The sequence below is a fragment of the Nicotiana sylvestris genome, chromosome 3, assembly GCF_000393655.2.
Source record: "Nicotiana sylvestris chromosome 3, ASM39365v2, whole genome shotgun sequence".
Lineage (NCBI taxonomy): Eukaryota > Viridiplantae > Streptophyta > Magnoliopsida > Solanales > Solanaceae > Nicotiana > Nicotiana sylvestris.
This window is the reverse complement of record NC_091059.1, coordinates 145,124,354-145,196,442: the sequence shown is the minus strand read 5'-3', so window position 1 is coordinate 145,196,442 and position 72,089 is coordinate 145,124,354. Positions and strand designations below refer to the sequence as shown.

General features: G+C 38.4%; 2 protein-coding genes across 2 annotated transcripts; both read left to right on the top strand.

Moving 5' to 3' along the window:
- The first annotated feature begins 39,539 nt into the window (after window positions 1–39,539).
- Window positions 39,540–40,514, top strand: LOC138888134 (uncharacterized mitochondrial protein AtMg00810-like). Its single transcript, XM_070169948.1, has one exon. It carries the CDS (start codon window positions 39,540–39,542, stop codon window positions 40,512–40,514), a length of 975 nt encoding a protein of 324 aa, XP_070026049.1.
- Window positions 40,515–42,078: 1,564 nt separating this feature from the next.
- On the top strand, window positions 42,079–51,543 carry LOC104218074 (wax ester synthase/diacylglycerol acyltransferase 11-like). Its single transcript, XM_009768472.2, has 7 exons — window positions 42,079–42,449; window positions 42,899–43,474; window positions 44,535–44,601; window positions 49,910–50,013; window positions 50,321–50,530; window positions 50,632–50,769; window positions 51,187–51,543. The coding sequence occupies exons 1-7, from the start codon at window positions 42,162–42,164 to the stop codon at window positions 51,346–51,348; spliced, it is 1,545 nt and encodes a 514-aa protein (XP_009766774.1). The 5' UTR covers window positions 42,079–42,161; the 3' UTR covers window positions 51,349–51,543.
- Window positions 51,544–72,089: the final 20,546 nt, after the last annotated feature.

The following is a 72,089-nucleotide window of genomic DNA, read 5'->3' as shown; positions in this document are numbered from 1 at the left end:
ACTGAATTTTCCTTTTAGTTAGCATTAGGGTTTTAAACCCTAAACTGAATTTTTCCTTTCAGCCAGCATTAGGGTTTTAAACCCTAAACTGAGCTTCTCCATGCAATCAGCATTAGGGTTTTGAACCCTAAACTGAATTTTCCTTTTAGTCAGCATTAGGGTTTTAAACCCTAAACTGAACTTTTCCTTTCAGCCAACATTAGGGTTTTAAACCCTAAACTAAGCTTCTCCATGCAATCAGCATTAGGGTTTTGAACCCTAAACTGAATTTTCCTTTTAGTCAGCATTAGGGTTTTAAACCCTAAACTGAATTTTCCTTTTAGTCAGCATTAGGGTTTTAAACCCTAAACTGAACTTTTTCCTTTCAGCCAGCATTAGAGTTTTAAACTCTAAACTGAGTTTTTTTCATGCAATCAGCATTAGGGTTTTAAACCCTAAACTGAATTTTCCTTTTAGTCAGCATTAGGGTTTTAAACCCTAAACTGAACTTTTCCCTTTCAGCCAGCATTAGAGTTTTAAACCCTAAACTGAACTTTTTCCTTTCAGTCAGCATCAGGGTTTTAAACCCTAAACTGAACTTTTTCCTTCCAGCCAGCATTAGGGTTTTAAACCCTAAACTGAGCTTTTCCATGCAATCAGCATTAGGGTTTTAAACCCTAAACTGAACTTTTCCTTTAATCAGCATTAGGGTTTTAAACCCTAAACTGAATTCTTCCTTTGTTCGGCATTAGGGTTTTAAACCCTGAACTGAACCTTTCCCCAGCTAGTCGGTATTAGGGCTCCAACCCTGAACTGAGCATGAATATCCTCTTTCATCAATTTTATGAACTTCCTGGTAAATAATTAACGAAATTTTCCTAGTGAAACTGGGGCAGAAAATTTCGTTCGCTTGTTTTCTCCCGCAGGTCTGACCTCGAGCCACGTGGATCGAAATGACCCACGAGATGAGTCCCAGTTCGGAATCAAAGAAGAAAAAAAAGAAAAAAAAAGAGAGTTGTCCCGAGATATCGGAGTAAATGGAAGGCGGATTGACTCCAACATTTGATTAAGGTCTTGAACCCTGCCAACCGCGCTCACTCAGTATCCCGGAGGTTAAACAAGTCGCCGCAACTCGCAAGCATCAAGATTCAGATCGGAGTCTACAAGCAGAATCAGCTAAGACCCAGGATCAAGTCGTAAAAGAATCATAGATAGGAATCTTGTAACTAGCAGTTGACATGCATATGAGTATTTAGTTCAGTTTCTAATTTTCGTTTGGTTGTAATAAGGCAGTCAGTGACACAGCAGTGACAACGGCAACAACAGTAGCAGCAAGCATTGCAATCCCATGGTAGTCCCAGCTACCAAAACTTCTCGAACTACATTGACCTGATTCCTGTTTAGCCCAGGATATGTAGGAAATCTTTGAAGCAAGATTCGGTCAGATCTTTCAAAAACATGCTTCATACGGAGTGGCCCATAGGCAAAAATCGCTCATACACGCTCACTTTATCTTTGCACGGAAACTCTTCGTGTTTCCGAACAAAGAGGGGCAGCTGTGAGCACGTGATTTTTGTTTTGCGCGACAGTCGCTCCAAAAGAATAAAAATTGGTCCTGCTGTACAATTTTTGGATTTTTGTGCGGCACTTTGTTGATTTATTTGTGACTTTGGCCCATTTTTATTTATTTACTTTATTAAAACAATCAAAAAATGTGTACGTGTCATGCATAATCTGAACCGTAACATGGTTTAAATAGAAAGGCATAAACAGGCATCTTTGTCCGTGATTTTGTTTTGTTTGATTTTACTTGTTTTGAAATATTTTAGTGTGTGTGCGAATAATTGTATTGAGTGTGTATTTAATTTTTGATTTTTTGTTTAGTTTTGTTTTTAAAATAAATAAGGAAAAGAAATAATAAAATAATAATAATAAAAAAAAAGGTCCCTTCTTCCTTTCCGGATTTGGGCCAATTTGTTAAAATTGGCCCAAACAAACAGCCCAGAACCAAGCCTGCCCGGTCCAACACCAGCTGATACCCAGGGTATCCAAACGACACCGTTTTGGTCCAAACTGATCTGGGCCGTTGATCTCAAATTGATCAACGGCCAAGATCACATTTCTCATACCCACGAACAGAACCCGACCCGTTTCCACCCGGACCAACCCAAACCCCCATTAGTTGAAACGACACCGTTTCCCCTAAACCCTTAGATCCAAGCCATCGATTTCGGTTGATCCAACGGTCGAGATCCGCCCACCCACTAACTATATAAGTCTCTAATCGTACCCTACCCCCCTATCCAATACCCCAGCCTCGTCGTCTTCACCCAAACCCACAAACCCTAGAGCCGCCCCTGTACTCTTCACCATGAAAAACCGGCGGCATGAACGCCGGTGACCTCGCCCTGAACACCATAGAACCCCCTCACCACCCTGAACATAGACCTGTTAACCGTTTAGTTCGAATCATCCTCTAGGTCCTCGAATCTTCATTTGAAGATTCGAGTCAAAACTCGATCTACACCGTTTAACCCCAGCTTCACACCAGACACTCCCCAGACCCCCTCGTGACCAAACCATACTTGGTTTGGTCCGAATCTGACCAGGGAAGCATGAATCCCGGATCTGAGTTTTGGAAATGTTGTAGTTCTTCGTCACTGGTTCATACCCGTTCGAGCCAAAGAAATTAAGGTCTAAGGGACCTTAATCGAAGTGTTTCTCATCTGAGAAACACTTCGATTAAAGTCCGTTCAGCCTTAAGAAAGTCTGTCCAAGTCCGAGTCAAGGTTTTTGATTTTTCAAGATTTGAGGTGAGTCTTGCTTGCTTTCTTCATTTCTGTTTGGTCCATGTGAGTGATTAAATGTCTGTTCATGTTTTGTTTCAATTTGTGTCTTTGAATTTTTACCAACTTCTGTTTGTCCACTTTGCCTGAACCACTTTGTTTTGTTTGAACCCCTCCTATTCTGATAAGACATGTGTATTGGTTGTATTCCAAATTTGTACTGACTAGTTGACTCCTCGAGTGCATTTCTGCTTAGTCAGTATAATTCGAACCATGTATCGATACTGTTTAAATGACTGATTTTTGGCTACGATTGTGTATGTTAATGCTAATATAGTCGAGTCGACATGTGTCGTCAATTAGTTTCAACTGTCCAAACAATAACAAATCGACTTACTTCTGCTAAGCATTTGTTGAATCAATTAAGAACCAGTTTTGTTTACTTATAGCTGTTGAGGATGTTTGGTTTAAATGCGGAATTGGAGGGCATGTGCACTCGTGCACAGCATGTGCATTGGTGCACCTCATGTGCCTTGTGCACAGCCTGTTTTCCTGCACAAAAGGGCTTTTAATTTTAAAATGGTTTGACAGCATATGCTGTCAGATACATTCTACTGCCCATACTTTGCTTTAGTTTAAAGAAGCATTAAACCTTTTAAAAGTTAAATCTGCCAGGGAATGTTGATGAGGTTTAATACTTAATTAGCTAAAGTGGGACTGAAAATGGAAGGCACATGGGAGGGGTATTGGTGATAATCTATCAGGCTGTAAAAGGGGTAATATGAAGGCTTATAAAAGGGAGGACATACAGACGGAACGGAGGGATCTAAAAAAAAAAGAGGGGGAGAGAAAAAAAAAAGAACACACTGTGAGGAGTTTTGAAAGAGAGAGTTTGAAATACATACAAAGAGATACAGACATAGAGGGATACTTAGACTGAGAGGATTGAAAAGGATAGAACTGATTTTAGGAAAACACAGATAGGGAGAGGTTAAGAGATAGAAAGTATACAATCTACAATCAGAAATTGTTTCTTCCTATTGTTATTTGGGTTTTCAGTTGTTCAACTTGTTAAATCAATTCTGATTCTTTGAAGTTCCAGTTGCGTCTACTAGTCGAGTGTTTTCATTGGTTTACTACTGGTTTGGTCTGCCTGGAGTTCTGATTCTACTCCACTGGGTGTTACTGTCATTTGGCTACTGCTTTCTATCGGCCATAGTTGCATTTTCTGCACTCGAGCCTGTTCTTGCTGTATTGCTTTGTCTGCTGCTATCCTGCCCTGCTGCTGCTGCTATTCTGTTTCCTGTTGTTGCTGATTTCCCTATCTTCTTCCTCTTCTCTTTGGCATTTTCAGTTTGTTTCCAGGTACACATCTCAAGTCTCACATTGGTGTAGCTGAATGTAACATTAAAAAAGCATGAATAGAAAGATTTGAAGGAGTTATAATCACCCGTTTACTGACTGCCTTTTCATAAATGTTGTTAAGTTTATGTAAATTGTAGTTTACAGCTGATAGAGAATACATTATTAAGCTTGTACTATATTGATTTGAACTGTGGTGTTCGATTCGTTTAGTGGCATACAGAACGTAAATAGAACTCTTGGAATGTGAAATTATTTAATGTGATTGTTAAAATTAAATTCACTCTTTCAGCATGTATTGAATAAGTAAGGGCAAATGGCTATTAAACCTAGTCAAATATAATGTGGTTTTGAACTGCCCGGTTTTCGATTTCTTTAGGCCTTTATAGGATTAGTTTTGAATGTTATCGGTAGTATTCTTCAATAAGGAATTCTATTAACCCTGTTTAAGCAAGTTAATCTAATTTTGACCTAAAGATGTTGGTTCGGATTAAGTGTCGCATTTCATTAGAATAAGCGGATTTCTTCTGTCAAACTAAAGCAATTTTCCATTGAAGTGTAGTATTTTCTCTACTCTGTAAATAATTAATCAGAAGTTGATAAGAATCCGGATTAGGCAATAGCATATAGTTAGATTAGCATGTTCCTTTTCTTTTAGTTTTAGGGACAAACGTAACAGAAATGTAGTCCCTTTAGGATACCTTTCTAAAATAACGAGACGAGCCTCGCCGAATAAAAAGGCAAATTGCGGGGCCCTCAATAATTGGTCATAATAAATACTTAGAATTTGGGATGGACTGTTTAGTGAATTCCACTGCCTTCCCCAAAGATAATAACGCGTTAGACTTTTTAGGCGCGACTTAATTAAATTACATTCTTAAATTCGGGTGCGCATTTATGTGACCCAAATTCAAATCTCAACGGAGTCGAAATGTGTTAACAACTACGGGTGCATTGATTGTGACGTGGTTCGAGATGCATTTTCACGACGTTGCAATTCTATAAAAATAAATGATAATAATAAAAGCGGTTTAAACTTAATAAAAGCACATAAGTCACAACATGTATTTAAATCAGATATTTAGCCATTATAACAATTTAAGCGACCGTGCTAGAACCACGGGATTCGAGGGTGCCTAACACCTTCCCTCGGGTCAACAGAATTCCTTACTTAGAATTTCTGGTTCGCAGACTTCATTTGGAAAAGTCGAAAATTTCCTCGATTTGGGATTCAAGATAAACCGGTGACTTGGGACACCAAAAACCAAACCTTTCCCAAGTGGCGACTCTGAATTAAATAAATAATCCCATTTCGAATATTGTCACTTAAATTGAAAAAACTCCACCCGCGCATTTAACCCTTCGGGGCCGGGCGCGCAAAAAGGAGGTGTGACAGACCCCTACGGCCAAGAGCCATCACCAAAAAAGAAGAGGTCGACCTCATTCGAACCACGACGGGTTAACATTTCGACAAGCTCAAAATAATACCCCTACGGCCAAGAGCCATCGCCAAAAAAGAAGAGTTTGACCCTGTACGGCCAAGAGCCATCACCAAAAAAGAAGAGGTCGACCTTGTTCGAACCACGACGGGTTAACATTTCGATAAGTTCAAAGTAACACCCTTTAAGGCCAAGAGCCTTCACCAAAGAATAAGAGTTCGACCTTGATCGAACGACGATGGGTTAACATTTCGATAAGTTTGAAATAAGACTCTTTAAGGCCAAGAGCCTTCACCAAAGAAGAAGAGTTCGACCTTGATCGAACGACGATGGGTTAACATTTCGATAAGTTTGAAATAACACTCTTTAAGGCCAAGGGCTATCGCCAAAAAAGAGGAGGTCGACTCCGTACGACCAAGATCCATCGCCAAAAAAGGAGAGGTCGATCCCTACGGCCAAGGGCCGTCGCCAAAAAAGAGGAGGTCGACCCCATACGGCCAAGAGCCATCGCTAAAAAAGAAGAGGTCGACCCCTATGGCCAAGAGCCATCGCCAAAAAAGAAGAGTTCGACCCCGTACGACCAAGAGCCATCATAAAAAAAGAAGAGGTCGACCTCGTTCGAACCACTACGGGTTAACATTTGGACATGCTCGAAATAACACCCATACGGCCAAGAGCCATTGCCAAAAAAGAAGAGTTCGACCTCGTACGGCTAAGAGCCATCACCAAAAAAGAAGAGGTCGACCTTGTTCGAACCACGACGGGTTAACATTTCGACAAGCTAGAAATAACACCCCTACGCCCAAGGGTCATCGCCAAAAAGAAGAATTTGGCTTCGTCCACATCAACATTCGGCCTCGTACGAATCAACCTTCGGCCTCGTACGAATCAACCTTCGGCCTCGTACGAATCAACTTTCGGCTTCATCTGAATCAACCTTCGGCCTCGACCGAATTCGGCCTCATCCGATTCAACCTTCGGCCTCGACCGAATCAACACTCGGCCTCGTCAGAATCAACCTTCGGCCTACTCGCCCGTCCGGATCCGAGGACGCGAATGACCTCCTCCAATACCGCCATCCCGGCCTCGACAACCTTCCCCAACTCTACCTTCTTCTCGATCGACTCATCACTCGAGTCATTGGCCCTGATCGAACTCTGCTAAAGTTCAGCCCGCGAGGATACCACTTTGACCTAAAGATCGGCAGCCTCAGCCGCGATCCACACTAGTCGACCTCCCCTTCTGAATTTCTCGAACTATGATTAATGAAGTCCTCTCACTGAGCTCGACCACGAGACGACCTCAATAAGCGGAGGGACTAACTGTATGAGTCAAAATTAGGTCAGAGAAATTCGGCAACCAGAGATATAAGGTCGTGGTCGGACAGGCCGAGGTCGGATAGTCACCAATAGCCAAGGTCGGACATGCCAAGGTTGGACAATCATCATTAGCCGAGGTCGGACAGTCACCAATAGCCGAGGTCGGACAGTCATCAATAAGGTCGAGGTCGGACAGTGATGAAATAGCTAGTTTGCTTTGGAATCCTCAAAGGGAATATTCTACTGAATGTTCCCTCTAATTGTACTTTTTTAGGATTTTCTATGGATACCCCTTATAAATAGGAAGAGAGGACTTCCAAAAAAGGGGGGGTTGACTCTTTCTCTCCCTCTCTCTAGAAAATATGTAAACATACATCTTTAAAGAAATTAGAGGATCTGGGATCCCAGACCTTGATCAGATCTAAAAAGGGTCTTAAGGTTCTTGTATTTGTTATCATTTATTTTTATCAAATGAAAGAGGATCCGCTCCACTCAAGATTTGGTGAATCTTTTTTTTTATATATATATTTTATTGTCATTCAATGCTACTTAATGCATCTTTCTTTATGCTATTAAATCTGGCCATAATCACGGCCAATATTTATAATCGGCTATGTTTTTTTATTAATATTATCCATCTCGGATCTAGAGCTAATTATCTTTAACTAGGATTTACCCCTTCATCTTTGATTGATTTGTTCAAAAAGGTTTTAATATATTTTGAGTCAAACAATTAGGTGATACCATATAATTAGTGTCAAAATCCCTTTCCTTTATTTACTCGAAGAGCAATAGAACACGACAAAATAATATTTTAATATATTTATTACACTTGATAATGAAAATTGAAAATACGTCGTTTTTATAATACAAAAATAAAGCGAACTAATTTCAGGCTGAAGAACAACTCAATATTTTTCAGTAAAGGTGTGTTTGGAAATCACTGTATAATTACTAGGATTAAGAAGTAATCACATGACTCGCAACTCACATGGGAAAAACAGAGGTATATTGGTGGTCGACCACTCCGAACTCAGAAGAAGATCAGGCAATGGAAGTAACAAATAATTGAAGTATCTAAAGAATTTATTGAAGTACTGTTGCAAGATAGAGTTACATTGAATTCTATCGATCACAGACAACTAATTCAATTCAACTTAAAAGATATTACTCCGTTCGTTCGTCCTAATCTCAGTGACACTTTTTTCTTTTTAATTAGTTCTAAAGAGAGTGAGATTTTTCATATTTAGTAACGATTTAATTTTAGACTTTCAATTTTACTTTTGATAAAATAATTTATAGTCACACAAATATTTATGGTTTTTTAAACAACAAGTTTCTAAAAGAATAAATTCTTTAGTAAATTTTTTGCACAATCAAACGCCATCACATAAGTTACTCTGTTCCAGCTGAGTTTTAAAACATCTTCACCAACCAGCTGCTAGAGATGTTACTCTCCCATTTAAAGCAACTATCTATTACTACCGAATTTGATTGGGACCGGGTTGCTCTCCCAAAAATAACAATGTCTTTTTACTAAGATAAAACACTACTATGTGTACTTTTATCTGATGCACGCACTGGCATGAATAGTAAAAAGTGTGTAGCTGGGTGTGTTGTTATTATCACGAAAAAGGAGCTAAAAAATAATTGGACAATCCAGTGCATTAAGCTCCCGCTATGCGCGAGGTTCGGGAAAGGACCGAACTACAAAGGTCTATTGTACGCAACCTTATCCTACAGGTTACATGTCAGTAACTTTACGAGTTATGCCAAAACTCTCCTTCATCAAGAAAAAGGAGCTATGGCACAGAAATTTAACTTACTGAATAGAGGAAGGAAAATGTTTCTCCCTAAATAAATGAAGAACTCCGAAGCATCTAAAAAAAGTTGGATATAATTAGTGCCAACTCTTCGAGAAACTGAATGTAGTTGGTCTTTGATATGCTCAAATCTTAATTAGTATGTTTACCCTTAAACGGATAACAATTAAACGCGGTTTTTAGGATATGTGGATTGATTCAACACAAATAATTAAGAATATTAAATAAACGAGTCAAAGATAAAATGAATAATTAATCAAACCAATTACAATGTTACGGCCTGGCTCAAACTTAGGTTAAACAGTAGTTTAGCCCTCGATCGTACCCTTGGTTCGAAGCCAATTGTGAATGGAGAACAAAGAGTAAAGTAAGAACTTTGCAATAGCTAGAAAGCAAAAAATGAATTTGTATTGCCTTGATTTGTGTGTTACAATGTGTATTATCAAAGAAAAACTTCCCCTTTATATAGTAGGAGAGTTTCATCCCTAGTACAAGTCTATAAAGGGTAAAAATCCTCCTTTCTCGTTAATTATTGATCCGTAACCGACATCGGGCGAGATTCGCTTTTTGCCATATTTCTCAAGGTCTTAAAGCTTGTTTTGGGACGGGGGAACATTGTCTTATCACGCCCGACGATGAGCACATCCTTCACCCTTCATGGGTCTCGGTACAGAAGGCTCCCAACCTCGATTCCAACATTGTGTGTCCGGGCCCTTCTTCCGTCTTCTTTATCGGGAAATTGAGATAAGCATTGTCCCCGATTTTACCCATATACAGATAGTCCCCTCGTTTTCCGGAGAGTAGGTTTGCCAGAACGATGGGAAACGAATAGATGAACCCTGATTTCTTCCCTCGTACATTATGACCGAGATGATAGGTAAGTCGAAACATCACATGAGTTGCGTCGTTCTAACTTCAGACCTGTGTCAGTCATTGGCTGGCCGTCTTCGAATGCGAAATGGTACGCATTGATTGCATTTACCCTTTCACACTCGCCCATATAGATCACATAGTTCTTTCTTTCTGCAAGAGGTACGAGATGAGCCTTGGGCAAATACACCCGTCCTTCTGGAGGATCGTAATCCTCTTGCGCCATTTTGTGAACAACATCGAATCTCTTCGGTTCACCCTCGACCACCTACTCCGCCTGTATAGTCCCCGAATCATCCGAGGGGGACTGATTAAGCTCGTTCACCGAGCAAGCAAGGCTCCTTTCTCGAGCATTTGACGAGGACCGAGACCGAGGTTGACAGGGGAGTTTGTTCGGGTGAAAACTGAAGACCTAACCCCCCACTCCCCCGCGAGTTTCTACCGTTCCCCCAGGTGTGGAACACATCCCGTAAGTATTGTCTTACTAGGGTATTTATTTCTTTTTGTTCTTTCACTCATCGTCTATACATGTGGTCGTGCAGCTATTGCTCGAGTTCCCGATGCAATGTTCAGATTCAATGAGTGGATCGAGGGGAGTTGTAAGCAGATGCCGTAATCCGAGCGCGCATAGCGCAAACTTTCTAAGGAAAAATGAGAGACTCATTCTCATGGTGAGGTTCTTCCCTAAATAGTTACCGTCACGCTATTAATTTATTTAGTACTAACCTTTTCTCTTTTCTTACAGGTCTGCCTGCGACCACCGAACTTAGGCTGCTGGATGAGGATGAGGATCCGTCCTTGCTTGCTGAGTCCTCCATTTTGGGACAACCCAGGGCGTCCGTGAAGGAGGAGAAGAAGAAAAAGAGAAAGTCCTTGGGTTCCCCAGATCCCGAGGCGAAGAGGAAGAAGAGGGAGACCTCCCAAGTCTGGAAGCCCAAGAAGAACACCAAGTACGGGGTACCGGACCTTGACTTTCTCTACCGGCTCAGGGATAAGCCCGAAAAAGACAACAACTTCGTCGTTCATGGGTTTACCCCTGCTGGGGAGTAGGCAACGACAGAGAAAAACGACCACAAGGTCGATCCCCTTCTAACCCGGGAACCCGAGGGGGAGATAGATGTTGCAGCCTCCTAGGAAGCCGATCCTGTTCTGAAGGAGGTGACCATTGTCATCGACTTTGTGGAGACTCCCTTCCACACCGACTCTATGCTCGAGGAGGCCCAAACGGACAAATAAAAGTCAAGTGAGGTAGTTCATGGACCAGATGATCTCCTCAACTCATTTTTCGACGGCATGGACATGGCCGCATTGGAGGATTTTTCCAAGCTTAGTCTCCTGGACATCCCGAAGAAGGATGTACCCTCAGGAGTTAGTGGTCCGAGTTCGAGCCCAAGATTAGCGTAGATCCCGAGCGCAAGAGAACGGTCATTCTCACAGTCCTAGAGGACGCCAAGGTCTTGTCTACTCCAGTAGGCATAGCCATCTACCTCCAATGCCTGGTGACCGAGGAGGATAAGTCCAAAATGAACGAGGTGGGCACGTCAAGCCTCTTCAACGAGGCACAATAGACGCTGAACCGGGTAAGGCATCAGCCTCTTGTATCCCTTTGTGAATATTTCTTTAGACTTTGATATCCTTCACTAACTTTAGTATTTTTTAGGCCTCAGTGCTTCACCATGAGAGCTTTCTCTGGTACCGCTTGGAGGTTAGCCAGCTCGAGTTCGAGCTCAAAGAGCAGGTACGGAAGAAGGACATGTACTGAGCTCTTGGTGAGAAACAGGAAGAGGCCCTTAAATACCTCCCGATTCTCCAAGCCGAGCTGGAAAAAGCTCAGAAAGAGGCCTTGACTGTGAAGCTGGGAACATGCCGGCCTAGTTGAGAAGGCAAAGATCTTTGAGGCTAAGAATGAGCAGCTAGTCGTGGTGACTAACGACACAACTTCGCGGGTCCAATAGAAGATAGACCTAATCGCCCAGCTTCGAGCCGAGATGGACGAGGTCAAAGCCATGGCTGAAGGGTGGAAGGGCAGGATGTACCTGCTGGCTTCGGAGATAGAAAATGCGAAGGCAGAGCTAGCATCGGTCGAGAATCAACTCCGGGTGGTAAAGGACAAAGTCGATTAATGGTTAAGTTGAACGATGATCTACGGACACAACTGAGCTCGGCCGTGTCGGAAAGGGATGCCCTCGAGCATGAACATGCTGCACTGAGGTCCAAGCTAGATGCGACCTCTGCCGATGTCAAGGAAATGCTGACCCAGTATAAGACCGATGTGGAGGCAGCCGAGATCCATTTAAAGATGAAGACTGAATACATAAAGCGACTATCCGGGAGAGAGACCCACAAAGAGATCCACGCCCGAGATTTTGACTTTTTGGCCGAGATCGAAGAAGCTAGGAGGCTCGAGGCCGAAGCAAAGAAGCTCTACGAGCCTAAGGGTCCCGAAGGCTCCGAGGGTTCTGAGGGCTTCGAGGGTTCTGGTGATGAGTCGGGCTCCGATGAAGACCAAGTGTAAATGCCTTAGTATTTTTCCAGTTTTTTATTTTTTCCTATGTATTTTTTTTGTTTTCTTTGAGGCTGTTTTATCGGGCCTTTGTAAATATAATTTGGAATATAAATGAAAATTTTCCCTTTTTAGCAATATCGTGCCTTTACTTTTTAGCATCTTTTTGCAATTTCTACTTGCATATTGTTTTTAATGCCTTAGCATAAAGTTAGACTTCGATGCCACTTTGGTTTACTTGTGGCTTCGAACCCTCGGTAAGACCGAAGGTTCTTAAGATTCTAAAGTGTCTTTAGACAATGTTTTTGCCAAGGGTAACCTTTTAGTAGGTTTTGAATTTTTGTAAAGGCCTTCTTTTCTGGTTATAGACTTCGGATGTCTCCGAGCCTTTTTATATTTGGGCACCGCCTAATAGGTTTGGTGCCTCCGGGATTCGGTAGCATGGGTAGTCTGAATTTTTTTTGGGCGACAGTCCCCAAGTAGGGGTAGCCCATAGGCTCGATAGTCTCCGAGTAGCGATTTCCTGTGGGCTTGATAGTCCCCAAGTAGGGGTAGCCCGTGGGCTCGATAGTCCCCGAGTAGGGGTAGCCCGTGGGCTCGATAGTCCCCCAGTAGGGGTAGCCCGTTGGCTCGATAGTCCCCGAGTATGGGTATCCCGTGGGCTCGAGAGTCCCTGAGCAGGGGTAGCCCGTGGGCTCTAGGATCCAGGATCGGAGAAGCAAAAATGCGTAGTAGCAAAGTGGAAATTTCATTCATTTCTACGTATGTAAGATACACGATCGAAAGCGTATAAAAACTTGTGCCATGGTTAGAGTGGACTATGTGGGTACGGTTCATACGATCATTTGTCCCTTACAATGAATCCTAACAACCAAGCCTTAGCTTTTAGCATACAAAGTTTTCTTTTCCCTTGCTAAAAACCTTAATCCGATGGTAATGGCCCCCAGTATTCAAGGTTGAACTCATGAGGGCTTGGATACTGTTGACCTGAAGTGAACGATCATTGACTCCAATTTTAAACTGGTCTTCACATCTAACTTAGCACGTTTTACTATTGCCTCGTTAAAAACCTTGCCAAAAAACCCATTTTGGGACAAAATAGGTTCAAGGGAACAAGAGTGCAACGCGTGCTTTCAGACCTAATAGCCACATCCGTCCTTGGATATTTACCTGCATATGTTAGTCTGATTTATAACATGATTAAAAAGTAATTGAGTTTGTATCTTAGCAGTAGTACCGCTTTAAGTGTGTCACGTTCCAGTTTTTCTGTAGTTGTACACCATTTTCCGCTTCAAGTTTATACTCGCCTCTGTTGGTTTCCGACAACTTGATATGGTCCTTCCCAGTTCGGTCCAAGCTTCCCTTCTTTCGGGTACCTGGTGTGTAATGTTACTTTGCGCAATACCAAGTCCTCGACTTAAAAGTGTCGGAGGTTGGTTGTTCGGTTGTAATACCTTTCTATTCGTTGTTTTTGGGTGAACAACCGGACCAGGGCGGCTTCCCGCCTTTCATCCAATAGTTTTAGGCTCGTGATCATGGCCTCATCGTTTGGCTCTTCTGTCGCATATTGGAACCTGTGGCTCGGTTCTCCCACCTTGACTGGTATTAAGTCTTTGGCTCCGTAGACTAATGAAAACGGGGTGGCCTCAGTGCAACATTTTGAAGTCGTACGGTATGCCCACAGGACTTCGGGCAGGATCTCCTTCCATTTCCCTTTCGCACTGGTCAACCTCTTTTTCAGGTTTTAAAGTATGGCTTTGTTTATTGATTTTGCATGCCCCGTTCCCACTAGGATGATAAGGTGTTGATAGTTTCTTCTTGATTTTGTGATCTTCGAAAAATTTATTTACTTTTCTGCCGACGAATTGTTTTCTATTATCACAAATGATCTCGGCTGGTATCCCAAATCGACACATTATGTGGTCCTAGATGAAGTCAATGACTTCTTTCTCTCAGACATTTTTTAAATGCTTGAGCCTCGACCTATTTGGAAAAATATCGATCATGAATAGTGTGAATTGAGCTTTATCGGGTGCCCGTGGTAGGGGACCGATGATGTCCATTCCCTACTTCATAAAAGGCCATGGGGACAATACCGAATAGAGTATATCTCCTAGTTTATGGATCATTAGGGCGTGTCTTTAGAAGTCGTCGCATTTCCGTACGAAGTCCTTCGTATCTTTCTCCATTTCGGTCCAGTAATAGTCGGCCCTAATTAGTTTCACGAACCAAAGATTCTGCCCCCGAATGATTCCTGCAAGTGCCTTCATGAACTTCTCTCAAGGCATATTCAGTCTCTCCCGGTACCAAGCATTTGTTTAGCGGGCTATCGAAAGTTCTCTGGAACAATGCCCCTTCGACCAAGCTAAATCTGGCAGCCTTGGTACGTAGGGCTCTCGATTCTTTGGGATTCAAAGGTAATTTTCCGATCTTCAAGTAGTCTATGTATTTGTTCCTCCAATCCCAAGTTAAACTCGTTGACTTTACTTCGGCGTGGCCTTCTTCTACCACCGACTTCATGAGCTGCACTACTATTCCCGAACTTAATTCATCAGGATCGATCGACGACCCCAAGTTAGCCAGAGCATTGGCCTCGCTGTTCTAATCTCGAGGTACGTGTTGCAGGGTCTATTCCCTAAATTGATTGTAGCGTTACCTGTAATTTGTCCAAGTACCTTCGCATTCATTCTTCCTTTACTTCGAACATCCCATTAATCTGATTTACCACGAGGAGGGAGTCGCACTTAGCTTCGATTACCTCGGCCCCAAGGCTTTTAGCCAATTCTAGACTTGCAATCATGGCCTCATTCTCAGCCTTATTATTAGTCAATTTTACAGTTCTAATAGATTTCCTAATTATATTTCCCGTAAGTGGTTTTAATATGATACCGAGCCCGGACCCCTTCACGTTCGAGGCACCGTCCGTATAAAGGTTCCAGATTCCTAAAGTGGTCTTCGAGTTTAACAGTAATTCCCTTTTGACTTCAAGTATTAAGTCCAACATAAAGTCGGTCACGAAGACTACAAAAATTTGAGATTTTATGGCGGTTCTAGGTCGATACTCAATATCGTACCCACTAATTTCAACAAACCATTTGGCCAAATGTCCCGAAAGCTCGGTTTTGTGCATGATGTTCGGGTAAGAGGTCATGACACATATGGGGTGGCATTCAAAGTACGACTTTAGCTTTCTGGAGGCGCTTAGCAAAGTGAGCGCCAATTTTTCTAGGTGAGGATACCTTGTTTCGGCCTCACCTAGAGTTCTATTGAAATAGTAAATAGGAAATTGTGTACCTTCTTCCTCTCGGACTAAGACTCCACTTACCACCAACTCGGAAACTGCCAAGTAAAGGTACAGTTGTTTGTGCGCCTTCAGAGTATGCAGCAGGGGCAAGGTCGATAGATACCGTTTGAGTTCTTCCAAAGCTTGCTGGCATTTTAGGGTCTAGGAAAAGTTATTCTTTTTCTTTAACAGTGAGAAGAATCGACGGCTTTTGTCTGAGGTCCTTGATATGAACTGGCTTAGGGCAGCTATGTGTGTGGGGAGTCTGTGAATGTCATTTACATTGTCCTCCACGATGATGTCCTCTATGGCATTGATTTTGTCAGAGTTGATCTCTATCCCCCGATTGGATACCATAAACCCGAGCAATTTTCCCGATCCGACCCCAAATGCGCACTTCTTTGGATTCATCTTCATATTGTATTTTTTCAGTATGTCGAAAGTTTCCTACAAATGTTTTAAATGGTTCTCTACTCGCAGGGACTTGACTAACATGTCATCAGTGCAAACTTCTAGTAATTTTCCTATCTGTTCTTCGAACATCAGATTTACTAGGCGTTGATAGGTGGCACCGGCGTTCTTTAATCCAAACAACATAGCATTATAATAGTAGGTGCCAAATTTAGTGATGAAAGAGGTCTTTTCTTGATCGTCCGGGTCCATACAAATTTGGTTGTACCCGGAATAGGCATTGAGAAAGCTAAGTATCTCATGCCCGGCCATTGCGTCGATCATCCGATCGATGTTAGGCAAAAGGAAAGAATCCTTGGGGCATGCCTTATTCATATCTTTATCATCTACACACATTCTTAGATTATTCCATTTTTAGGCACTACCACTACGTTAGCTAACTAGTCCGGGTATTTAACTTCCAAGATAGATCCTATTTTAAGGAGTTTGGATACCTCGCCCTTGATGAATGCGTGTTTGATCTAGGACTGCGGCCTCCTTTTCTGCTTAACCATGTAGAACTTCGGATCTAAACTCAGCTTATGAGTGGTTACCTCCGGTGGGATTCCTGACATATCATAATGGGGCCAAGTGAAATAGTAGCTTTAAGAAAATCATTGAATTTTTCCCTAAGCTCGGGTGTTCGATCAATATGACCTACTCCAACTCTTTGACCGTCGGCTTGGTGGCGCCAGTTTCATCAGGAGCAATGAATGATCTTGGGACTCCATAATCCTCATCCTCGTCTGTTTCTCGTTCCTTCAGTTCGGTCGAGACCGACATCTATGATTGCTATTTAATTCCTTCCTTTCTAGTCGTCTGCGTGCTCCTTGATATCGAAAGCGCAGGCACCTGGATTACCTCGTCGACTGTGAACATCTCCTTTGCAGTCGACTGCTCTCCGTAGACAGTCTTGACCCTCCCGTGTAGGGAATTTCAGCGCTTGGTGTAAGGTCGAGGGTACCGCCCTCACTGGCAGGGTTATCTCCCCTTTAGTAGGTTTGCATACCATGTTAAACCTGTTCAACACCCAGACTACATTCACTATTTGGTCTTGTAACCCCAATATGACCATCGATATGATGATGTTGGCCGAGCTACTCCCTGGATCAATAAACAAACATTTAACTCAAGATTTATTAATAAGTTCAGATATTACAAATGCATTATTGTAAGGTTGCACGATGCCCTCGACATCTTCCTCAGTGAATGAAATGGTTCCCTTCGGGACATAATCTCCGGTGCATTTTTTACTTGTGATAGATACTTTAGTGCGTTTTATCATTGGCCCTTAGGGGACATCAACCCCTCCGATGATCATGTTGATGAAATGCTGAGGCTCCTTTTGTTTGACCTATTTGTTTGTGTCCCTGTTCCTGAAGTTGTTTTTAGCTCGATCACTCAAAAATTCTCAGAGGTGTCCGTTATTGAACAACTGGGCAACTTCTTCTCTCAATTATCGGCAATCTTCAGTCATGTGACCATGAGTATCGTGGTACTTACACATCAAGCTAAGATATCTTTAGGTAGGGTTAGACTGCAATGGTCAAGACCACTTGGTTTCTTTGATATGTCCGATGGCCGACACGATGCTGGCAACATCAACGTTGAAGTTATACTCTGATAATCTTGGTGCTTCTCTGCCCCCGAGGGGCCTATCGAAACCATTTTTAGTACCTCGACTACTGGGTCCTAGGTCACTTCTCTTCTCGTTCCTGGTAGGGTGACGCTCTAACCCATTTCCCCTTCGGTCCGTGCTGTATGGTCGGGTACCGATCTTGGATCGGCCTTGGCTAATGATCGACGACTCTCTTAGACTTGTCGTTGGCTAATGATGGGATAAACAGACCCAAAAGGGGCCCTAAGTTGGTTGTCCTCAACCCTGATCTTCGACTGGTACTTATTGTGGATGTCGGCCCAAGTCACCGCTGTTTACTCTACCAAGTTTTGTTTTAGCTGCTGTGAAGCTAAGGAGCTTTGGGGTTTAAGCCCCTGAGTAATGCCTGCATGGCTCAATCATCTGCAATCCGAGGCAGGTCCATTCGTTCCATCTAGAACATCGACACAAACTCCCTCAACATCTTGTTGTCTCTTTGTTTGACCTTAAAAAGGTCAGACTTTCTGGTCTCGACCTTGATGGACCCTGCATAAGCTTTGACAAAAGCATCTGCAAGCATGGCAAACTAGTCAAAATTTGTGATACCATATCATTGCTCTTTTGGTCAAAGTCTCCCCATACTTCTTCAGTAACACTGACTCAATTTCATCATCTTCCAAGTCGTTCCCTTTGATTGCACGTGTATAGGAGGGCACATTCTTATTAGGATCCGTGGTTACATTATATTTCAGGATGTCAAGCATACGAAACTTATTTGGGATCGGCTTCGGTGCCACTCTCGGAGGGAAGGCTTCTGGATAAACTTCTTGAAATTTGGCCCTTTCAATATCGGGGGTGCTCCCAGTATTTGATCGACCCTGGAATTGTACGTTTCCACCTTCTTGTCATTGACCTCAATTTTCTTTTCACCTGACTCCACCAGTTCCATTAATGCTTCAAGCATTTTTATTATTTCTGGATTGACCCTAGACTCAGCTTCACCCGGTCTCTCGGTGATCTGTTTATTTCTTCGAATTTTTTCTGGGGTTGTTCGGGTTCAACCATGTTGGGGGCGTAGCTTTGGTTCTGTAGATGCGCTATCGCCGCCTGCTGAGCCTGCAACATTTCGAAGATTAACCGTAGGCTTACCCCATCGCCTTTGCCTTCGGGCGCTTCTCGAGCTGTTGGTCGGGGTCCCCCGCAAATGCTATTTTCTGGGTCAGTTGACAAATTGACATCGATGGCCACCTGCGAGTTGGCATCGACCGAATCGGCAATTTGGACTCTGTTGGGGTCAGTAGGGGGCACCTCATTTCTAGGCACCAGATTATTGTTTTCGCCATGATGGACGGTCTCTGCATCAATGTTCAAGTGGTTAGACTGAGAATTTGACATTTTCAAACAGACCTGAAATTAAGATTTTAAAGAACAAACATAAAATAGAGTGTGTGTTATGGAGATTTGTATCAAATCACCACTACATTCTTAACCCCATTGTGGGCGCCAAACTGTTTACCCTTAAAATTGATAACAATTAAATTTGTACGCGGTTTTAAGGATATGTGGATTGATTCAACATTAATAATCTAGAATATTAGATAAATGAATTAAAGACAAAATTAATAATCAAACCAAATGCAATGTTAAGGCCCGGCTCGAACTTAGATAGAATAGTGGTTTTACCCTCGATCGGACCCTTAGTTCGAAGCCAATTATGAATGGAGAACAAACAATAAAGTAAGAACTTTGCAATAGCCAGAACGCAGAAAAATAAATTTGTATTACCTTCGTTTGCGTGTTACAATGTGTATTATTAAAGAAAAACTTTTCCTTTATATAGTAGGAGAGTTTCATCCCTAGTACAAGTCTAAAAAGGTAAAAATCCTTCTTTGTGTTTAATTACTAATCTGTAACCGACATCGGGCGAGCTTCATGCCGTGATATCCTGTTAGGTATGGATATCACAGCCCTCTATTCGTCGTGCATAACCATTTTCCATATTTCTCGAGGTCTTAGAGCTCGCTTTGGGCTCGGGGAACATTGCCTTATCACGCCCGACGATGTGTTAGACATATACCACCCACTCCTGATTAGTATTAGGCCCACATTTTGTTTTGTTATTATTTGTATTGGGCTAGGACCATTTTCCTTTCTTTGTAATTATTATTTGAGTTGGGTTAGAAGGGAGTCAGGTCATGTATATATATAGTTTGGGATCCTCATTTGTAAAGGGATGGATTATTTTTCATTCTTTTCAGTTCAGATAATATCAAAAGCTCTCTTCTCTCACTCTCAAACCCTAGATCAGATTTGTGTAATTTCACCTCCATTACTGCTGTTAACATGGTATCAGAGCCCGAAATCTTGTAGATGCGGTGTTCCTCTTTCTTTCGAGGCTACCCTCGTCGGATTTCATCATCGTTATGATTTTCGATGAAACTGACAAAATTGATGAAGTTTTTTTTATTGATCGAGCTTTATTGTTATTTTTCTTCTGCACAGTACGATGATTATCACTTCCTTACTGGTTATTGCTTCAATTCTGCACATCAAAGTTCAAACAACATATATTAGGGTTTGCTGGTATTTTTTCTTTCGATTTCAAGGTCGTACCTTCTCCGGTTACGAGAAGAGTTGGTATTCTCTTTCATTTTCTCCTATTGTTTTGTGATTCTTCATTATGATTACTATTTTTTAGTATTTTTTTGGTTTCAATGGCGATATCCGTTGCATCTTCATCTCCATCTGTTTCTGACACTACAAATGCTACACCTACCCATACTCCTTTTCATTCTGATGATTATACTCACCCCTGCCATCCCTTATATGTTCACCCTTCTGATTGCATTCTCACTGCCTCTTATCTCATCAACAGGTTGTCTTCTCCTCTTCTCCATCACAAAAGCCCCTTTGAACTTCTCTATGGGAAGCCTCCTTCCTATAGCCATTTGAGGTCCTTTGGATTTATGTTATGCCACCCTTCCTAAGGTCCATAGAGACAAGTTTGGATCTAGGTTTATCCCCTATGTTTTCATAGGCTATCCCTTTGCTAAAAAGGGATATAAGTTGTATAATCTTGCTTCCAAATCATCTTTTGTGTCCAGAGATGTTATTTTCCATAAGACCATATTTCCTTTTGCTCAACCTTCCTCCATTTCTCCACCTTCTTCCCCTCCTTCTCCTGTCTTTCCTTCCCAGTCCTCTCATGTTGATGTCTTTCCTTTTGCTACTCCTTCATTCTCTCCCTCTAGTGAGACAAGTGATGGGGCTCTTCCCTCATCTCCCCTCCTCCTTGTGATGTCTCTCCTTTTTCCTCCTCTCTCTTTTCTACTGCTTTTCCTTCATCTGCTCCTACTCCCCCTCTCCTTCTTCACTTGTCAGGAAATCCTCCAGACCTCACAATCCTTCCAGCTACCTACAGAACTATGTTTGCTCTTTCCCTCCTTGTTCTAGGCATGCTGCTTCTTTATCAGGTACTTTTTTTGTTTTTGAACCCCAATCCTATTCCCAAGCTGCCCATGTTCCTGAATGGCAAGAGGCTATGAGTCAAAAATTTGAGGCTTTGGAAGCCAATGACACATGGTCTGTCATGCCTTTGCCTCCTGGTAAGAAACCTATTGGGTGTAAGTGGGTTTATAAGGTTAAATATAAGGCTGATGGCAGTATTGAGATGTTTAAAGCTAGATTGGTGGTTAGGGGGACATTCAGGTAGAGGGTGTTGATTTCCAAGAGACTTTCTCTCCTGTTGTCAAAATGTCCACCATTAAAAGTTTAGTTGCTCTTGCTGTCAAAAGACAGTGGCCCCTCTTTCAACTTGATGTCAATAATGCCTTCTTGCATGGGAACTTCGATGAGGAAGTTTTCATGAAGCTTTCTCCTGGTTATTTTGTTCCCTCCTCATCTGGTTCTGACCAGTTGGTATGCAAGCTTTAAAAATCCCTTTATGGCTTGAGACAAGCTTCAAGGTAGTGGTATGCTAAGCTTTCTCAGGCGCTAACTTCTCGAGGCTATTCTTCTTTTCTCAATGATTACTCCCTCTTCATTAAGGGTTCTGGTGCTTCTCTTATGATATTGACTGTTTATGTGGATGATATTATGATTGTCACACCTCCTTTTTCCGCACCCGCGAGGGGCGTAGGGAGTTTTTTCCAATTAAAGGACAATCGAAAACGGGATTTATTTATTTATTTCAGAGTCGCCACTTGGGAGATTTAGGGTGTCCCAAGTCACCAATTTTAATCCCGAATCGAGGAAAAGAATGACTCTATATTACAGTCTGCGTACCAGAAATCCGGATAAGGAATTCTGTTAACCCGGGAGAAGGTGTTAGGCATTCCCGAGTTCCGTGGTTCTAGCACGGTCGCTCAACTGTTATATTTGGCTTATTTATCTGATTTTAAATACAATATGAACTTATGTGCAAATTTTATCTTTCAACCGCTTTTATCATTTACTGTTATTTTTATCAAGAATTGCAACGTTATAAAAATGTATCTCGAACCACGTTACAATCAATGTACCCGTGGTCGTCGACACACTTTGACTCCGTTGAGATTTGGATTTGGGTCACATCAATGTGCACCCGAGTTTAAGGAAATTAAATTATTAAAGGCGCGCCTAAAGCGACTAGCGTATTTATTTTGGGTAGGACCGTGGAATTTTACTAAACGGTCCATCCCGAAGTCTAAACAATTTTTAAAGCAAATATTTACTGAGGGCCCCGCAATTTGTATTTTATTTGGCGAGGCTCATCTCATTCTTATTTTTTAAAATGAATTTGCAACGTCATGGACACGCATCTCGAACCACGTCACAATCAATGTACCCGTGATTAGAAACACATTTCGACTCCGTTGAGAATTGGATTTGGGTCACATAAATGTGCACCCGAGTTTAAGAAGGTAAGATTTATTAAGGCGCGTCCTAAAGAGTCTAACGTATTGTTATTTTAGGAAGAGGCCGTGAAGGTTCATTAAACGGCCAAATCCAAAGTCTAGTCAATGGTTATGTATTTTATTGAGGGCCCCGGCGGTTTGTGATTTATTTGGCGAGGCTCGTCTCATTTTTATTTTAAAGGATAAACCTATAGTGACTACATTTTTCTATTAAATTCGTCTCTAAAAATAAAAGAAAATCTCTTAATTATTTACATGCTAAAAAAACGTAACTTATTAGTTATTAGTTTGACTAATGTGAACGAGAAATTGCGATCGAGTTTGTACAAAGAAAAACTGCTTTCATTTTATATTCTGTTATTCAACAATACTAAGACATGAGATTGGCCATAATATCGACACAGATTAATTGTCCTCCGATTAATTTAAACTAACATTATTAGGTGAAGAAAGTATACATATGCAACTCCCTTACTCATTAATTAATCGACTACATTTTTATACAAAAGAGAGGAAAATTAATATTCAAACACAGATCAAAGACAAAAGAATTCAACAGGAACAGGAGCCTGATTAATATTTCATTTTGCTTTAAGCCGAGAGTGTACAAATGTATACCTGGAAACAGCAGTACAAGAACAAAAGAAGTAGGAGTCAGCAGCAGTAATAACGCGGCAACAGCAGATTCGGCAACACCGCAGAATCAGTAACAACCAGTAGAATAACCCAACAACAGATTGAAAACTCAGCAATACCAAAGTGCAATCACAATCAAAGCAGAGGAGAGAAAAGATACAAGATGCAGTAATTTCGGATTTTTGAATAACACTCGAAAAAGGCAAACGGAAATTATTCTAAGTGAAAGTTCAAATTGCATTTCTCTTTGACTCACAAAATGTTTAAAGTCTTCTAGCTCTCAAGTGTAAAAAAAATCTGTCAACTCTCCACCCTTTTTCTCTCAAGCTTCAAGTTCTAGTCCCCAAAAAACTTCTCCCTTTTTTTCTCTCAATGTTCAGGTCCTAAAAACTCTCTCAAAAAATCCTCCATTTCAAGTCAAGAATGACTCTATATATAGCAAGACAAGTCTTCCATTCCCAACCCCAAAATTATTTCCCCAATGGCATGCTTTGGCCCACTATTATATGTCTTCTTTATTTTAAATTTTGTCCCCCATGCCTACATTAAATAAATACAAGATTCCCAACCCATTACAATATGTTCCCCATGCCTACATTAAACAAGTACAAGATTCCTCCCCATTATGTTTTGTCTTGTCCCCCATTATATTAAACAAGTACATCAAAAACCCCACCCCATTATATTTGTCCCCCATGCTTAACATAAAGAATCAAAATAATGTTCAATTACCAAACTACCCCTCCGACCTTATTGCAATTACAAATCTACCCCCGAATGCAATGCAATTTACCAAATTACCCCCATCAGCTCTAAACACTCAATTAATCATAACTTGACCAAAATATAGTCAAGATGACCAATTTCTCAACAATCTTCAACAACAATTATATGAACACGATGAACAACACAACTCAAAATTAATGGAATGAATTAACCATATCGGGAACAAATCCTGGTTAATTTAGACCATGAATGTATGAGCAAGAACATAACAATACAAACAACAAAATACATGATTCAAACTAAATTAACAAATCAAAGACAAACATAAACTCACATTAAATCACTGGATTTAAAACATGGACTTCAAACAAAGATGAACATGAATTAAATCCATTTTTAGCAACAAACATGACAAATTCACATGACTCAAACAACATTAATAATTTCTGGAAAATACATAACAATGAAACAAATTGAAGAAATAATTAATTAAATTTCAATTCGAATCTAACAAACATTAAACTAACAAATATTCACTTAAACAACAATACAAACATGAAATAAACATGAAAAATAATTAATTAATCTTTCATTTGGAATCTGAAAAATTAATTTAACAAACAACACATGAACATGAACTAAAAATTAATTCAAACGATAAACAAAACAAACATTTGCCGATTTTAGATTCGAAAATATCAAAACAAAATACGGACAAAATAAAACTCAAAATATACTAACCGGATCGAAACGACGAACAACGACCAAACAAACAACGAACTTGACGAGCCTCGACCAAAGCTCGAACCAACGATGACGAACACGAGCAGACGACCAAAGAAGATGGTCGTTTGGCATCGTTTAAAAACGAACCCAGTGGCAGCAACAGCTCGGAGGAACTGGGAGATGGAGAAGGTCGCCGCACTGGCATCCATGGCTGCCTGTGTCGATGAGGCAGCAGCTGGGGTGCGTTCGGTAGAAGCAGTACTCGTCGAGCCATGGACGTCGAGGGTCATCCATGGTCGTCGAGCTCGACTTTGAGCTTGACGTTGAATGATGACGATGCTTCCATGGCCAGCAGCTGAAACTCCCAGAAATGTGAGCAACAACAGTCCGTTGAGGAAGAAGACGGAGTGAAACAGCAGCAGCTCGGAGCAGACGACGCAGTGGGGCAGCAGCTCGCGAAACAAGCCGTGGTTGTTCGAGCTGTTCGCAGTCCAAGACGAAGCAGTAATGGAGGTCGTTCGGATGAGGAAGGTGAAGTAGAAGCAATAAGAAGCAGAAGGGTCGCAGCTGCTCGTCGATGAAGGAGATGAAACAAGCAGCGATTGGGTTTTCCTTCCATTTTGGCCGAGGGTTTTCCGGCGACGCAGCGGCGAAGTAGATGGGGAGGTCGACGTGGATGGTGGTCGTTTGGAGACGAAGCAGCAACAAAAGGGTCAGCCATGGATGGGGTCTTTGAGCTTTTGGAGAAGAAAGAGCAAAATGGGTGTGGGGGGCGGATGTTTTCTTAGTTTTAGGGTTTTTGGTTTTTGTTTTTTTTTTTATTTTTTTGTTTTGTTTTGTGTTTTTGACAAATGAAGAATGGGTGTTGGGCATTTGGGTTAATGGGGCGGACCGGGTCGACCCGGTCTGAAGTGGACTGGGTCATGGGGAAGATTGGGCAATTATTTGGGCCTGAGGTTGAAATTTGAAGAAATGGCCCAATCCGATTTTTATTTGTATTTTTGTTATCTTTTCTTCTTTTATTTTCTAAAACTAAATTATAAAAATACTTAAATTATTATTAAGAATTAAACTAAGTTATAAAAGCGCAAATTAACTCCCAATAACAATTAACGCATAATTAAGTAATAATTAAGCACAAAATTGTTTATTTGGATATTAAATGCTAAAAATGCAAAAGATGCCTATTTTTGTAATTTTAATTTTTGTAAAACTAATTTAATTACTAACAATTGTAGAATTAAATCCTACATGCAAAATGCGACATATTTTTGTATTTTTTATTAATTTAACAAATAAGCAAACACAGACAAATACAAATAATTATCCAAAAATATCACAAAATCTCACAAAATTGCACACCAAGGAAACTATTTATTTTGCAATTTTTTGGGAGTATTTCTCATATAGGGCAAAAATCACGTGCTTACAGCTGCTCCTCTTTGCCCGGAGACATGAAGGGTTTTCGTGCAAAGATAAAGCGAGCGATTTTTGCCCGTCCGAGTACTCCGTGTGAAGCATTTTTTGAAAAAGATTTAACCGAACCTTTGCTTCAAAGGTTTCCTACATATCCCTGGCTAAAGGGGAATCAGGTTAATGTAGTTCAGGAAATTTTGGCAGCTGGGACTACCGTGGGATTGCAATGTTACTGTTGTTGCATGCTGTTATCACTGCTTACTGATCTCCTTATTACACCGTGCTTAAAATAAGACAAGAAGCTAGGCTAGATTGAAATTTGTTCCTGTTGCCTTGCTTTCTTGTCGGCTTGTGCTTCTTCCGGTGCTTTTCTTCCTTGAACTTGGGAATGATACTGGCCCTTTGCTTTTCTGAATACCAGTTTTCATCATTTTGCTTGTTCCGCTGGGGACATGGCTTTCTTCATCAAGCTTTTCGGCGGTTCCTCTGGTGGATACGGCTCTCTTCATCAGACTTGTTATGTTGGACATGATTTAATTTTCCCCAACTGCTTTTTCAAAACGCGTCTTTCTTCCTTTTGACTCATGCGCCTGAATTTGTGCTGGGACCTCTTGTTGCAACCTTCTGTTTCCCGGTGTTAGGGATTTTATTGTTTACTGCTGGGGGTTTCTGTTGTAACCCTCCGCTTTATTGTCTTCTTACTCGATCTCGAAAATGCATGCCTCTGTTATATGGGCGGGCTCTCAACTTCAACGCTTGAAAATTAAAGACTGAATGTATGCCTCTGTTATCTGGGCGGGCTCCCAACTTCAACACTTGAAATGAAAAGACGGAATGTATGCCTCTGTTATTATGGGCGGGCTCCCAACTTCAACACTTGAAAGTAAAGACTGAATGTATTCCTCTGTTATTATGGGCGGGCTCCCAACTTCAACACTTGAAAGTAAAGACTGAATGTATTCCTCTGTTATTATGGGCGGGCTCCCAACTTCAACACTTGAAAGTAAAGACTGAATGTATTCCCGCATTTTACTGGTGGGCGACCTAGAACAGAAAGTATTCCCGCATTTTACTGGTGGGCGACCTAGAACAGAATGAAAGGACAGAAATGTATGCCTCTGTTATATGGGCGGGCTCCCAACTTCAATACTAACTTAGGAGGAAATGCCTCTCCTATGGGTAAAACTAAACTTAGGAGGAAATGCATCTCCTATGGGTAACACTAAATCAAACTTAGGAGGAAATGCATCTCCTATGGGTAACACTTAAAATAAACTTAGTAGGAAATGTATCTCCTATGGGTAACACTAAAACAAACTTAGGAGGAAATGCATCTCCTATGGGTGAAACCAAAACAAACTTAGGAGGAAATGCATCTCCTATGGGTAACACTAAAACAAACTTAGGAGGAAATGCATCTCCTATGGGTAACACTAAACCAAACTTAGGAGGAAATGCATCTCCTATGGGTAACACTTAAAACAAACTTAGGAGGAAATGTATCTCCTATGGGTAAAAGTAAACTTAGGAGGAAATGCATCTCCTATGGGTAAAGACGTGGAATGTATTCCCTTGTTATACAGGTGGGCGCCTAATGGTAAAGACACAAAATGCATTCCCTTGTTATACAGGTGGACACCTAAAATATGAAATGCACAGACAAAAAGTATTCCTCTCGTTATTCAGGTGGGCGCCTGGTTTCAACTAAGACTGAAAAGTATTCCTCTCGTTATTCAGGTGGGCGCCTGGTTTCCACAAAAAATTTGGAAAATCCTATTCGAGGGCGGATGAACCCAAAATATCTCATTCGAGGGCGGATGAACCCAAAATATCCCATTCGAGGGCGGATGAACCCAAAATATCCCATTCGAGGGCGGATGAACCCAAAATATCCCATTCGAGGGCGGATGAACCCAACATATCCTATTCGAGGGCGGATGAACCCAAAATATCCTATTCGAGGGCGGATGAACCCAAAATATCCTATTCGAGGGCGGATGAATCCAACATATCCTATTCGAGGGCGGATGAGCCCAACATATCCTATTCGAGGGCGGATGAGCCCAAAATATCCTATTCGAGGGCGGATGAGCCCAAAATATCCTATTCGAGGGCGGATGCCCAAAATATCCTATTCGAGGGCGGATGAGCCCAAAATATCCTATTCGAGGGCGGATGAGCCCAAAATATCCTATTCGAGGGCGGATGAGCCCAAAATATCCTATTCGAGGGCGGATGAGCCCAAAATATCCTATTCGAGGGCGGATGAGCCCAAAATATCCTATTCGAGGGCGGATGAACCCAAAATATCCTATTCGAGGGCGGATGAACCCAAAATATCCTATTCGAGGGCGGATGAACCCAAAATATCCTATTCGAGGGCGGATGAACCCAACTTCAAAAACTTGGAATTGTCTTACCTCCGACTGTTTTTCTTAGAATCGTGTTGTCTTGCTATCTCTTAAAACTTGAATTGATTTCCTCGTTACTTCGAGAAAATTTTCAACAAATGGCAGAAAATTTTCTGCCCCAGTGTTGGTGCTTTTCCTTGTGGCATGTTTTTTCGCCATTAACAAGATTTCCTTTTCCTGCTTCAAATCAAAGAAAATTTGTTAGTTTTAACACATGGTGAGTGGTCGTGCCACTCCTGCTGGGGATGGTTTTTCCCTTTCTCTCTTCCCCGCTCTGTGCTTCGTTACGCTATCAAAACTTGCTGGGGATTATTTTGCGGGGAATGAATTTTCCTTTTATTTTTCTCAACTGTTGTTTTCCTGTTTTCCTCCAGCTACCCTTGGAAATTTGGTCCTATTGGGATCTAGACCCATTCAACATTTGGTCTTGCGACCAATTTCTTTTCGCTTTATCGCCTTATCTTTGGCCTGTCCTATTCGCATTTTGCTTTGCATCATTTTGGCAACTGGTAGTAAGCTCTGAAAATCCTTTTCAAAAATAAACTACTGGGGAGGTAAAGTCTTTAATCCAAAAAATGAAAAAGTGATGATTTCAACAAAATAGAAAAATAAAAGAAATCTTCCTGAACAAATGCTGGGTAAAAGGAAAGAAAAGAACTTATCTCAATGATATAACCGATCCCAACGATCATGTCACGCATTCCGAATTAATCAACCCAGTCTATTTGTATCGATCAACCTTTCGGACGGCCTCATGTTGCTGGGGATAAACAGGCACTCAACTCTTTGCCAAATGCGGATTCTTTCCGCCAATCTTGTCTTCTCACCTCATAGTGTCCTTCGAGGGGTTTTCGCTAATAAGACTTTCTCATTTTATTTTTCTCATCTTTCGTCGCCTTATGGTGCCTGTGAAGGTTTTCACCGATAAGACTCTCTAATTTTATTTCTCTCATCTTTCGTCGCCTTATGGTGCCTGTGAAGGTTTTCACCGATAAGACTCTCTCATTTTATTTCTCTCATCTTTCGTCGCCTTATGGTGCCTGTGAAGGTTTTCACCGATAAGACTCTCTCATTTTATTTCCCAGCTGGGGATTGGAGCGCTGCCGATATGACTCTCTCTGCCGGGGATTCTTTCGGCTATCAATTCATTTCCAGCTTATGATCTTCTTCTTTGCTGGGGATCAAAATGTTATTCCTGACTTCCATTTGCATTGATTTAGCACTTCTCGGATACTGATCGGGAGGTCTTTTTTGGACGTCAATATGGGTTTTCGTGTATGGTTAAAAGAAAAAGGGTAACAAGAGGTTCAAAATGATTTTGATGGGTAAAACATTACAACTCTCGGAATCAACTTCTGCCCCAGTTTTTCTTGCTTGGGGATTTTTGTTTTTTGTTACACTATGACCGAGCCGTGAGGCGCCTACGTATCCTTCTTTGAGGAATCAGGTCAAACGTAGTTCCCAATTCCTTTTTTTTTTGTGACTTTTCTTTTGTTCTTATTATCATTACTTTTTTTCCCTTTTTCTTTCATTTCCATTATTGATTCCAAAATGGGGGTATGAAAGAATAAATAAGGCTCAAAAGGGCAAGCAAAGATTAAAGTGTTTGGATAGAAGAAAGAATTGCCTCCGTCATTTCATTCTCTGATAAATGCTAAGTACAAACCAACAACAATTACAATCAGACATAATATCTCTTAACTGCATCAGAATTGATAGCCATGTCGACGCATTTCCCTTCGATATTTGTTGATCACAAAGCGTCATCGGGCGACCCGAATAACCTTAGCATTCAGCTGTTTGGTTACTTCTTCCTTAATCTTCACACTCACGTCGGTTTTGAACTTCCTCAATTTTGCTTGGCGGGGGGAAATGCCGGGTCAGTGGGCAATTTTTGAACCACTAGATTGGTGCTTCAACCCGGCATGTCGTCGTATGACCATGCAAAAAATGTTTTGAATTCAGTAACTGCTTTGATTAGTTCTTCCCTGATGTTTGGTTCCATATGGACGCTTATCTTAGCTTCCCTGATGTCATCCGCATCCCCTAGATTGACGGCTTCCGTGTCAGTTGGGCTCTTTTTTTTTTCTTTCAAATTGGCTCAACTCTCTGTTAATTTCTTCAGAGGCTTCATCCTTATCGTATTCTGACTTATCATCACAATCTTGTACTATAAGTTCGAAATCAGATTGATTTTTTAGACTAGGTTGAAGATCCGTCGTGCATGCCATGTCATTAGAATCAGTATAAAGAGAACTGTTCAGAAGAGAAAAATAAGAAGAAAAATTAAAACAAAATAAGGAATGAGGGAAAAAAACTTTCACTTTATTAAAATACGGGATAGCAAGGTTTCACACTTTGGCGAGCACAAGACAAATCTGGATTACAACCCTGGAATAATCCAGACAACAAAAAGAAAATCAGAGCCCACTACCAAGACTCCCTTCGTATAGGAAGAGGAGTAGTCATTCAATTGTTGATTTTTGCTTTCAACCCCACAAACTGCATATCTGCCTCGTTGGACCCTTTTTCAACACCATAACTGGCTTTGCCATCCACCTTTTCCAACTATACCACCGTTTTTCCATTGGTTAACATTTCTTTTGAACCGATACGGATCATCATCACTGTTTGTGAGGGTTTCTTTAGCTCCCCTCCTTCGCGCACTAGCTCAATCATATGGGTTTCAAGGTGTGCCGGCAACGGGTTCTGATTGATGTTGGGCGCCTCTAGTGTCTGAACCTCAATCTTGTTGGCGTCAATAAGATTTTGTACTGCATGTTTCAACTTCCAACACTTCTCGGTATCATGTCCGGGAGCCCCCGAACAATACTCATAGCTTACCGAGTGGTCCGTATTTTTGGGAAGGGGATTTGGCAATCTGGGCTCAACAGGACTCAACAAACCTAACTGCCTTAATTTGTGGAACACGACAGTATAGGTTTCCCCCAACTCAGTGAATGTTCTTTGGATTCTTTCATTTCTGAAAGACTGATTTCCCCGGAAACCTGCCCTTGGAGGGTTCTTGTAGGCTCTTGGCGGTGGATAGGTGTTTTGTGGTGGTGTATGTGTGTTCTAGGGAGCCGGCACGCGCCATTGCAGGCGAACCGGAGGCCGAGTATATGTTTGGTCTTGGTGCACGGAGAAGTGTGGTTCTTGAGGTGAATAGTGGTGTTGAGGTGGGCTGTATGGGTAGTTCGGTCTGTGGGGTCTGGGTTGGTTGTAGTATGGTTTACCAGACCTGGACCAACTGCTTGCCTCAATCGTGGCAATTTCTTCTTTCTTCCTCCTTCCCAGGGCACCTCCCATGTCGCTCTGAATAGCCTGGGTCGTTGCCTTGAGCGCTGAGTAATTCAGGATTTTGTCAGACCTCAGACCCTCCTCTATCATGACCCCTATCTTTACTACTTCATTGAAGGATTTCCCAACCGTCGTCACCAAATGACCAAAGTAAGTTGGATCCAGTGTCTGCAAGAAGTAGTCCACCATTTCTCCCTCTCTCATGGGAGGATCAACTCTGGCCGCTTTCTCTCTCCAGCGGAACCCGAACTCGTGAAAACTTTCCCCGGGTTTCTTCCCGGTCCTCAATAATGTGAGACGGTCAGGGACTATCTCGAGATTGTATTGGAAATGACCCGCGAAAGCCTGTGCCAGATCATCCCAAGTGTACCATCTGCTGGAATCCTGCCTGGTATACCATTCTAGTGCAGATCCGCTCAGACTTTGGCCGAAATAAGCTATCAGCAGCTCATCTTTGCCGCCTGCCCCTCTCATTTTGCTACAGAATCCCCGCAAATGTGCCATGGGATCATCGTGCCCTTCATATAAATCAAACTTAGGCATCTTGAACCCAGCCGGGAGTTGGACGTCCGGGAAAGGGCATAGATCTTTGTAAGCCACGCTAACTTGGTTGCCCAATCCGTGCAGGTTCCTGAATGACTGCTCCAGGCTTTTGAACTTCCTCAATACCTCATCCTGTTCAGGGGCTTTAACCGGCTTTTCAATCTCTGCCGGTACCTCCAAATGCGGATTGTAGGCATGTGGTTCGGGGGCATGGAATGTGGGCTTAGAGGGATAGTATTGCGTATCGTGAGCCTGAAACAACGGCTCGCTGGAGGATCTTTGCAACGTGGCTGGCGGAGGTGCCCCGACGACGGGGACGATTGGCGGAGGAGGGTTTTGTTTGGGTGGTGGAGCTTGGGGATTATAGGAAGTATCCCCTTGGTAGTATTGGGCAACGGGGAAGCTCGTTGAAGGGCCGGGTAAAGGGTATTCCGGTGTGTGTCCCGGTGGGGAAGTAGGAGTGACGAGTGGTTCGGGCCCCTTTTGCGCCTTAGCCATGGCTAGCTGCATTTCATGCATTTCCAATCTCATTTTTTTCTATATTGGCCATCGCCTCCTTCAGCATCTGATGTGCCGTCCCTTCCAACTCAACACTATTTTCTGAGCCAGTCATGCTTTCTGGCATAATCCCTTTTGATCTTGTTTGATAATGGTATGGTGCCAGTACGCTTTAGCAACTAACTGTTTGGATTTGGACAAACAACAAACTTGTTAGCGTTAAAGTTTTAACAGATACTGCAATTGCATGTTGGGGAACGCAATTTTCTTAGGCAGTTAACCATTTCTAACATGTTTTTTTCTACCGCGTGCATCCTCCCGCGTGAAACCCTTCATTCCACCCTTTTTTATTTATTCTTTGTGCCCTTTTTATCTATTCACTCTTTTTTCTTTTTTTTTTGTTGTGGTCGAATCTTATGGAGATTGCCTACGTATCATGCCCCCGCATGAATCAGACCTTGCGTAGTTCGGAGCAATAAAAGATAAACAATACTAAACACATTTTTTTTAAAACAAACTGGGTTTCAAGGATTTAAAGATGACCCACAAACTTGAAAATCAAACAACCCACGTATTCTAATCAAGAGATTGGTAGACTCAAAAACAAAATTCCAACTCCCTTTCTTTGTTTAACAAATGCAACCAAACGGTTATTTTGCAAATGTGGCCCCTTCCCAATTTCACACGAATTTTGAGGCCGGGGAGGATTATTTTATGACACTTTACAAAACTTGCCCATTCTTTTACGGAAATAGCCTTTCGACAACTGAAAGATACTCTAAGGCTATTTCGGCAAGAACAGTTTAAAGTGCGGCCGAAGCTGGCTCGACTTATTTTTGACTAAAAGTTCAAACGGTATTCACCTAACCGCTGACTTTTTTTTTCCAAATCTTAAAAATGACCCGAAGGTGGCTGTTTATGCAAAGTCAGCCTTCCGGCGTCCCTTTCAGGAACATTCGGCTATGTTTTGACAAAACAGCGTCACCCGACTTCTTTATGACAAAATCAAAATTTGACATATTATTATTTTTTTTATTATTATTATTTACTTGTTTTTGGCTTTTTAGCAAGGGTGGGGTTGGACCCGATGAGGGTTGCCTACGTATCTCACATCCGGTGAGAATCAAACCCGCGTAGTTCGGGTAGATCATGAATAAGTAAATGAACTAACATTTATTTTTTAATTGGAATTTGTGAAAGAACTGCTTCAAAAGAAGAAAAGAAGTATTTTTTTTTGATTGATTTTCTTTTTTGAAAGAAAGACTTGTAAGAATTCCTTTTCTTTTGATTTAAACTTTGAGAATTGCAAAAGTAAAAGGAAGATATTTTTTGTTTGAATTTTCATTTGTTTTCTCTTATTCTAAAGAAGAAAGAAAATATTTTTTTTGGAATTTTACCTTTAATAAAAGAAATACTTCTAAAAAAATATATATTTTTTTGAATTTTGAATTTTCTTTTCAATTTTGAAAGAAGAATCAAAATATTTTCGGATTTTTTTATTTTATTTATTTTTTTTAAAAAAGAAAACATTTTATTATTTTTGTTTTATCAACAATGGAAAATAAAGATATTTATATTATTTTTTGCAAGACATATCTTTTTGGAATTTTACTTTGAATTTTCTTGGCAAGACAAATACTCTTTGCAACAAATAAAGATATATATATATATATATCTTTTGGAAATAAAAAAAAACTTTTCGGATATATATATATATATTTGCGACAAATAATAAAAGACTTTTTTTTATTTTTTTATTTTTTTATTTTTTATTTTTTGCATTTTCATAAGCAAATAAATAATAAAAAAACCATTTTAAAAATAAGACTCTTTTTCATTTTCATTTTCATGGCAAGACAAACTATATATTTTTTCTATTTTTATTTTTGAAAAACAAAACAGAACAACGACTCTTTTTTTTCTTTTCTTAGCTTTTAATAAAACAAACTAATAAGACATTTTTTTTCATTTTCTCAAAATTTCGGCAGAGTTTTGACAGTATTTGGGCATTTGTTTTCTTTTCAAAATAAACAATCAATTCCCTAACCGCTATTTCTTTTTTTTCAATTTCAAAATATTATTCCTGATATTCACAAGTCAGTCAGCACACAAGTCTGAATCAAATAAATGCGCAAGTAGCAGCAAGTAAGATGCATCAGGATGGTCATTTTCATTTTTTGGTACACCTGTCCTAGACAGACCCAACCCCTGTGTTGAGCCTCCAAAGTCAAATGCACGTGATGCAAACAAACGTTCCTACTAGGGATCCGGCATGAAGCTGAGTTATTCTAGGTTCATAACCTGGGTATTTGTTCTAGACTGTGTACCCGAGCGGACAACTCGAGTCGAGGAGGGGGCTACGTACCGGGGACCCGCGGGGTCGTCCGGCTTTGTAACTTATCCGGTCTCTTTCTTATTTTCAGGGTATGACACTAACAGAATAGGGAGTCTCGACCAGCGAGCTTCTCCCCGGAGGTAAGAAGAGAAGGGTTTCGGCACAGTTTATATGTACAGTTCAAATAATATCAAAGCGGTAAAAGCAGCATTTAGCACATTAGGCTCAAACATGTAAAAATCAGATAAAACCAAATATAACAATTTATCTAAGCTCGAATTTCTAACCCTGAACCAGTGGTTCTGGGTTTGTCCCCAGCAGAGTCGCCAGAGCTGTCACACCTCCTTTTTCCGCGCCCGCGGGGGCGCAAGGGAGTTTTTTCCAATTAAAGGACAATCGAAAACGGGATTTATTTATTTATTTCAGAGTCGCCACTTGGGAGATTTAGGGTGTCCCAAGTCACCAATTTTAATCCCGAATCGAGGAAAAGAATGACTCTATATTACAGTCTGCGTACCAGAAATCCGGATAAGGAATTCTGTTAACCCGGGAGAAGGTGTTAGGCATTCCCGAGTTCCGTGGTTCTAGCACGGTCGCTCAACTGTTATATTTGGCTTATTTATCTGATTTTAAATACAATATGAACTTATGTGCAAATTTTATCTTTCAACCGCTTTTATCATTTACTGTTATTTTTATCAAGAATTGCAACGTTATAAAAATGTATCTCGAACCACGTTACAATCAATGTACCCGTGGTCGTCGACACACTTTGACTCCGTTGAGATTTGGATTTGGGTCACATCAATGTGCACCCGAGTTTAAGGAAATTAAATTATTAAAGGCGCGCCTAAAGCGACTAGCGTATTTATTTTGGGTAGGACCGTGGAATTTTACTAAACGGTCCATCCCGAAGTCTAAACAATTTTTAAAGCAAATATTTACTGAGGGCCCCGCAATTTGTATTTTATTTGGCGAGGCTCATCTCATTCTTATTTTTTAAAATGAATTTGCAACGTCATGGACACGCATCTCGAACCACGTCACAATCAATGTACCCGTGATTAGAAACACATTTCGACTCCGTTGAGAATTGGATTTGGGTCACATAAATGTGCACCCGAGTTTAAGAAGGTAAGATTTATTAAGGCGCGTCCTAAAGAGTCTAACGTATTGTTATTTTAGGAAGAGGCCGTGAAGGTTCATTAAACGGCCAAATCCAAAGTCTAGTCAATGGTTATGTATTTTATTGAGGGCCCCGGCGGTTTGTGATTTATTTGGCGAGGCTCGTCTCATTTTTATTTTAAAGGATAAACCTATAGTGACTACATTTTTCTATTAAATTCGTCTCTAAAAATAAAAGAAAATCTCTTAATTATTTACATGCTAAAAAACGTAACTTATTAGTTATTAGTTTGACTAATGTGAACGAGAAATTGCGATCGAGTTTGTACAAAGAAAAACTGCTTTCATTTTATATTCTGTTATTCAACAATACTAAGACATGAGATTGGCCATAATATCGACACAGATTAATTGTCCTCCGCTTAATTTAAACTATCATTATTAGGTGAAGAAAGTATACATATGCAACTCCCTTACTCATTAATTAATCGACTACATTTTTATACAAAAGAGAGGAAAATTAATATTCAAACACAGATCAAAGACAAAAGAATTCAACAGGAACAGGAGCCTGATTAATAGTTCATTTTGCTTCAAGCCGAGAGTGTACAAATGTATACCTGGAAACAGCAGTACAAGAACAAAAGAAGTAGGAGTCAGCAGCAGTAATAACGCGGCAACAGCAGATTCGGCAACACCGCAGAACCAGTAACAACCAGTAGAATAACCCAACAACAGATTGAAAACTCACCAATACCAAAGTGCAATCACAATCAAAGCAGAGGAGAGAAAAGATACAAGATGCAGTAATTTCGGATTTTTGAATAACACTCGAGAAAGGCAAACGGAAATTATTCAAGTGAAAGTTCAAATTGCATTTCTCTTTGACTCACAAAATGTTTCAAGTCTTCTAGCTCTCAAGTGTAAAAAAAATCTGTCAACTCTCCACCCTTTTTCTCTCAATCTTCAAGTTCTAGTCCCCAAAAAACTTCTCCCTTTTTTTCTCTCAATGTTCAAGTCCTAAAAACTCTCTCAAAAAATCCTCCATTTCAAGTCAAGAATGACTCTATATATAGCAAGACAAGTCTTCCATTCCCAACCCCAAAATTATTCCCCCAATGGCATGCTTTGGCCCACTATTATATGTCTTCTTTATTTTAAATTTTGTCCCCCATGCCTACATTAAATAAATACAAGATTCCCAACCCATTACAATATGTTCCCCATGCCTACATTAAACAAGTACAAGATTCCTCCCCATTATGTTTTGTCTTGTCCCCCATTATATTAAACAAGTACATCAAAAACCCCACCCCATTATATTTGTCCCCCATGCTTAACATAAAGAATCAAAATAATGTTCAATTACCAAACTACCCCTCCGACCTTATTGCAATTACAAATCTACCCCCGAATGCAATGCAATTTACCAAATTACCCCCATCAGCTCTAAACACTCAATTAATCATAACTTGACCAAAATATAGTCAAGATGACCAATTTCTCAACAATCTTCAACAACAATTATATGAACACGATGAACAACACAACTCAAAATTAATGGAATGAACATATCGGGAACCAATCCTGGTTAATTTAGACCATGAATGTATGAGCAAGAACACAACAATACAAACAACAAAATACATGATTCAAACTAAATTAACAAATCAAAGACAAACATAAACTCACATTAAATCACTGGATTTAAAACATGGACTTCAAACAAAGATGAACATGAATTAAATCCATTTTTAGCAACAAACATGACAGATTCACATGACTCAAACAACATTAATAATTTCTGGAAAATACATAACAATGAAACAAATTGAAGAAATAATTAATTAAATTTCAATTCGAATCTAACAAACATTAAACTAACAAATATTCACTTAAACAACAATACAAACATGAAATAAACATGAAAAATAATTAATTAATCTTTCATTTGGAATCTGAAAAATTAATTTAACAAACAACACATGAACATGAACTAAAAATTAATTCAAACGATAAACAAAACAAACATTTGCCGATTTTAGATTCGAAAATATCAAAACAAAATACGGACAAAATAAAACTCAAAATTTACTAACCGGATCGAAACGACGAACAACGACCAAACAAACAACGAACTTGATGAGCCTCGACCAAAGCTCGAACCAACGATGACGAACACGAGCAGACGACCAAAGAAGATGGTCGTTTGGCATCGTTTAAAAACGAACCCAGTGGCAGCAACAGCTCGGAGGAACTGGGAGATGGAGAAGGTCGACGCACTGGCATCCATGGCTGCCTGTGTCGATGAGGCAGCAGCTGGGGTGCGTTCGGCAGAAGCAATACTCGTCGAGCCATGGACGTCGAGGGTCATCCATGGACGTCGAGATCGACTTTGAGCTTGACGTTGAATGACGACGATGCTTCCATGGCCAGCAGCTGAAACTCCCAGAAATGTGAGCAACAATAGTCCGTTGAGGAAGAAAACGGAGTGAAACAGCAGCAGCTCGGAGCAGACGACGCAGTGGGGCAGCAGCTCGAGAAACAAGCTGTGGTTGTTCGAGCTGTTCGTAGTCGAAGACGAAGCAGTAATGGAGGTCGTTCGGATGGGGAAGGTGAAGCAGAAGCAATAAGAAGCAGAAGGGTCGCAGCTGCTCGTCGAGGAAGGAGATGAAACAAGCAGCAATTGGGTTTTCCTTCCATTTTGGCCGAGGGTTTTCCGGCGACGCATCGGCGAAGTAGATGGGGAGGTCGACGTGGATGGTGGTCGTTTGGAGACGAAGCAGCAACAAAAGGGTCAGCCATGGATGGGGTCTTTGAGCTTTTGGAGAAGAAAGAGCAAAATGGGTGTGAGGGGCGGATGTTTTCTTAGTTTTAGGGTTTTTGGTTTTTGTTTTTTTTTTTATTTTTTTGTTTTGTTTTGTGTTTTTGACAAATGAAGAATGGGTGTTGGGCATTTGGGTTAATGGGGCGGACCGGGTCGACCCAGTCTGAAGTGGACTGGGTCATGGGGAAGATTGGGCAATTATTTGGGCCTGAGGTTGAAATTTGAAGAAATGGCCCAATCCGATTTTTATTTGTATTTTTGTTATCTTTTCTTCTTTTATTTTCTAAAACTAAATTATAAAAATACTTAAATTATTATTAAGAATTAAACTAAGTTATAAAAGCGCAAATTAACTCTCAATAACAATTAACGCATAATTAAGTAACAATTAAGCACAAAATTGTTTATTTGGATATTAAATGCTAAAAATGCAAAAGATGCCTATTTTTGTAATTTTAATTTTTGTAAAACTAATTTAATTACTAACAATTATAGAATTAAATCCTACATGCAAAATGCGACATATTTTTGTATTTTTTATTAATTTAACAAATAAGCAAACATAGACAAATACAAATAATTATCCAAAAATATCACAAAAATACACAAAATTGCACACCAAGGAAAATCATTTTATTTTGCAATTTTTTGGGAGTATTTCTCATATAGGGCAAAAATCACGTGCTTACAATGATCACTGGGGCTGATTCTTCTGAAATTTCTAGTGTTAAATCTTTTCTCCATGATCAGTTCAAGATTAAGGATTTGGGGTGCCTTAACTATTTTCTGGGTATTGAGGTTCATTATTCAGATTCTGGGGTTTTCCTTCATCAGAGGAAGTTTATACTTGATCTATTGGATGATTTTCATTGTTCAGATGTTTCTCTTGTTCTTTGTCCTCTTGAGTTGTTTGCTAAGCTTAAAGCTCATGTAGGTGATCCCTTACCCAAGCCTGATGTGTACAGATCTCTTATTGGGAAGTTGAATTTTCTTACTCACACTCGACCTGATATTTGTTTTGTTGTTCAACACCTTAGTCAGTTCTTGCAATCCCCTTGTCTTCCCCATATGCAAGCTGCTCTCCATGTGCTCAGATACCTGAAGGGTACCTCTGATTGTGGGATTTTCTTCAACAATTCCTCTGATTTGTCTCTAACTATTTGTTGTGATAGTGATTGGGTTGCTTGTATTAATACTAAGAGGTCAATGAGTGGCTATTGTGTGTTTTTGGGTGGCAGTCTTGTGGTTTGGAAGTCTAAGAAGCAACCTGTTGTTTCCGTGTCTTCTTCTAAAGCTGAATACAGGGCCATGAGAAAAGTTGTGGCTGAGTTGGCATGGCTATCCCATTTGCTCTCTTATTTGGGTTTGCATTCTTCACTTATTCCTTTGTTTTGGGATTCTCAGGCTGCTATCCACATTGCTAAGAATCTAGTTTTTTATGACCGAACAAAACATATTGAACTTGATTTCCATTTGGTGCGGGCCAAGCTTGCTGAAGGTCTTATTCATCTGCTGCATACCTCTTCTTCTTCTCAGTTGGCTGATATTTTCACTAAGTCTTTGGGTGGTGCTGCTCATCATGGTTTTCTTTCCAAGTTGGGAGTTTTATCACCCTCCAACTTGGGGGAAGGGGGTGTTAGAGATATACCACCCACTCTTGATTAGTATTAGGCTCACATTTTTGTTTTGTTTTTATTTGTATTGGGCTAGGCCCATTTTCCTTCCTTTATAATTATTATCTGAGTTGGGTTAGAAGGGAGTCGGGTCATGTATATATATAACTTGGGCTCCTCATTTGTAAAGGGACGGATTATTTTTCATTCTTTACAGTTCACATAATATCAAAAGCTCTCTTCTCTCACTCTCAAACCCTAGATCAGATTTGTGTGATTTCACCTCCATTACTGTTGTTAACACAATGAGCACATCGTTCACCTTTCATGGGTCTCGGTACGAAAGGCTCCCAACCTCGATTTCAATCTCGTGCATTCGTACCCTTCTTCCGTCTTCTTTATCGAAAAATCGGGATAGGCATTGTCCCCGAGTTTACCCGTATACATAGTACTAGTAAGGTCAATAATGTCTCTTTCAATTCAAGTAAGTTTCGCTGTTTATGCATTATTTAAAGGAGGAACCACGTCCCAACGTGTAGCTTTGTTTTAATTAGTGGAGTATTTTCTTTGTTGCAAAAATTCTACTAGTACATAACATCATATGCATTATCTACTGCTCGTAGCAATTCTGACAAGCATCTTTAATTTAATAGATAGTGTAAGACTATTAGGGTCCATCTCGGCTATTTTTGCTAGGTTAGACCTGTCGTGTCTTACACGCATTTTCATATATACTCATTTTTGGGCCCACTATTAAAGTGATATCCGTATTATATAAAATTTTGCAAAGTGTATGATTTGAGGTAGTTCAATTTTTTCGATGCAACTTGAGAAATAAAATCTGAAATTCATCTATTTTTCAAATGCAATTTCAAATTTTTTGAATATTAAGTAGTTCAATTTATTGAATGCAATTTCAGATTTTGAGTCTTAAGTTATGACTTATTCTTGGAATTTCAACAATCCAATACACGATTCATTATCCAAATGAGCTCAACATAGCTTTTAAATATCATAAAGAACAAATTCCAGTCATCATATTGTCAAAACAACAATAAGTTTAACAAACCTATTTTGCAACTAAAAAGAAGAAGAAACTCTAAGCACAAAGAAAGAAGAAAACAATGCTAAAGAAGAAGAGAAAATTGCATGTTCCTGAAGTTGTCCAAAATTTGGATATAAGTTAAACTTTTTTTAAGAAAAATGGATACAAATTCAATAATTAGCACAAAATTGGGTGCCACATGAAACTATTACCTATTTAAGATATTCTCGTGTGTAGGCCCATTTTTATAAAGATTGTACACCAATAAAGATACTATTCTCGTTAAGGCATCCTTTAGTTTCACTTACAAGCTTAGCTATTCAGCTTACAATTGTGCTTCACTGAAGTAAATAACAACTTAAACGAACTAATTAAAAAAAGGAATCGTTGTCACATAAATTGGAATGGAAGAAATACCAATTATTACCTACTTCACTGGAAATTATTTCAGATCATGTGCTCAACTGCTCGTACATCTGACCAGTATCTTTAATGTATAGATATAATAAGTAAGACTTTAGTACTGTAAGTTAGACCTATCTTGTCTTGCACAATTTAAGGTGTTCTCGTGTGTAGTCTGTCATTGCCATTTCGCTTACAAGCTTATTAGCTTACAATTGTGCTTCAGTGTAGTGACAACTTAGCACCAAACCAATGGGGAGCCTTGGTCTCAAACCTATTGATACAAAGACCAATATAGAACCTTGTAAATTGGGCATGACTAATGGCCAAAAAAACAGCACGGTGGTGGTGGTAGAAGAGGAGCAAAAAGAGCAAGTGCAATTTGAGCCAGCAAGCCCAGCTACACGCTTGTTCCATACTAAATCCCTCAGTTGTCACATTATTGCCATCTTAGGTTGCACTACAAAGATCAATGTCGATCTCATCAAGAAGGGCCTCGAGTCCACTCTTCTCAACCACCCTCGCTTCACCAGTATACCGGTATGCTTTGTTGTACAGTTTTCGTCTTGAGTTTAACTTTACACGCCTATTAGATCACCAAAATTGTAACACGTCTATAAAAAGTGACTGTACAAGTTACCTGTTGCAACATGTTAGTTTATTACTGTCAATGCATGGCTTGACACTATGGTTTCTTTTGTATGGCTTCTACCGTACCTCTTGTTCACTATGGTTGTACTTATGCTTTCCTCGAGTTGAAGGTCTATTGGAAATAGTGTCTCTACCTCCACAAGGTAGGGGTAAGGTCTGTATATATACTATCCTACTCAAATCCCACTATATGAGATTATAATGGGTATGTCGTTATTATTGTTGTTAGTGCAATGAGCTAAATTCCTATGCTATTCTTCACATTTTATAGCGAAACATTCTCTATGCTCCAATAATTGTCCATTTTTTAATACTTTCGTTTGCCAAAATTAATAAAGGTGGTGGATGAAAAGAAAGGTGTAAGGAAGTGGAAGCAAACAACGGTAAATGTGGGAAACCATATGGTATGTCCAGATTTAGACCCGGACATGGATTCACCAGATGAATTCATAGAAAACTACACGTCAAGTCTAACAACAATACCCATGGACATGACAAAGCCACTTTGGGAAGTACATATTTTGAATGTGAAGACATCTGAAGCAGAAGCCACAGGGATTCTGAAATTGCACCATTCTATTGGGGATGGCATGTCCATTATTTCATTAATCTTAGCATGTACTCGAAAAGCTTCAGATTCAGAAGCATTGCCTACTATACCTACAAGTTCTAAAAAGGAATGTTCTGACGAGGCTGGATTTTGTAGGCGGTTTTGTTTTTCTGTTTGGTTTTTGTTGATGGTATTTTGGAATACATTGGTGGATGCTATTATGTTTTTCGCAACCGTTTTGTTTCTTAAGGATACAAACACTCCGATAAAAGGAGGAGCAGGGGTTGAGCATAATCCTAAGAGACTTGTGCACAGGACTATTAGCCTTGACGACATGAAAATAGTCAAGAATGCCTTGAACTTGGTAAGGCCGCATACTATTTTTTTTTTTTTTAACTTTCATATATTTCATTTTCAGTATGTTCACAAAAGAATGATATCTTTATATATTTAAAGATAATTTAAATATTAAATTTTCTATTTTATCATTAATGATATAATTTATATACAAGGAATATCATAGTATATTTGGGATTACAATTACTTTAAAAACTCTTTATTTCGTTCTTACTTCTTGTCTTCTTTTGTATATGAGTTAACTTATTTTTATATGATGAATATCATGTCATTTAAGAGATAATTATACATAACCACTCATAACAAAGTGGAATTGGTAAACTAAAAAATAGAACAAGTTACATGCTATGTGTAAAGTACATTAAATTATAAAAATTCTGTACGGTAAGCGTATTTAAGTCATGTATATAGAGAGATGGATCATATACCTAATTTATCTTGGGGAACGCTAGTACTCTCCTCATACTCCCTCCGTTCCAATTTACGTGAACGCATTCGATTGGGTACGAAATTTAGAAAAAATGTAGACTTTTGAAAGTTGTGGTCCTAAACAAGTCAAAAAGGGGTTCAAAATATTTGTGTGGTTATAAAAACTTCTTATCAAAGGCAAAATTGTAAGTTTAAGTTAAATTGTTTCTAAATTTAAAAATAAGTCATTTTTTTTTTACGGACCAAAAAATAAAATAGGTTCACATGAACATAGACATAGGAATCTACTAGATTTTATGCTTTATTTTAGTTCCATTAAATTCTGTACGTCCAATGTAGTTGCTCCTTTTCAATAGGGTGGAAGACCAGTCGATAGTTTTTACCTGCCACGTTTGTGGCAACAGAATTCAACAATCCTCATTAATAGCTCCCCCTGTTATCTTTTACCTCCTGTCAATCATCAATGCTGCTGTACTTGGCCTAGTTTGGATTTGAAATTTTCCTTAAACCACAATTCTAATGTTTTTTTTCTTTTAATTCCTGTTAATCATGCATATAGTTATACATTTTTCTTCTTTCCTTTTTGTATTTCACATGTTCATTTTTTTTCTCTGATTATACTATTGTGGTTTTTGTAGACAATTAATGATGTAGTGATGGGCATAGCGCAAGCTGGTATCTCACGATATCTGAATAGAAGATATGGTATGTTTTCCCACTCCCTATTAATTAATCCAATACCTTACTATTTTGCGTTTGTTAGCTCGTAGTCAAAGAGTAACTGTACATATTCTATATATATTGCATTTATTTGATCCGTGTGGAAACACAGTATTATCATTCCAAACCTTTTTTGTTTTATAATTACAGGTAATTTTTTTTGCTTCTAATCCATGTGGTAAAACCATTATGCCTCTACTTTAGTAATTAACTAGTTAATATACTCGCGCTTAGCGCGATTGTAACAGACATTTAAATTTATGAAATTTATCATTTTGATAATAAAGTGGAGATAGAACATATAAGTTTTAAGTAAAATGATAAATAAAAAATTGAGGTTTAATTATCTTCTATATGATAGACTTGGTAAAAGATATCTATAGTTTGAACTAATTGAAACATACACTTGAAATGGAAACAACCACTTGAAAGACAACTAAAATTTTGACTTTGAGAATTAATTAAGTCACTATCATATCATGATCATTTGAGGAAGTATACACTGAACAATCAAGTATAGCACAAATGAAATCTTAGTGCTTATTATATAATCTCTCTAATAAAACTGACAAAAGGAGGTAATACACTTGCAACGAATATAAGAGCGACAAATTTTTTCCTCTTGCTCAATGAGTTGAACGTTTATCACAAAAGAAATCATAAAAATTACATATTCTTTTTTAAAGTGTTAATTAAAGAATGATATACTAAATTGATTTTTAAAAAAAGGATGGTACACCTTTGTTTGCATCATGGGATGATTATAAGCTTTTCACAACACCTTCCTCACTTCAGTACTAATTCGAGTTTGTTTCAATTGCAATATATATGAATTTTCTTTTAACAAAAGTTACAAGACTTCATTGTTTTCTTGTCCGACTTTTTATAAATTCTTTATCGTCTGTAGGACTATTCCCCATTTGGCCATGTCTCATATTAGCAATTGTTATTGTTGCTTTTGAGGGTTATTATTTGAATGTTCAACTGTAACCCTGCATAAAAATAATAGTTGTATCATTAGTAAGTTGCAGTAGCATCATACATGCAAGACTGCAATATAGATATGTTTTATATCCATCTCGAAATATCAAGCAAAAAACCAAGAGATCTTATATACATCAATATTGAGTGCAGAACATTCAACTCCAAAATTAATAAGATAAAGAAAAATTAGCAGGAAGGAGTTCTCAATCAGCATATCCAGTTTAGGAAAAACTTTATCAGAATATTAAAGGTGTTCCTTTTGTACTTTAATAAACTTATCAAGAACTGTACAAATTGGATAAAAATTAAAGCAAGCAAAGGAATCATGAAGCTAAAAGATATCATACTCGGATTTTTTTTCCCTTGAAATCCTCTAAACTTTTAGGTTCAACTCATTTTTAACATGGAACTAATATAAGTCTTATATATAAAATGGAGCTACTAATAATTTTTCTCACTCGCTATGAACAGAGCACAAGTTCGGCAGAGGTCTAAAAGTATGCTAAGTAAACTAACATAAAACCTATGAGATGTATGATTAGAGAAAAAGCTTCCATGCCATTAAATAGATGGCTAAATGTAGACATATTAACAATGTCACTACTACTGCCAAAATAAACTCGAAATACCTTGAACAAAGTGAGGAAACAAACATAGATTAGAAAAAAATCATGTCCAGAGGAAATCCAAAAGAGATAAATAAATAAATAAAAATGGTTGGTTATTTGATGATGGTGACATAGCTTTATAAATAGACTGAAAAATATATTTTGCTACGTATCTACAAAGGCTTCTATACTGCTTCTGCAGATCATAAGAAACTAATTCCTTCTCCCACTCTAAGTATCTGATCTATTATCTTTGAAACCCGATTTGGATCCTTTCTCACCCACTCCTCTTTCATCCCCTCCACTTTGTTTTTTTCTTTCAATTTTTTCTTTATTCATCCAACTTCTCTATAATTAGTCACTACTTGAATTTTTGCCTTAAGAAAGAAAGGGAAAGAGGACTATAATTCTTAACTGGTGGTGCTTTCAATCTTTTCAACAATTATATATAGTAATATGATTATCTAAGTTTTTCTTTTTTCAGTCTGTCTCTTGCAAGTAACACTGTCAAGAAAATATTGGAAAGCCAAATGGGAAGGAAGAAGAAGATATAAAAGTTTCACCTGAATCTATATGGTTGGACTCCTACTGTGCCAAAAGCTAATTCCACTTTCAAGATAAACACTGTGAAATTAGATAGAACAGGAAAAGGCAATGCTCAAAGTTTTTCACCGGAGTCCACATGCTTGGACTACTCTGCCAATACCTGATATAAAAAGTAAAAAAAATATTAATACAGAGACACATGAAATAAACACCAATCAAGTATGAAAAAGTTGTACCAATCTGAATAGCAAAATAATGATCGTGTCAAATTCTAATACACATAAACCACATTCCTATAAAGTAACACAACTTGAACTATAAATACAAAGAATAAATAATCAAAGAGAAAAAGCAAATATTAGAGTGACACCAGACCAAAGAAAGTTCGGAAAATGCAGAATCATACCAAAGATGGAAGCTAGAATATCGTTCTTTTTCAAAACATAAACTCGTAATTAGAATACCTAAAAAGCAAGAAACTCTGTAAAGATATCTTAGGAAAGATCCATTCACAAATATGTAATGATTGACAGGTATACATATTTTAATTCTAACAAAGAAATGCAAGAAGCAGCAAAAAATATATACCAATCAATAGAAAAAACTAAAAGCTATTACCAAGTTCTCTTTACCAGACTCTCATGCCCCTTTGATCATGTTGGGAATTGATGAAAAACTGAAACTTCTAAAATCTCTATATATTACAACCAAAACCTCAAAAGTCAAGCAATAGACTTGAACTACAAAAGAACACATTAAAAACTAATCAAAATAGTGGGAAATAAAAACGAATAAATACAGAAGTAATTATGTTATGAATGATTTTAAGGGAAGGGAAGAACGTACGCATATTACTTATTTAGATTGGACACAACCATTTAGAGAAGTCATATCAAATTAGTTTTTCTTCTTTTAAATAATAAATTAATACATACTAAAAATAGAACAAAGGCAAATATTTGAGAATAAAATAAATAGAGATCCTGGCTTAGAGGAGGTGTCACGTCACCTCTCTCTCTATATATATATCTATCTATCTATCTATCTATATATATATATATATATATATATATATATATATATATATATATATATACGAGAGAGAGATGGGAAAGACTTCAAAAGTTGGAAAATAAGCACATAATGTATTTTCGTTTGAAGAGCACATAAATTTGTATATACAACCAACATATAAACCGTAAGAAAAAGTTATCAAATTTGGCGAGTAAAGTTTCAAGCTTTTCAATCACAATTGTTAAAATTCAGCCACGAAAAAAGTTAAAACACTTATTTCGGGTATCTTAATTGACTAATACGTATGATTAGCTACATGATACTAATATAATCCAAACTAAAAAAATTATATCAACTTTATGGAATTAACCAAATGAAGGGCAAACTCAATGAAAAGAGCAGGGCACCAGTCTACTTTGTTACTTTCGTTGTAAAACTTTGACACAAATCAATACCATTTCTCATTTACCACTAAAGAAAATAAAAGAACATGCGCAAAAGAATCAGCAAATTAATGTGTTTGTCGATTTTCCATCTAAAAAACCGTATTGATTGGATATAATTAAGTGCTAACGATTATGTAAAGAAACATATTATAAATTTACTGAGATGGTACAAACGTCGGGTGTGAATATATTTTAACAATAAAATATTTATCATTAAGATAGCTAATATTGGTCTAGAAACTTACCAAATTCGTAAGTTTATGTTAGTGTCTCAGTGAAAAGATTCGGATAGTAGGCGCAATAATTAAGTAGAAGTAGATTTTGATATAAAAAGTAACTTAGAAGAGAAAGGGAGAAGGAAGACATTACCAACAAATGATAAGTGGTTGATCTTTTCCTGGAATAGGACGAGTCTCTTTCACTTTGTGGTCGAATCAGCAAGAAAGTGAAGCCAAGTTACCAAAATTTTGAACCTTTAGAGAGGACATATACCGGAAACACAATCTAATATCAAGAGAGCAGAAAGTAAAAGAATATCAGATTTGAAAGAGACATTTCGGGTTAGAAATTTTAGAAGAAATTAATTTTTTGTATTTGATAGATTTTAAAAAAAACAAAAAAGCTACCATATTTTTTTCTTCTTCTTCTTAATTTACCAACTTCAATGAATTCCGATTCAGATGACGGGTGCTGCAATTCTGACAGTGGGTTAGATGGATTTCCAGAGATTGGAGTCAAAAGAAAAGGGTCGTTCTAACTTAGAAGAAAGAAATCTATGAAACAAAACAGAAACAACCTTTTTTTTTCTTCATAGTAGAGAGAGAAGAAGGATCAGCATTTTGAAGAAGAAAGACCTTGTTAAAAATTGTAGGGTCACCACTGGCGGTGAAAAGAAGAGGAAACGTTTGGGTTTTTCTAATAAATTAACCGTGGTTTTTGTCTTAGGTAAATGAGAATAAATTAGAGAAAACTCCAAAAAATTGTGAAAAAGACAAGGACAATCCCTATTCATCAAGGCCTGCCACGTCACCGGGTCAATGACCCTCAATTATATATATATATATATTGGGATAGGTTTCAATTTTCATGTGACTAGAAACTTTACTTTTTTGGTGGTGATATAGATTTTCTCTAGAGTTTTAAGTATATCGTAAAAAAAAATTTATATATTTAGGTCACTTATAAGATAATTACAGGTTAACTTATGTTACTCGTATAAATTGGTAACTAACTTGATCAGAACAGAACAGTAATTAACCTATTAGAATAGATTAAAATTCAATTATCGTGTAAAATATCTTTATACTTATATGACATAAAACCTTTTTTGATTTAAGAATGAACCTTATCTTATGCTACATTAAGCATTAACCTGATCACTACGAACACTCAATAAGATTCAGATTAATTAGTTCTTTGTTATTTTGTGTTTTGTGTTTTTTTTTTTTTTTTTGGTTAGGATAAATCATATACGTAAGAAATGCTAACAATAGATCATATTTAAACAAATTTAAGTTTGTCATTAATGGAAAATATATACTCCCAACTTGCTACTCCCTAACAAAATGAAGGGCTGCTTCGTACAGTTTTTTCTAAGTACTGCATTCGTATTGAATTTCTGTTTTTCTACATTTATCAAACATCTATTAACTTTCAACTTCCCATATTCTTACAATCAAATTTTACTAATAATAGGCAACAAAAATGGGAGAGGAAGCAGCAAAACAAATAATCTGCCCAAGAACATTCGTCTTAGAGGATCTATTGTTTTCAACATCAGACCTTCTGCTGGAATTAAGGTAACTGCATCTCTTCTACTCCAAAAAAAAAAAAACACAATAGTACCTAGTTAAATTTGATATGTAGTCAAACGCGGATCCATGATTGAAATTTAATGGGTTCAACTTTGCACTGAATTAATTATACTGCTAATTAAATTATAAGTTCAAATTTAATATTTGTTGAGATTCTAATAGATTCCTACATACATATCTATATTACATGTCGAAAGTTATAGGTTCTACATCCCTACTTGTATGTAGGGAGCATTTCTTTTTCCTAAGTGTTTACTGTAGTCCTTCTGACATTAAGGATTAATGAGTTCAGGTTCTAGCAGAGATGATGGAGAAAAAATCAAAGGCAAAATGGGGTAATAAAATTGGATATGTGCTGACCTCATTACCCATTAGCTTACCTGAAAACCCCTTGGATTATATTCACCAAGCTAAAGCCATCATCGACAAAAAGAAGCTCTCTCTTGAATCCAGGTTATCTTTTGCCGCTGCTAAGCTAACCCAAGACATATTCGGATCCAATGTGAGTTCTTTTCTTTTATTCTTTTAGATAAGGGGATTGTTTTAAATTTTTTTAATATATGTAAACTTATACATTAATTTTCTTGTGTTATAATTTGAAAGGTGGCGGCTAAGCTCACAAACAGAGTTCTATCTCATACCACCATCTTATTATCAAACGTCGTCGGCCCTCAAGAGGAGATCACTTTTTTCGGGCATAAGTTAGCTTATGCTGCTCCTACAATTTGTGGACTCCCTCATGTTAGTATATTTCAATATTTTAATTTTACTTGCAAAGGATATTAGAATGACGTGTTATATTTTGAAGCCACCGGATTCAAATGGTACTTTTCGTACGTTATATATATAGTAGGGTTAAAATCTTCTTGATGGTATGATAATATTAACAATATCAGATACAGTTGTTTTCTATAAAGATCTGAACATATATATATATATATATATATATACCTTTAGTTTAAATCACAAAATTCAAAAGTTTTTTACACTTTCAAATTTTATGACCAGTCAAATTAAGACATAAATAGAAATGGAGGGAGTAATTGACTTTAATGAATTACCTTCAATCACATAAAAAGAAATATCATTTGTACGACGGAAAATGTGAATCATGGTGATATGCAGAGTAAGAAATGTCATTAATAATTTTGGTTGCAGGCACTGATAATGCATTTCCAGAGTTACTGCAATAAAATGACTATTTCGATGTCAGTGGATCCGCTTGTGATTCCAGATCCATACCAGCTGTGCGATGACTTTGAGGACTCCCTTCAAATGTTTAAAAATGCAGTAATAAAAGAAAGTGAAGCAGCCGTGTAAACTTGATAATTGTTTGTTGGGCAGCTACCAATGTGTTTTAAAGTTTTCCCTGTTATAACAAAAGGCGGATTTATCTTCCAAAGTGCTTGTACTACTAATATATATGTTCCAATGTTATTGTTTACCCTTAAAATAGATAACAATTAAATTTGTTTAAATGATGCATGGTTTAATTTAACACAAATTGTTGGATTATGATTCGTGGGTCGTTCCATGTGGGCTAACCCGACCCGGTTAGGAGAGATAAGTGAGAGAGGTTAAGGGAAGTTACCACTAGACCACAAACTCCACTAAACTGAACATGCAAAAAAAGGGGGGAATGGTGGGTTTTCTTTCTTAACCACTATTACTCTGCCTATTTATGTTAAGAAGAAAACACAGAACTTCAAGCGTAAGAATTTTCTCTGACTAATCCTTTCTACACGAAAAACACATATAAGTTAAGGCATCTAGTTGGTGGAAGATTAACTTTGTTTCCTAGTGATTTAAAGTTGGATTTGGGGCAATTGTTTCAGTGGTGAATTCAACAATTCTTCCGCTGCATTATTGACAGGTATGCTAATGTTGTTCTCGCCTCACAATTATTAATCTATGATTGGTATCAGAGCAATCTATTATTTGTTCATGTTTATTGATTGCCTTCATAAAATACTGTGTTTGGTAGAGTCCTTAATTAACTGTCTGTTGAATTGCGTTATTGACAGTGTGCGAGCGTTATGGCTAAGTTGTGGAAACGAAATAAACTTTTTTATTGATTGTTTTGTTTCTTTAAACATAGAGGTAATGCGTTCTTGTCTTTCTATTTCTATTTGGAATTAAAGGAACAGAGGGATTAAGTAATTTTGTCTTTAACAATTCATTAATTACAGATTGGTTATTCTCTCCAACCTATATTTCAAATGTCATGTTGGTATCTTGTTTAAAGTTTGAAAAAAACGCAGAAGCAAAAGAAGGCTATTTCAAGATTTGTTTTATAATTTATTAATACATATGTTGGCAGAATATGGCAAGTCAATATTAACATGAAAGGTTCTTCATCTCTTTGGTCATGTTTCAGTTTTGAATACGTGGGTGTTACCTCACTGAGTATTACATTTTTTTTCCAGTAGATAACTCTTGTTTTCTTAAATAGAAAATTTTGGTTAGTCTTAATCCCTTAAATTAAGATCCTCCTACAAGTAATTGTGATATATATTGCCACACTAAATGGTCGTACCCATTCTTATTATTTCCTTGGTCCTATTTAGAATATGGTTGAACAGGGACAAGTTCGAATTACTCCAAGTGGGAGTTCTCGAAGTCAAAGAAGGGGACAACGTAGTAGGATACGTCGTCGCATGACTTATTTCTATAATGATTCAGACTCAGAGCCTGAAGTCATCAGGAATGTCCCAAGGGCGAGACAAAATGAGGTACGGGATCGAAGGGCTAAACGAAGGGAAGGAGAAAGAAATTTAGGGAGTTTAAGGAATTTAAAATGGGTCATGATGCTTCCATTCCTGAACATGTACACCTTTTTAGGTTAAAAAGAGTTGAATTGGCTAATTACATAGAAATTACTAATTGGGAAGCATTATCTATTTTTGCAGACTCTCTTCGAGAGCCTTGGGGTGAAATTTTAATTGAGATCTATCATGATGTTTGGCCTAGTGCACCTTTTAGCGTATATGAGCAAGAGTTAGTGTTCGATTAGTACATGTGTGTCCTAGCAAACATGTAAATTGTTATTATGTGTTTTATCTTAATGAAATTTAAATTATATTATTTATCTCACCAGATACATACATTGTTTATTATTTTTTTTTTAATGGATTGAGACTTGAAATAAAGGACACACTAAGAAGTGACTTTAATATTAATTAAAAATATAGATGATGAACGGAAACATAGTGACAGTTCGATGTTATACTAAATATAGAATTAATATTATAATTAATTTACTTAAGTGTGTAATAACATGCGTAAATTGACTAAAGTATATATTGATGAGTTAAACTTGTAAAATTATCTCTAATAACAAACATGGCATCGAAAATCATCATTGCTAACTTGAACAAGGGTGACAAACTAAATGGTAAAATTATGACATCTGGAGTCGTAAGATGTGGTAAGTACTCGAAGAGCAAGATGCTCTTGAAAGTATTAACCATGTTATGAGTCACCTAGAAGAGGGTAACACTGCCTAACACAGGAGGGATCTGGAAATTTACAATGTTTGAAAAGAGAAAGATTCCACTGTACGTGAAATTATTGTAAGCTCGTTGCTGATAATCTCATCCACAAATTTGAGCAATATACTACTGATCAAGCCATGTGGGCACATTTAAGAGAGGCATATGGGGGTATAACTGTGACTCACCTTCGACAGCTGACAATCAAGTTTGACACGTACAAAAAGCGTCACGATCACGCTGTTAAGCAACATCTAAGGGTGATGTCAAATATGATTTCTCAATTACAACGTGTTGGCCATGTTCTCTCTGATGAGCAGTAGGTTCAGGCAGTGATTCGGTCTCTTCCATATAATTGGGAACATCTGAAAGTTAACTTGACCCACAGTGATAGTATCAAAAATTTTGCTGATGTTGCCCGTCATGTGGAGCTTGAAGATGAGCGGCTTGGTGCTGCTAAAGCTGTACCTAATGTCTTTGTGGCATAATCAAGTGGTACAAAGAGATCAAGCTTTAAGTGCAAGAGAAACTGGAAAATGACGGAAAGGGTAAGGAGACCGGAGAAGGATCTTCCAAGAAAAGAAACAAGCCGAATTCCAAGAAAGGAAAACGGTTCTACAAAAAGAAAGACAAGAGGAAGATGCAGTGCTATAATTGTCAAGTCCCAGGGCATTTTGCTCGTGAGTGTACTGAGACGAAAAGGTAGCATTTCAAAATGTATCTCTTAGTGTTATATATGTTTCTAGCACTGTTTTACTAACTGAATTTAGACTCAGGGCCCACCGACCATGTGAGCCACGATAGGGAAGAGTTTATAGAGTTTTATCGAGTTCCACCTAGATCAAAGTATGTATATGTAAGAAATAATGCAAAACTTGAAGTCAAAGGGATAGGCACTTGCAGAATGGACATGTGTGGTGGACGATCTTTGGTGTTGCAAGACATCTTATATGTTCCAGAGATTCGACGAAACATAGTCTCTGTGTCTGTTCTTCTAGATTTAGATTTCAATTTGAACTTTAGTTGTAATGGTCTTAAAATTACTCAATATGATGTTTTTTATGGTTTTGGACATCGTTATGATGGTTTAGTTGTGTTAGATTGTAATCCTTCTACGTATAACTATTATCTTAACCATTGTGTTGTGGCATGTTATTCTAGTAACAATGATGTTGATGTTATTACATGGCGTGCAAGATTAGGTACCATAGGGCATGATCGAATGAATAGATTGGCTAACAAAGGACATTTGGGTTCTTTCTTTAAAATTGAAATGCCAACTTGTGAAATTTGTCTTATCGGAAAGATTACACAAAAACCATTTGGAAAGGCTACGAGAGCTGATTTTTCATTGCAATTAATTCATTCTGATATCTGTGGGCCAATGATTGTGAGGGCTAGGTCTGATGCTTTATATTTCATTACGTTCATTGATGATTTCACAAGCTTTGGTTAGGTCTATTTGATTTCTCATAAATCTAAGCACTTGAATGCTTTAAGAATTATTTGAATGAAGTTGAGAATCAATTAGATAAAAGGATTAAGACCTTAAGAACCGATAGAGGGCGTGAATATCTATCAAAAGAATTTGAAGAATTGTGTAATGAAAAGGGCATCACCAGATAGTTAACTATTCCATACACACCTCAAAAAAATGGTATAGCAGAAAGGAGTAATAAAACACTACTGGACATGATAAGGTCCATGATGGCAGAGGCAAATTTACCCATCTCCTTTTGGGGAGATGCGTTATTGACGACAACCTACATATTGAACAAAGTGCCTTCTAAATCAGTTTCTTTCACTCCTTATGAGTTATGGACTGGTCATAAACCAAACTTAAAGGATTTACGACCTTGGGGTTGAGCTTCATATGTAAAAGATTCCTTTAGCAAGTTTGGTAAATTGGGTCCAAAAGGCAAGAAATGTATCTTTATAAGATATTCAAAACACTCCAAAGAGTATGTGTTCATTGGTGAATTAGAGGATGGAAGTGTTTCTGAGATTGAATCACGAGATGTCACATTTCTGGAAAATGGTTTTTCAAAGAAGGATGAGGTAAAGAATGGAGAGCCTCTTTATAAAATGTTGAACTCCGATAGTCAGCCATTGTCTTTTGACACAATTGATAATCAAATTGATCAAAATATTATTCTTGATCCGAGTGGGAGTGGGAACTCTCAATCCCAAAATCCTTCTGAATTTCAACTACGAAAGAGTGCCAGGACAAATATACCCAAACGTATTTATGAAATTAAAGATTATGTTTTCTTGGTATCTCCCACAAAAATGGATGAGCGAAAGTCTATGACTGAGGCTTTATTGAACCTTGGAAAAGATGAGTGGGTGAAAGCAATGAAAGAAGAATTAGAGTCCATGAAAACCAACAAAGTCTGAGATCTAGTTGACCTTCCGCATGGGCGTAGAGCCATTGGGAAAAAATGGGCTCTCAAAACGCAAAGTGGATGAGTCAATAGAAAGATACAAGGCATGATTTGTGGTAAAAGGCTTTACTCAAGAAGCCGGAATAGATTATGAGGAAATATTTTCACCAGTTGTGAAGTTTACCTCCATTCGCTTACTTTTGGCTATAGATGCACGTCTGAATTTGGAATGACATCAAATGGACGTGAAGACAACTTTTATCAATGGAGAACTAAACGAAGAAATCTACATGGAACAACCTATAGGCTTCATCGTTAAAGCCAAGAAAAGAAGGTCTGTAAATTGAAAAGATCTATTTATGGCCTAAAGCAATCTTCAAGGAAATGGTATTTGAGATTTCACAAGGAGGTGATTTCATATTATTTCACCATGATCAATGAAGACCATTACATTTATGTGAAGAAGTCCAATGGAATGTTTGTAATTCTTTCTCTTTATGTGGATAATATTTTATTTGCTGGAAACAATTTGGAGTATTTGAAAACTATCAAGTCATGGCTTTTAAAGTTATTTGACATGAAAGATATGGTCCTGGCAGAATATATCCTTGGAGTTAATATCCAAAGAGACCATTCCAAAAAATTATTGCGTCTATCTCAAGAAACTTATATAAAGAAAATTTTGGAGCGTTTTCGCATGAACAATTTCAAATCCATGGATACTCCTATAGTGAGAGGTGAAACTTTAAGCCTTGAAATGTGTCCCAAGACTGAAAATAAAAAGGAAGACATGTCTCGAGTTCCATATTCAAGTATTGTCGAAGCTTGATATACGCTATAATGTTTACTCGCCCAGACATTTGTTATGCCATAGGTCTGGTTGGAAGGTATCAATCCAATCTTGGAAAAGATCATTAGAAAGTTGAGAAGAGAATTTTTAGATACCTGAACGGAACTACAGATTATTCACTATATTATAGTGGAAATGATTTATACTTAAGAGGATATACAAATGCTGATTGGGCTGGTAAGCGGAATGATAGAAAATCAACATCTAGTTATGCCTTCTTACTTAATGGTGGTGCTATATCATGGAAAAGTAAGAAACAAACTTGTACAGCCCTTTCAATGATGGAAGCATAGCTCGTGGCTTATGCGTCTGCAGTACAAGAAGCCGTTTGGTTGAAGAGATTCTTTGAGCATTTGGATATTACAAAGAACTCTCAGCGGCTATTGCATATACAAAAGATCCTAAGTATCATAGCAAGACCAAATACATTGACATCGCATATAACTTTGTGAGATACATGGTAGCAAGTGGAGAGATAAATTTACAATACATTCCCACACGAAGCATGATAGTTGATCCTTTTACAAAGGCAATATCTAGAGACCTGTTTGAGAAACATGTTATGGCTCTAGGTTTGCGAAGGATATGAACATATTTTTGTGTGTTGTAGAATGATTTTAGTATTATAATATGCTCATCAATATTTGACTCTTGAATATATGCTTATATCTCATATGCATGTGATGAATGTTTTGTTGAAAAATGTGTCAAACAAGTCGCGAGAATGGCTCTCTCACACGAGCAATCGCCTCTTACGTTAGAATCATGAAAAGATGTGACCTTATAGAACCTTAGATAATGCGAGGTTATATTTACTTGTAAGTGTCGGTCTTGATAACTAATCAGACTTACGATTTCACTATTCGATTATGATTTGTTTTGTAAGCCGGATGCAAGTTTCTCGAAGAAGATGGTTTGAGGATTATTGAAGTGAGAAACTCGGGTTAGACATTTGGAGGTGTCTAGACCAAGATCTGTACGGTGTTGAATGATTAAAAGAATAAGACACAGGCGCCAATATAAGGTGAAAATATAGTAACATGTGTTTCATACCATGTGTGCTATCGACCATGGGATAATGGAAGAATGAATCTCTACTTCTTCATTTTGTGAGATCCGAAAGAACTTAGAACAACTTTTGTTGAAATACCCTTTTGACCTTTTACTGTCTCTTGAAGTGCCAATCAGTGTTGCTACTTTAGCGTGCCACTAATAGCCATGAGTGATTTGGCAATGCAGTACATGTCTAGGAAAGGAGTTGATTTGGAATGGAAAGATTCGAGTAGAAAGGGAAGACGCCTAAAGTTTAGTAATTTAACTTGTATTCATAGGTTGACCATTACACTTACCATGAGGGTATTGGTTATAATTGTGGATACAATGTTATATGAGAACTCGGGTTTGCCTCTTTCAAGGATGAGGGATTGAATAAGTAGCTACTGGAATAGCGAATGATGTCTGGGATATTGCAAGTATTAATATCATCATGCCAATAGTGAATCCTTTCCATATGTGATTGGATGTCTACATAGAGCTTTAGTACAACCTTTAAATGGTTTTGGAATGTTATAGCTCTTTGTTCTCGCAGGTGGCACCAACTATTTGCTAGTATGAATTGTGTGTCAAAGACATCAGTCTAGCCCACTATGAGCGAAGTGGGAGATGTTGGATTATGGGTCGTGGGTCGCTCCATGTGGGCTGACCCGACCCGATTAGGAGAGATAAGTCAGAAAGGTTAAGAAAAGTTACCACTAGACCACAAACACCACTAAACTGAACGTGCAAAAAAGGGGGAGTGGCGGGTTTTCTTCCTTAACTGCTATTACTCTACCTATTTATGTTAAGGAGAAAACACAGAACTTTCAAGCGTAAGAATTTTCTTTGACTAATCCTTTCTACACGAAAAACACATATAAGTTAGGACATCTAATTGGTGGAAGATTAACTTTGTTTCCTAGTGATTCAAAGTTCGATTTGGGGCAATTATTTCGGTGGTGAGTTCAACAATTCTTCTGTTGCATTATTGACAGGTATGCTAATGTTGTTCTCGCCCTCCGATAGTTAAACTACCACAAATGATCAAAGAATAATAAATAATTGAATTAAAAGGAGATAAAACGATCAAACCAAATGTAATGAAGTAATTAAGCCTGATGTTAGACTCAGATACTAAAGGCCACTTTCAGTAGAACCCTCAAAATAGAACTCGACTGCAACTAGAGGGATGAACCGCTAATGAGCACTTGAACAATTACTAAAAGCTAGAATAAACTTTATTGCTTTGATATGCATGCCATCAGTGACTCAAAAAATGAAAGGGTTCTCCTCTTTATATATCAGAGGAGTTTTAACCCTAATACAAGTCTAAATAAGGAAAAAATCTTTCCCTTCCTTTCCTCTCACGAAAACATGATCTACCGCCAATAGCGAGCGTGATCAGCGCTGTAATATCCGGCTGATGGCGGATATTTCGGCTCTCTGTTTGTCTTGTTAAACCATTTTTTCTTTACCATTAGTTCTTCGCATTGCTCGAGCTGGAATCTCTCCAGTTTCAGCCATGCCCGATTCCTGACGTATCATTTGTCCATTTCTGGTTCCGATCTGTAGGCACTTTTGGTCTCACTCGAGCTAGTAATGAGTAACATTTTTCCTCTCTCTTCAATGGAAAATTGGGGGTAACTATCCCCAATTTTACGCGTACACAGGTAGTCCCCTCACTTCTCGAAGAGTACATTATTGGAGCGAAGAGAGGTGACTAATTGACCCTGGTTCCTTCTCTTGCACACCATGAGCACGTTGATGAACTCGAACATCCTATCAGTCAAGTCGCTCTGACTTTACACATGCTTCAGCCGTCACTTGATCACCTCCAGTAGTTACCGAATTCGAAACTTCACGCATTCATTACTCTTTTCCTATAAAACTTCTGGTTTCCTATTTTTACTTTTTTACTTTATGATTTCGAACTTCCCTAGGTTACCTTCGAGTTTTTAATCTATTCATCAATCCTTCAAATCTTCATAACATGTTTTCCACATCTTCATATCTTCATGTTTCATCTTCAAACCTTCATACCTTACCTTCAAATCTTCATACCAAATCTTTAAACCTTCATACCAAACCTTTAAACCTTTATATTCTTAGATAGAGATGTCTAAGCCTTAGAAATTAGTACCCCAAAATACTACACCGACGACATCTTCCTCGGCCAACGGCATCGATGTAGAGCCCCTGGTGGTAGCCCCGGGACCTCCCCTTATAAATTTCATCCTCGATGGATGCTCTATAGATAACGACTTTAAGGACAAGAAAGCCTCCGCGCAAGGATACTGAGGTGAGGAAGCATGGAGGTACGTTTGCTCCATCACCGAGAAGATGCTTAAAGTAGTCCGAAAGGACTACAAATGGGAAAGCAAAGACATAGTCATTCCCAGTCCCGATGAGGATATCATAACATACGTGGAAGGATATTTAAGTGTTTGCACGTATCCTTTCAAGTTTGCTCTGGTTTATACGGTGATCCTCGAGTTCTGTAAGAGGTACAAAATGTGCTTTGGTGAACTTCACCTATCGTTGTGGAGGATCATGACCCTTTTCCACCATTTTGCAAACAACACGGAAGAACCTCGATTCACAGTCGATCACCTGCTCCAAGTTTACAACCCCCAATTCTTCTGAGAGGGGTTAATCAAAATTGCCCATTGGGCAAAGAAAGCTCCATTCTCCTGTATAGAAGAAGACATAGACCGAGATTGGCAATGTAGGTTCGTTCGGATAAAGACTAAAGACCTCATTCCTTTTGAGTTCATGCCATTCCCCGAGAAGTGGAACCCAAATTGTAAGTTTACTTCCTCTTAAATTATGAAAGTCCCTTCTTGAACCTACTTTTCATTCTCATGACATATTTTATTTGATATACAACTGTGTACCGAGTCCTTAATGCGGTCCTGCATTTCAGGGAGTGGGTCGATGCCATATGCATATGCAGCTCACCTATTCCAAGTGTGAGTTGTGTAATCTCTCCAATGGCAAATAGGGCGCTCTTTCTCACGGTGAGTGCCTTTTTCTGGTTGAATCTTTCCCTGGTCGCTTTTTACTCTGTTATTGTCATGGCTAAGTCCTTTTTTTCACAAGCTTTCCCAAGACCGCCAAACTTTGGGAAATCGCCGATGCCATAACATCGACCTCGTCTACAAAACCCTCTGCTTCTCTATAGCCCATTGCCGAAGTTTCTGTGAAGAAAGAGGATAAAACAAAGAGGTAGAAGAAGAAAAGATCCCCTGACTCCTCGGACCCTCCTGCCAAGGCGAAGAAGAGGGAAAGGATTATGCTCAGGGTCAGAAAGGGCACCAAAAAGACTTCGGGTGCCCGAGTCCCGAATTCCCAAGCTCTTCATCGGCTCAGGAACTTCCTGAGGATATAGATAACATGTTAACGATCGAGATATGATCGGGTCCAAGCCTGCACTACTATTGAGTAGAGAGGATGGTTGATACAGTTTTACCCAACAAGGTTGGGATCGAATCCACATGGAGTTAACTTGTTTGGAGTTAGATTTATATCCAAGTCTAGATGTGGGTTTTCCTCTTAATTATACTTCCACACATGATTGGTTTGTTTTCTACTTCTACTTCTATTCTATAGCATACAATATTTGACACTAAGTACAATATTTTTGTTGTTGATTTTCAAGGGTTTAAAGGGACTAGGGTAGTGACTTTCACCTAGGTGGATATCTAATGGGTAGCAAGAATATAGGACACTCATGTGATTAATTTGGGTCGCAATATAGGTATCACACCCGGGTACTCATTCTATATCTCTCGGTAGTTTGAGTGATTTTGCCCAATTTGGCTTTCTCAAGTCCAAATGGGTATTCATGCAATTCAAGTGATTTTAGGTCAATCGGGTATTACTATTTCTAGGTTTATCCTTTTAATTGGGGCTATCAATTTCTTGAATTCACCCTAATTCCTTGTTAGCCTAGTTTTCCTAGACGTAATCCCTCTTTCTAAAGTAGAAACTAAGTCATAAAGGCATAAATCAGTGTTTGCAACCACTAATTCAATAGTTCTAGCAATAACTAGGCAAAGTATCACTAACCTATACACATTCAAGCCCTAAAATTCAAGACCCATTAAATACTCACACTAGGATTGGGTCACAACCCTAGCTATGAGTTTAGCTACTCATGGAAATAACAGAAATCAAAGATGAAATAAAGATAAAATCCATAATACTAGATTAAAAGATCAAAAGCTAATGTTAAAAGTTGAATCTAATACAAAATTGCCCAAAATAGAACCTACAGCCATCTCACGTGCTCAGCAAAAACAAAACTTAACCTAAAATGTGAAAAAGATCTATCTATACTAAGCTAAAACATTTTATCAAAAATGCCCCTGCGGAGGTTTTGCGGCCGCGTAATTCTGACTGCGGGCGCCCTCTTGCTTTTGCCACCATGTAATTTTGATCGCGGTCCGGGTTTCTTCACATCTGGGACTGGGTTGAACCTTGTTTCGTGGACCACATAATTTTCACCGCGTCCGTGTGAGAGCTTTCCACGGCCGCATAATTTTGATGCGGACCATTATTAACATTTTTGCATAACTTGTGAGCTCTCTAAACCTTAGCAACTGCGGTCTGTGAAATTCCGATCGCGCCCGCGGTGGTACTTTCGCAGCCGCTACTTTCTGACGCGGTCCGTGTCCATGTTTGTGGCCAAAAACAACCTCTTTGATTCTCCATTTCGCGAGCTGCATAATTATGAGTGCATCCATGTTGATACTTTCGCAGATGCACTTTTCTGTCGCGGTCCGTGTTCCACAGCTCTTGGCCTAGTCTTGGTTGTTGTTCAAGTTTTTGAATCCTTTATGAGTTGATGGGCAAGCAAGCATATTACATCAGTTTTCGGGATTACCATTATGCATTTTAAGCCCAAACGCAAGTAAAAAAAGCAAATAATGGTTAAAATTCCGACTTATCAAGATAGTCGAAGCCCGTATTATAATGAAGGCTGAGTGTATGAAGTGGCTATCTTGAAGAGAAGCACTCGAAGAAATCCAGGCCGGGGAAATCGGCATAGCAACAAAGATTGAAAAGGCCAAGAGGTTCGAAGCCAAGACCAAAGAAAAATATCAGCCTCAAGGGTCAGATAGCGTGATGGGCTCCGATGAAGATTAGGAAGGAAATGCCTTAGTTTTTTATTATTTTTTGGCCTTTTAGTATTCCTTGGGGCCGTTTTCCCATGCCATGTAAATATTTTTTGATAAATAAATGAAGTTACCCTTCGGCTATACATCGTGTCCTTTAATTTTTGTTTGCTTCTATTTAGGACTTAGAATAAATAACTTGTCTCGGACTTAATACATAATTAATGCCTTAACATAAATTTTGACATTTCCCAGATTGTTCAACTTTCAAAGCCCAAATAAGGTCCGGATCGAACAACGACTCCGAGTTGCTTTAACTTCGGATTGTCTAACAAAAATAAAATGAAGTATTAATTAAAAAAATTGAATAATTTATTTGGACACAGTTAATATTTGCGAAGATGGCCCTTTCCATGGCCGTAATTTGAAACCGATTGATTCAATCAAATCAGACACAGTTTTTATAGACTTGAAATGTGTAAGGCTTTTTAAATTTACGAACTCAGATGTCTCCGAGTCATTTATGCATCGGGGCCGTAGCTCTAATGGATTCACACCTTATGTTGAACATAGCCTTTTGTATTTAGGTCCTGCCTCGTGGGCTTAGTACCATCAGGGTTTAGTAACCCGATTTTCCCGGTCTTTTTGTTTGACGGTAGTCCCCAGTTCGAGGCAACCCGTAGGATTAGGGATTTTAAATAATTGGGCAAGTCTTGTGGACTTTTATAGCTTTTAAGGTTTCATGCCCCCTGTTAATGATGGCTCATAGGCCTAGAGGGTTTTGAAACTAATATTCTATGTGATATAATGATAATATTGCTCATGTAAGTGCGAACCAATGAAGTGTAGAAGGTGAATTTCTCACTTTATTACTTACGAATGTAAATAATCGAAGATACAAAACTTTCCGCCATGGCGGGAATGAACTATCTGGGCATGATTCAGTTGATCATTTGACCCTTATAATAAATCTCGTTATTCAAGCCTTGTCTTTTGATGATGAGTAAAATTATCTACAAAATCTTTGAACTCAGATCTTCGGTTCTTAACTCAGGGTGTGACAGTTCCCTAATACTCGAGGCCGAATTTTGAGGGTTCGAGTACTATTGATCCGGTATGGGCAGTCTCCAATCCCCAATCCTAGACCGGTCTACAAAACGAGAGTAGCACGCTTACTGTTGCCTCGTTAAAAACCTTGCCGTAAAAGCCATTTTGGGGAAAAACCGATAGAAGTGAAAAAGAATACAACACGTACTTTCAGATCTAATTTTTTAACTTGACTTCGATTGAGTATCTGCACGGGTTAGTTCAAAGGATAATAAACCTTGAAGAAATTTAGGTATTCATACCCAGTAGTAGTACTGCTTTAAGTTTGCCACATTCCAGTTGTTTGGCAGTTGCATGTCATTTCTGGACTCAAGCTAGTATGAGCCTTTTTTGGTTATACCAGTGACTCTGTATTGTTCTTCCCAGTTCAGACCTAGTTTTTCGTCATTCGAGTTCTTGGTATGTGGTGTGACTTTCATCAACACTACGTTCTCGGCTTGAAAATTTTGAAGGTTTGCCCTTTGGTTGTAATATCTTCCCATTCGCTACTTTTGAGCTACTAACCAGACCAGGGTGGCTCATCACCTTTCATCCGCTAAATTTAGAGTTGTGGCCATGGACACGTCGTTCGATGTTTTCGTAGCATATTGGAACCTTAAGCTCGGCTCTCCCATTTCTACTGGAATCAAAGCCTTTCCACTATTGTTTGATATGCCCATAAGACCTCGAAGATAATTTCTTTCCACTTTTGTCTTGAGTCGGTCAAACTTTTCTTTAGGTTATGCAATATGGTTTTGTTAGTCGACTCCTCTTGACTATTTGCGCTCGGGTGATAACGGGTCGATAAAACCTTTTTGATTTTGTGATATTCAAAGAACTTATTGACCTTGTTGTTGATGAATTCGATATCCCTAATCGCTAGATTATATGATCCTAGATGAAGTCGATAACCTCATTTTCTCTTTCTCAAATGCATGTGCTTCGACCCACTAGGAGAAGTAATCGGCCATGAGCAAGATGCATTGAGACTTACTGGGTGCCCATGGTAAAGGACCTACGATATACATTCCACACTTCATGAACGGCAAGGGGAAAGGATTGGGTGAAGAAGCTCTTCCGGTTGGTAGATCATCAGGGCATGACTTTGACATTCATTGCATTTTTAACAAAGTCCTTTGCATCCTTCTCCATCTTGTTCTAGTAATACCCGACCCTGATCAATTTTCGAACCAACAATTCCGCTCACAAATGGTTTCCACAAGTCCCATCGTAGAATTCCCTCGTCGCATAATCGGTCTCCCAGGGCCCCAAATATCTTGCTAATGGTCCAAAAAATGACCTTCGGTATAATTGACCTTCAATCAAGCAAAACCTGACAGCTTTAGTTCGAAGGGCCCTCGATTCTTTAGGATCTAATGACAACTTACCCTCCTGAAGGTAGTCCACATACTTGTTAGCCAATCTCAAGTTAAACTTGTTGAGTTTACCTCGGCATGACCGACCTCTATCATTGAGCTCATCAATTTCACTACCATTCCGAAGTTGAATTCATCGAAGTCCGCTAATGATCCTAAATTAGCCAATGCATCAGCCTCGTTGTTCTTATCCCAAGGCACATGTTGTAACGTCTATTCTTAGAACCAATGTAACACACCTTATAATTTATCTAAGTATCTCCACATCCGGTATTCCTTGACTTCGAACATTTTGTTAACTTGGTTAACAATAAGGAGGGAATCACACTTAGCTTTGACCTGCGATCATAGCCTCATACTCAGTTTTATTGTTAGTCAATTTACAGTTCTAATTGATTGCTTTATTACATCACCCGTGAGGGATTTTAGTATGATACCCAACCCAGACCCTTTCATGTTGGAGGCAACGTCCATGAATAGGGTTCAGACCCCCAAGCTAGTGTTGATACCCAATTTTTCTCTCATATTTTTTAATATCATATATACTTTCCAAATATTATTTGTGCATCATCACCAATTTAAAATACTCATATAAATATTTTCTATAACTTTTCATAATATTTTAGGCTTTAAAATTTATTTCTTGCATTTAAACTATTCAAATATTTATTTAATTATCCTTTCAAATTATTTTTTGATAACCTAATAATCCAAACATATTACTTATACCCACATACATGTTTTACAATATTTTTTACTTTATTCTACATAATTACATCTGTATTTTGAACAATTTATGCATTTTTTGCAATAATAGCTTACTTTACAATTAATTGTATTTTGTCATTTTATTCAGGTTCAAAATAATTTTTTATATTTTTATAACCTTCATCTATTAGTTAAAAATGTTAAGTTTCATAAATGATATTTTTATATTTATTTAACTATCTTATTAAATTATTTTTCCTTAATTTCTTGTATTTAAAATCCATCACAATCCTAAGCCAATTTTCGGACAAAATTAATGGCCCAAACACCCCCAAATATCAAGCCCAATTCCCAGAGCCCAAACCAAACAACCCCATTCATCCAACTCGATCGCTACCCGTTTAAATGACCCGCCCTGCTGTACCTTAAATCGCGGCCTGTGATCTCAGATGATCAACAGGCCATATATCACCCCTCTCATTCCCCCAACTTCGCCGCCCCAACATGCTCTCAACCTTCCCTCTTCTCTCTTCGAAACCCTAGTAGCCGCCTCACCAATATCTCTGCTATTCCGACGGGGAAATGGAATCATGTTATGATTTACTTACCTTACTCGTAAGATCTCGCTATTATGAACGTGTAAATGGAATTACTTGAGTATTTATTCTATTTTGGAAAGTATATTGGGATTGGATTATATCGACTTTGATCTTGGAGATTTGAACAGTGTTTCATCTATATACATGAAGAGGGACTTGATTCCTCACACCAGCTGGTCGATTTTCAAACATTTAACCCTAATTAGGGTTCAGAACTCGATTTCTCCCTTTACCGGTTCTGATTCTGATTTGTATGTGATATTTCCTTTCCTTATTTGTGCTTAATTGATTGTTTTTTATGCTTTTTCTTTCAATTTCTACTAGTATAAAAACCCATCCCCGTTCCCTTTCAAGTTCTCAATGATTCATTACTAAACTACTCTTACCACAACTCTGACTCTTCTATACTTTCTGCACACTTGGCTCTTCGCCGGCTGAAAGTCAAGGCCATCTGATTTTGATTAACTGACCTTCTCAGTGCGAGCACTGCCCGAGGTTTATTTGAAACCTCTGAGAACTTTGACACACTAAGGTTTAGGGTCTATTGCTCTCTCTGCTGTCAACGACTGAAATATTATAGGAATTATTCTTCTTGTTTACCCATTTGTTAATTCGCAACTGGTAAGTGTCTTTGGCTCTGTCAATTTCTTACCTTCTCGTTGTGTTCATGTTTTGTAGATCTATGTCACTTAAACTTTATGAATCTATATGCTATTGTGTTACCCCTATTATTTTATGACTCAGAACATTTCTAGCATCTGAGCTTGTCCAACTTCTGAATCTGATGTATGCCTACTGTATGTGTTTAGCATGAATGATTTTCACTACCTTAAGCATGCCCAACCTAGTGTGTTTTTGTGTTTCTGAATATTTATACCTGCCACTCATCCTGAGTTTATCAACCTACTTTATTCTATATTTGTGTGATAAATCAACTCATATGTTCTAATTCCTGATGGATCATTCATGTGTACTTAATACTCTAATAGAGTTAGTTTTTAGTCATGTTGTTAGCCAAACGTATTGCCCTGCTAATTATGAACTTTAAGGTATGTTCCCTGTCTGGCTTAATATCATGCTGTTTAGTACTATCTATGGTTTACAAAGTGAAAGTGCAACATCCAACTTTTCTCTTATGTGTAATCTGATAGTCTAGTTTTTGATGTATCCTTGCCTACTAAGTTCTGTGTTGCTTAAGCTTTTTGTGCTATGACTAGTATTTAGCATGTTCAAATTAGGTTTTGTAGACCATGTCCACCAACTTATTTGGTTATGCTATTTTCATTAGTTTCTCATGTTAGACATCCTTATGTGAGGACTAGACTGACTTTCTGTCCATGATTTTATTAGACTCTCATATTTAAAATCTCATGACTAAGTTCTTTATGTTAATTCTAGACCATGTTTGATTTGAAACTTTATTTGAAGTAGTATGTTATCTCATGTTGGTCAAACCTGTCACCTTAGCTTTGTCCTAACTAAATTCTCAACCATATACCTGCCTTATATATGCCCTATGAAGTTGTCAATATACTTTAGTGAAGACTGCTATTAGATACAACTTTGAGAATTCAGATGCCATGTGTAGTTTTTACTTGTATGGTTAAGTTTGGCATCTGGCGGGATAATTAAGCCATCCATTTGGGCCTAGTTTTGATCCATGTGTGTTATTGGACTTATACCTTGTAACTGGAATACTCTGATGCTTTGAGTGAGCCTGAGATTTTAGTCTAATGTTTGTGCGAAGTATTGGGCTGTTGAAGTCCCAGAAGTGTCACTGGTTATTTTCTTTGGGCATGTAATTGTTGGGCCTGTATTTGTTTTAGTTTATATTTTTGGTCATATTCTAAGCATGTATTCTTTCACTATGCATGTAATAACTTGTAATAAACAATAGCTGGGGATTAGTGAAAGTTGGGGTCTTAGTATACTCTATCTTCGCATGAATGGGTAGAAAGCATATTTATAGAGCTCTAATTATTTATTTGCTTTTTCACCTTTGGGGATTATCTACACAACGTGTCGATTAGCTAGTCTATTCACTTAGAAAGCATGACCTGGGGTTAATATAATTCCTTAACTTTCAAACATTATTAAGTATGCCTATATGGTCTGAAATTGGATGTGTTGCGCTTAGATATCATACCTATGGGAAATCAATGCAATGACTAGAAATGCATACCTTGGCGTACTCCTTTCAATCACGTGAATCATCTAAATACCATGTCTATAGGATCTCTAATTGATTAATTAAAACTATTATTGTTGTTGTTCTCTTCTTATTACATAGTTTGGATAAAAACCTTGCCTATAGGGACAAAAATAAGTAATTATGTGTTTTCAACGTCCTCACTACCCAAACACAAATCGTGTAGAGATCATGTCTATAGGGTATTGTCATAGCCTAGAAATCATGCCCATAGGATTTTTAACAGAATCATATATTAAAATCAACCGCTTTGTCAAGACAATCTGCCTAGAAATACTGCCCATATGTCTTTATGTCAACTTTTGAATCGTTCAATCACATAGAAATCATGCCTATAAGTCTTGAAAAATTTAATATACCTTGACTCCAAGCCTGCTTATATATTGTTGCCTGCCTAATAATCTAAACGTCTTTAGCATAAGTTCATAACTACCTACGTGCATCTATGTCTATATGAGGAGGCAAATTTGAGCCTTTATATGTTGGTTATATGCAGCCCTATATGTTTTAAATATGCGCTAGTTTTATCACTTTTGAGCATCCTAAATAGAGTCTAGAACCTCCTAAAAGTAGGTCCAAAGCCTCCTTGACCATAGGCATGGGGACGAGTGGTGCACGCATAGGACACGACTTAGAATTAAATTAGACCACCTTTAAGTAAACAACTTTAACATAGTCATCGGGTAGCAGGAGATGATAGTCTGTGCCCGCTGATAATATGAGCAACTCCTACCTTTAGGGAATTGCGAAGTATTATTTATGTTGTAGGGGGTGATCCTTTAGGCTAAAAAACTTAAGATCCCCCTTTTTATATGTTTGATGTTCACACTTAGTCATCAAATATAGAATAATTGTACCCTGTAACATCTAAAGACTTGTATTGATTATTTATATAGTCAAATTATTGCCCGATTTTCTCAATGTGTTCATAATAGAATCTCTAAATTTCATGTCTTCCTTCACTTATATGATCACTTAGGACAATTGTAATCTGATAATCCGCATAGTGTAAACTTTGGCCAGGATCCACAGTTGTGGACCTCAAAGAGTGCCTAACACCTTCTCTTTGAGGTAACTTGAGACCTTACCCAAATTTTGGTGGCACAGACTAGTCAAATTAGAATTATTTTTAAATAGGTGTCCTAACGCACCTTAAAAAATTGTTAGGTGTTGACTCTTTTCTTTTAATACCCATTTAAAAGAGTTGTCACACATTGAAGCCTACTTTCGCAAGAAAACGGGGCGCGACAACATGGCGATTCTTTTGGAAAATATACACTCAAGCTCTTACCATAACAAAGTTGACTTATGTGGATTAACGGATATATTTGATGACATGTACATTGCTTCCCTTATCTTCCATTATTTGTTTAAATTGCTATGATATTTCCCTTTATTTGTTAAAATTGTTGTGACATGAACGACCTCTCCCCGTTTCATTCATCTTATCTAAGATTGTTATATCATGACTCTCTCGTCCCTATTTCCCTATTTGCATCATTACATTCTCGCACATTTTCATGAACTAAACTGACTTCTCTCTTTTGTCTTTTTTCTCTTCTTTTCCTCCTACTGTTCATCTTTACCATATTATTTACTGTTTTATGCACTTTTACCATGCAAATACTTGGCAACGTGTTACTATTTCTGCATAAAGCATGTTGCACAACATACTCCACTCGTGCTTATTATCAACGTATCGGCTCTTGATGAGTGTCCACGCTTTCCTAAAATCACCCTTTTAAATCGAAAAAGCTTATTTACGGTAGAGTAGTCGATCAGTGGTGTAGTCGATGGTCCAGTGTCTTTCCCTTTCGAGTTGTCCACTTGAGAGTACCAGTATAGACCTTTCTAGAAACCACACTCTGGTTTGAAATGTACATGTATCATGCTAAACCTAGTACGGATTGGGATGTCAATGGCGTATCAACCTGCTTAAGATGAACCTTGTCCAAAGTCCAACGAGATTTCCATAATCCCAAAAGACACCATCAAATTATGTGCATTGCTTAGAGAAAATTTCCCAACATATTGATCATTATTGTGTAAATAGCCAAATCTAGAGGGGAAAAGGGCTAACATTTATTTGTTTGCAGTAAATGAAGCACGAAATCCCCAGGTTTTGTATGGTCAAGAATATTCTGCCTTTGCTAATTGACTGATGGAAAGACATTGCACCCTATGATAGAAACCATGTGAGGAGAGTACTTAGTGACCTGCCATCTTTGCTGAACATTCGACCAAATAGAGACGGATCGAGGCTGCTACCATGTTCTAGGATGAGAAGAGAGCTATTTTTTGATTTGGAAATAGAAATGACTCTTCTCTTGGAAGAAATAGGGGGTTTACAAGTTACCATGGGATAGTCCACGACTATTGGTGCTAGAGAATCACACTCTATGCGGTTTTCTGAAGATGTTGGATTTTAAGAAGAATGATGAGCTGATATGTCTGAAGAAATCATACACCCCCTTTGAATTTCTATATGAGCGTTACGAGCATATCGAATCATATCGACTTCATCATGAGAAGCTAGCCATTACCTCTTTAGGATGGGTGCATCGTCGGGTCTATGTTTTCATAGTCTGCTTCGTGGGTTTGTATATATTTCCGATGCAAGGGGAAGAATTCATACTCACTTATCCATGGTCGACAAGACCTTAATATATGACATCGAGGGACAAAATTCACTATCATCCCAATGATCATAGCTGAGATGTACCATGCTCTAGATCGGTGCAAGCATGGACCCAAACACTTTGAGGGTTGTAATCTCTTACTACAAGTTTGGCTTATGGAACACTTTCAGAGAGTTGATTATCGCCAAGAGCTTCTATGAAGGCCACTGAATGGATATATAGCCAGTCATCATCCAAATAAAATGACATTTATTCCAGACAGGTTTGCAAAGCCTGGAAATGCTCTAGGCTGGGTGTGTTTCTTCAGCAATCGGATAGATGAGCAAGTGTATTGGATGTTTGAATAGTTTCCAAGTAGTGATTTCATTATCAGGTCTAAAGGAATTACTCACTTAGTATTGATTGGGCTACGAGGCATCTACTCGTACGCTCCTATAAGGGTAATGAGGCAAGTTGGAAGGAAACAAGTCATACCTCAAGTTTCCAATGTGGTTCAATATAAGGCAGATTTCAAAGAGGATGTCATCTGATTCAAGTTCGAAGCACAACAAATGTGGAACAAAAAGA

What these genes read in the sequence shown, in the direction of transcription:
- LOC138888134 (XM_070169948.1), top strand. Translation starts at nt 39,540, where the DNA reads ATGATCACTGGGGCTGATTCTTCTGAAATTTCTAGTGTTAAATCTTTT.
- LOC104218074 (XM_009768472.2), top strand. Translation starts at nt 42,162, where the DNA reads ATGGGGAGCCTTGGTCTCAAACCTATTGATACAAAGACCAATATAGAA. An exon ending in ATATCTGAATAGAAGATATG is followed by an intron (nt 44,602 to 49,909) that starts GTATGTTTTCCC and finishes TACTAATAATAG; the next exon opens with GCAACAAAAATGGGAGAGGA. An exon ending in GACCTTCTGCTGGAATTAAG is followed by an intron (nt 50,014 to 50,320) that starts GTAACTGCATCT and finishes TAATGAGTTCAG; the next exon opens with GTTCTAGCAGAGATGATGGA.